Source organism: Rhipicephalus microplus, chromosome 5 (assembly GCF_043290135.1).
Source record: "Rhipicephalus microplus isolate Deutch F79 chromosome 5, USDA_Rmic, whole genome shotgun sequence".
Classification (NCBI taxonomy): domain Eukaryota; kingdom Metazoa; phylum Arthropoda; class Arachnida; order Ixodida; family Ixodidae; genus Rhipicephalus; species Rhipicephalus microplus.
Genome location: NC_134704.1, coordinates 127,528,689 through 127,589,793, shown reverse-complemented (window position 1 = coordinate 127,589,793; position 61,105 = coordinate 127,528,689). Strand labels below are relative to the sequence as shown.

The window sequence follows — 61,105 nt, the reverse complement described above, 5'->3', positions numbered from 1 at the left end:
TATATATATATATATATCTCAAACTCATCCCCTGATGAAGGGAGGACCCCTCCCGAAACTGTTGGGAAATAAATATATTTATCCTTGTTGACAACGCTCCCGTTGTGCCATACCCCATATCTTCACAAAGACTAACTGGCCCATTGAATTATTACTCCCACTCTATATATATATATATATATATATATATATATATATATATATATATATATTGTCGCGAAAGGAAACGATAGGCAGGAACTCGAAGTGGAGGACTGTTTACTCAGCCACAGCTGCCATTCACTTCTTCGCTCTTGTCTTCTGCCACCAACACAGTGTGGCATTACCCTCTCTCCAAAGAAAAAAAAAAGAACAAGAAGGATCGCATGAATACCACGGCTCCAAAAAACAATTAAAGGTAGTCAGAAATGTCTGTGTCCTTTGAAATGAAAAGGACGGGATGAAAAATAAAGAAGCAACAAAATAATGCACAATTGTCTTGAAGGCTATTGCCACATCACAAAGTCCTTGACTTGCAGTCAACGCGAATAGTACGGCTTCATCCTGGATACGTGAACCACATCCGAAGAGCGTGGTCTACGAGAACGGTGTGACGTGTCTTCTGGGACAACTTTGTAGTTCACTTCGCCGAGGCGATGGAGAACTCGGTAGGGTCCGAAGTACCGACATAACAATTTTTCTGAGCGTCCCCGTTGACGTATAGCAGTCCGAACCCAGACTAGGTCACCGGGTTCGTATATTACTGCTCTGTGGTGGGTGTTGAATCGGCGAGCATCTTGATTTCGCCGCGATAAAATGCGAAAGCGCGCCGGCGGCCGGGTGTCTTCAGCACGCTGAACAAATACATGTGCGTCCGGGGTAATCGTGTCCGGCAGAGTTGGTTGCAGCATGGTGTCAAGCATTGTGGTGACGTCGCGGCCGTAAACCAGACGAAAAGAAGCAAAGCCGGTAGTTTCCTGCAAAGCCGTATTGTAGGCAAATGTTATATACGGGAGGATTTCATCCTAATTCTTCTGATCCTTGGCGACATACATCGAAAGCATATCTGCAATCGTTTTGTAAAGGCGTTCGGTTAACCCGTTAGTCTGCAGGTGGTACGCAGTTGCTGTTCGGTGCGTCGTGCCGCTCAGCAACAGGATCTGTCGGAGCAACTGTGCCGTAAAAGCAGTACCACGATCTTTGATGACGACAGCGGGAGCACCGTGGCGGAGAACGATGTTCTTGATGAAAAAGTCAGCCACCTCGGAAGCAGTTGCTCGCTGGGCGGCTTGTGTTTCGCAGTATCTGGTCAAGTAGTCGGTGGCAACCACAATCCAGCGGTAACCAGCCGTAGATTTCGGAAATGGGCCGAGTAAATCCATCCCAACCTTTTCAAAAGGTGCGCGAGGGGGTCGCAAAGGCTGAAGCAGACCGGCTGGTTTTGTCGTTGGAGTTTTGCGGTGCTGACAGGCTGTGCATGTCTTAACGTACTGCCAGACGGTTTTCGTACGTTTCCGCCAGTAGTATTTGTCTTTGATCCGCGCCAGAGTACGCGCGAAGCTAAGATTCCCTGACGATGGATCGTCATGACAAGCACGCAAAATATCATCGCGGAGAGCAGCAGGAACGGCGAGGAGGTAAACAGTTTTTGTTGAATGAAAGTTGCGCTTGTAGAGGATGCCTTGACGTAGACAGAAAGATGACAAATCACGCACGAACTGGCGTGTGGGTTGTGGGCGACGTCCATCAAGGTATTCGATCAGTGGTTGTAATTCTAAGTCTTCGCGTTGCTGCTCAGCCACGTTTCATGATGCGAGAATAGCAAGGCAGCTGAAGTCTTCATCATTGTCTTCTTCAGTGACCTCGACGGGTGCGCGGAAAAGACAGTCAGCGTCGGTGTGTTTCTGAGCAGACTTGTAAATCATCGTTATGTCGAATTCTTGTAACCGAAGGCTCCATCTTGCGAGACGGCCCGAAGGATCTTTCAGATTCGCTAGCCAGCAGAGAGAGTGGTGGTCACTGACGATTCGGAAGGGGCGTCCGTACAAGTAGGGCCTGAATTTAGTTATGGCCCATACAACCGCCAGACATTCTTTTTCAGTCGTCGAGTAGTTCTTCTCCGCAGATGACAACGTGCGGCTAGCGTAGGCGATGACGCGTTCCACGCCATCTTGATATTGCACGAGGATAGCGCCGAGGCCAAGGTTGCTCGCGTCAGTGCAGACTTCTGTGTCTGCTTCGGTGTCGAAGTGACCTAAGATCGGTGGCGTTTGTAGGCGTTGTTGAAGATCGCGGAAAGCGCCGGATTGTTTGGGGCCCCAGACGAAGGTGATGTCATCATTGACGAGTTGTTGTAGAGGGTCGGCGATTTTCGAAAAGTTCGGCACGAAGCGGCGGTAATAAGCACAAAGTCCCAGAAAGCGGCGTACATCATGCTTTGTTTTCGGTATCGGGAACAAAGCAACTGCCATAGCCTTGTCAGGATCGGGGCAAACACCACTGCTGCTGACAATGTGGCCAAGGAATTTCAGTTGCTCATATCCAAAATAACACTTTTCTGGTTTCAGAGAGAGACCAGCAGTGCGAATAGCTAGAAGAACCGCCTCAAGCCGCTCAATGTGCTCTTCAAAAGTCGTAGAAAAAACGACTACGTCGTCTAAATACACTAAACAAGAGTACCACTTCAAGCCACATAAAACTGTGTCCATCATTCGTTGGAACGTGGCTGGAGTGGAGCACAGGCCAAAAGGGAGAACTCTAAATTCATAGAGACCGTCCGGTGAAATAAACGCTGTTTTTTCTCGGTCCCGTTCATCTACTTCAATCTGCCAATATTTGCTACGGAGATCCACGGAAGAGAAGTAACGGGCGTGTCGCAGGCGATCCAAGGAGTCATCGATACGAGGAAGAGGATATACGTCTTTTTTCGTTATCTTGTTCAGTTTGCGGTAGTCGACGCAGAATCGTAATGAACCATCTTTCTTTTTAACCAGAACAACTGGTGACGCCCAAGGACTAGTCGATGGTTGAATTACGTCTTCGTCGAGCATTTGTTTCAGTTGATGACGGATAGCATGTTGCTCCTTCTGCGACACGCGGTAAGCATGTTGGCGCACGGGTTGCACGTTGGGCTCAGTGATGATTCCGTGCTTCATTAGAGGAGTCTGCCGGACTTTTGAAGTAGCGGCAAAACAGTCACTACAGGACGAGAGGAGACGGAGGAGCCTTGCCTTCTTAGGTTCTTCTAACTGGCGATTGACGTTGAGGCGACTAGTCACGTCAGTATCGCAGCTGTTCTCAGTCGAGATCGTCGTAATCAAAGGAAAGGCGTCCAAATCATCTAATGCCTCCAAGTAAGCTATGGCTGTGCGTTTCGCAAAATGCCTGTGTTCGCCACCGAAGTTCGTAACTAAAACCGTAGTCTGGCCATTTCGCAGTTGAACGAGACTTCGAGCAATGGCTACTTCCAGATCAAGCAATAACGTCAGGTTACTTTCGGCGATGCCCGTAATTGACTGCTCCCGTGGACACTCAACAAGCACCAAGATACTACTGCGTGGTGGCAACGTGACGCAATCACCGACTACGCGTAAGGGCACGCCACGATGTTCGTTCTCGATGTCGGAATCTGGAGAAACACAGCTACCAAAACTGACGAACAAATCACGCAGATTGATTATCGCTCCATACTCATGCAGAAAATCCATGCCTAAAGTGACCGGCCGAGAACAATTGGGCAGTACAAGGAATGATGCTACAAAAGCCGACGCACAAATCTCAAGCCTGGCGGTGCACCTTCCTATAGGGGATACGAGGTGTCCTCCAGTGGTGATTAGTTGAGGGCCGTCCCACGTTGTCAGCACCTTGTGTAGACGGGTGGCCAATGAAGCACTCATCACCGAGTAATCAGCTCCCGTGTCGACAAGCGCAGTCACCGGATAACAGTCGACGGAAACGGTAATGCCAGCGGACGTTCTGTTGGCGGTTTCACAAACGGGCTTTAACGGCACGTCGTAAGGCAGCGGCGGAGGGTATTTGTCGGTTCGCGTGACAGCGGCCTCACCTCCGGAGGTCGCCATTTTCAGTTTCCCTGGCGTGGGCTTGCGCCACTGACACCAGGGGACTCAAAGGCGGGTCGGGCGCGGTGCGTTGATGTGAACGGACGGGGTGATGGTGACCGTGACTGTCGTCGCGGCGGGACAGGAGCGTGATGACTATCTTCAAAGTAATCCGCAATTTTTTGTGGGCGCTCACCATAGATAGCGTGGACAACGCGCATCTGGGTGGAATCCGCGTAGGCCTATTCGTCGGTAGTAACAGTCGCGGTACATGGGTCCAACTTCGCCACAATGGTAGCACAAAGGACGATTGTCGGGTGCACGCCAGACGGTGGACTTCCGCGGGCCAGGACGAAAATCTGCCTGAGAAGGCAGGCGATGGGCTGGACTTGGAAAGCATCTGGGGGTCCCAGTAAGTTGATGAGCAAAATGTGCCGCCGACGGCGTAGAGGTGCGTAGGGCATCCACGTAGGAGAGCGTGGGAGGTTCGACTTGCGATGGTGGTGAGGAGTGAACGAACTGCCTGATTTCGTTACGAACGACGTCCGTAAGAGCAGCGCTACTGGGAGGGGGCGCAGCATGAAATTTCCGAAGTTCTTCGCGTACAATTTGCCGTATGAATTCTCTGAGAACCTCCCTGTTATCACCTCCTGGTGCAAGCGAGCACGCAGCGGACATAGCCGTCTGACACTCATACTGCGACACCCGCTGCCGAAGCATGCGCTCCATAATTGTGGCCTCACGTATGAACTCGGACACAGTCGTAGGAGGGTTGCGCACAAGGCCCGCGAAAAGTTGCTCCTTCACGCCTCGCATTGGCAGGCGCACTTTCTTGTCTTCTGGCATGTGGGGGTCAGTCCGTCGAAACAATCGCGACATTTCTTCGACAAACATGGCGACGCTCTCATTCGGCATTTGAAATCGCGAAGAAAGCGCCTGCTCCGCTCTTTCTTTCCGTTCGGGGTTACTGAACGCCTCGCGAAGCTGCCGATGGAATTCCTGCCAACTTGTGAATTAAGTTTCGTGGTTCTCAAACCACACTCTTGCCGCGTGTAAAAGGGAGATATACACGTTCTTCAACTTACGGCAATTGTCCCAGTTATTGATGGCAGCGACCCGGTCAAAATGGTCAAGCCAGTCTTCGACATCCTCATTGGCCTCACCATGGAATGGATTGGGTGTGCGAGGCGTGTTGATGACACAGGGTACGCTAGCGAGTGGTTCATGCTCGGTTTGGGTTGCGGATGTGGCAAACATTGTCCTCGTGGAACTTGCCAAGGGGCCGTACTGTGGTGGTTGCTTCGATAGATGGTTGCTTCGATGTGGTGGTTGCTTCGAAGGGGCCGTACTGTGGGCCGTACTGTGGGCCGTAATGCGGCGGCTGCTTCGATAGATGTCGGCAAACCCTGGTGCACTGGCGGTGGTTGCTTCTGGTTCAGGACCAGCAGGCATAAGACGTTGCAGTACAGTACCCAGCACGTCCACCAGTCTGTCGCGAGAGGAAACCATAGGCAGGAACTCGAAGTGGAGGACTGTTTACTCAGCCACAGCTGCCATTCACTTCTTCGTTCTCGTCTTCTGCCACCAACACAGCGTGGCAATATATATATATATATATATATATATATATATATATATATATATGGGAAAGAAGTAAATACCTAAGGGCTCGTTTTTCCGTGTTTTAACATAATACCAATGAGATCTAACAGACAGTAATGCCAAGGAATGTACAAGGGAAGTTATTAGAACCAATGGAATGTAAATAAGAAGAAAGAAAAGTGGATGAAAAAATAATAGCCAGCCGTGAGCAGGAACCGAACCTACGACCTTCAAATAACGCGTTCGATGCTCTAACCACTGAGCTACCACAGCGGCCTACCATGTCGATCATTAGTTAGCGGTCAGTCTGCGCCTTCATCTGTTTTAATTGGTTCTGACGCATGCACCACGCAAGCATAGCCTTTGAAATTCGTTTCTGATATTTACGCGGGGCGATTTCTAGTGCACTAGTGGTGTCAGAAATAAGGCCCACAATTTGCTGTCTACTAATCGTATATATGATTTAATAAGTCATGCTTTTGTTGTGTGGTAGTGGAGAGGCTTGTCATGATTTCAAAAGCCACCAGTACGTCAGACACGTGTAAATATAGTATGTCTATGCGTGTATGGGGCCAGATTTTAGCATTGTTGTGCAGAGAATTTCGCTGGGAATTTCGTTAACGTTTGCAGGGAAAAATCTCCGAAATAGGGAATTTCCATGTCTCTGTATGGGAATTCTTCCGCGTAGTACGAAACATCACTGTTCGAGTGTTCTAGCACCCACACGTTTCATTTCATCTTCTGTACACCATACTTACCAATTTAATGCCCTAAGTATTCTGCCCATCAGATCTTGTCTGAATAATTTTCCTTCATTTTATCATGAAACGGAGAATTATTGAATGAGATTCATGGGCTCTTCGCAGACTCTGCGCAGAGCAATTTGAAAAAAAAAAATCGTAAACATATATGTTGTTAAATTGTATCTTTCAAGGTGCTGAATATGTGTATTTACACCTGTTATAACTCAAAAACAGACAGCCGTATTTGTAAATAAATAACATTGAGATGTTTCCGCTGCGTAAACTGCTTCGCCCTTTCAGAGAAACCGGTTTTTTGTTCCGAAATTAACAGCACAAACTGCTCACGCCACCAAATCTCCTATATAAGCCCTCCCCCCTCCCACCAACCCTACCAGCCGCGCCGCCACCGATCCGACGAATTCCGCGCCACAGAAGCCCGTGCCATAGAAGCCCACGCCGATAACGCGCCGTCCACACCAGCCGTGATGCACTGGTTTGTGGCCCCCTGGAAAAGATCCTGCCGACGCCCGTGGGCTAGTAAGCTTTTTTTTTTCATCGCCTTTTTTTCATCGCCCTAAAAAATTGAACATTTCATTGTCATAGCATGCTTCAGAGAAATAATGATAATAAATCCTCTTCATTATCATCCCAACTAGTTTTTTTTTCAATTGAACATAAGTAGCCAGGAATGAGGAAATGCTGACAACGACATTATTGATTTAAACAGGAAATACTCAAGGGGTAAAAGGGCCGTAAAATTATATTCATGAAATGCCCCCGGCACAAACTTGTTGAATGACCCGCGCAGTAAATATCCTAACAATACACCACGGCGCGATATCACTCTAAAAGCTGGCACCACAGGTTGGCCGACGAGAATGCGAATCTGTATTTGCTTTTCTCTCTACTTCTAATATAGAGCGACTGCAGGTGGATGCAATTTTGACGCGACAGCGTTAAGAACCTTGTTTCGCAGAAATTAAGGCGTTGGTGCAGCACGGCCGTCGGCGTCGTTGGTTGTGAGCGAAAAATCGCCATCATTGGTGCGTGACTGAAAAACACAGAGCGACGGCAGGGGCACGCAATTAACCGGTTGCCATCGTTTAAGCGTGAAGAACACGTACCGGTCCACGCAGGGAGACATTGGTATGCGCTTCATTATGAGACAGCTGCTACATAACAGGCTGCTTGTACTCAGCAGAGTGGCGCAGTGGAAGCGTGCTGGGCCCATAACCCAGAGGTCCGTGGATCGAAACCACGCTCTTAGCTTTTTTATTTGTATTTTTATGAAATTGCTCCCACCGCGAATCTCTTACATATATGTTGTAAGGCATTATTCATGAACGCATCGACAGTACGCCTCCCGCTCTCTCCGCCTATGTTTTCCCGTGGTAAAATGTGAAGCTCCAACGAAGAATGGTAAAACGCCTCGATAACTCTGTAGAATAGCACAAGTTTAGTAATTAAGCTATGCTAATGTACCAAAACAACACTTGATATATGTCTTTTTTAGACAACACATTATATTTATAAATATTATTTAACATTACGGCAGTCAGTCATAATCCCACATTTTCCTTTCAACTTACAGCGACTTCAAAGATGACCTTTTTGTCGAGCCACATGACCGTACGCTTCCCATCGTCACAAACATATGCAGGACACCGCACTCCAAGAGAACTGCATAAAGTGCAACACTTCGCTGTATAACGCTGCCAGCATAATAGATGTAATTAGTTACGTTGCTAATCAGCACTGAGTCCGCCATACAGCTCAATGAAAAGATTTTTACCCGAAGAAAACACTTTTGCGCAGCCGACAGGATTCGAACCTGTGCGAGAAGACCCCAATGGATTTCTAGTCCATCCCCTTAACCACTCGGCCACGGCTGCACGCTTTATTTTATTGCTTGCATGGACAATATACAGAGCAATCATTGCACACTCACACTCAATAAAAAGTAACAACATTGCCATCAGTTCCATGTTGACTTATTTTGTCCACTTTAAAATATTTAAGGGTTGCTAGAGGAATACACCATGACAACCATTCTGGCACAAACTCCTATATTTTGCTTCACTCAATGAATGCCGACATGCTTTGCCTGAAATGAAATACTGCTAGCATTGCATCCCGGCCGAAGTGATGTCCAGCCATTCGTGCTCGCAATATACGGTGGAGAACGGTCAACATGATTACATAAAATGGAACAATGAACCCCATCATCAATCCTTACTGCGAGATACCTTATCCCATGTGGCTCCACTGCAAAATCCTTTTTTGTCCTCTGCAAAATGTCCCAAAAATGACCCCTTCCCAACAATGCAAAAAACATGGACGTTATGTTGGTCTAGTTGGTACATATTAGGCTGAAATACGTGGCGCGAGGTTGACAAAGAGAAAAAAACAGACGAAAGCGAAAGAGCGCCTTTGTCAACCTTGCGCCACGTATTTCAGCAAAAAACATGGTCTATTGTTTCTGGTTTCTTACATATCAAGCAGTGTAGCACCCCGATGGTGTTAAAAAGCCCCGTTTTTCTGTAAATGTCTTTACCGATAGCGCTGATGTGTGTAACTTAAAGGAAATGTTTTCACCCCTGCAAGTACCTGCATGTTTTTCACCCGCTTCAGATCATTTTGTCCGGTCTTGCTTGGTATATCACCCCGTACAATTGTAGTGGCAAAATCACACCTTACATATTCTCTGTGCAATTTTTTTTTCTTCTAACGCTTGCTAGATAGTCCAACGAAAAATGAACAGATAGAAAACGCACACTACCTAGAGCTTTTTGAGATAGCATGCAATGTCGCCGGCATGCTATTATCAGTGGTGACGACGAGGTCAAGAAGGCGTTGCTTAACCTGAGTTGGCGCAGTACCATACGCCGAAAGGGAATCACGGACAGCAGGAAAGAACAAGAATATGCTTACTACTGTCTTACAAACAGGCGTGCTAAACCGAGACCCCCGTCCTTCACGCGCCTGAACAAATTCGTCCGGCTGCACCTTTCCCTTTCCAAGCCTCATATAAAGACCGCGAACACTCTGTGCAGTCTTTGTACATTTAGCCTTGAACATTGTAGCACCTGCATTAGGTAGCACATTTTAGCGATGAAAAACATGTGGCGAAACAGTAGTCCTAGCAAAAACAGACAGGTTCATACATTTCCACCTGTCCTGCTTTTTCTTTTGTCTCTTTGTTTGACGCGACCAATACTCCTCGCTGCCGTTTTAACATTCAAGGGGAACACCGAGGTATCCTGTCGGTGTTTCCATTCAGTGCACATTCGCAAAAAAAGAGCGGCTTTCAAGGCCACCTTCCGTGTCAAAGCCCAAGAGATTTCGTCCAGTTTACGCAGCTTCCTGTAACGCTACAAAAATGTTTGACAACACTTTTTGCTTCTGCTAGACTTTCTCTGCTCGAACAACACATCACGATGTCTTCTACATAAGCCTGCAGGTTAACTTCCACTGCCACCAAATACCTGCGTATTTTATTGCTTTCGTTTATCGCCATGCACATTGTTTCGATGAATATACAAAACAAAAGTGGACTGAGAAGGCATTCCTGACCCACAGAACGCCTTACGTGAATGAGGGCTCACAAATATGTATTCACAATTAACGTGTTGTGCAGTTCTGGTACGCCAAGGTCACTCCCTCTCTGATGATGGAACCAACATTATTATGATCTATTACGACAAACAAAATATCATACGAAACACAATCGAAAGCTTTTTCCAGGTCTATCTGGATCCCCGCAACGCCAAGTAACTCTTCGTCACAACTCTCTAGCACGCGCAGCATCTTGTGAATGTTCGAGCTAATAGTTTTGGCTTTTGTTCCATAAGAATGGTGCTTGCCAGATAGAGAGAAGTAAACGTTGATTTCTGAAACAGTATCCCGACCAATGACCGGTGTCACCCTGAGGTGGAAGGGCTCCTTAGTCCTGGAACCTTCTAGCTTCTACAGCCCTCTTGGCCCTGGCGACAAGTTGCTGGTCTTCCGGGTCCTCGAGGGCGAGTTTCGCTTCCCACGTTTCGGTTAGGTCTTCGTTCGTTCGTCCTGCTTCATCATCAGTCGAGTGTTGTTGCAGATTACGTCTGGTAATACATTGTCATACAAGAAGCAAGTGTGCCAGGGTGTCCGGTACGCTGCAGAGCGGGCACATAGAGCTATATCTGGTTGGGCAGAGACATTGCATTAGGGCCCCATGTGTGTATGTGCTGCTTTGCAGGCGGCTCAGTACCACGCTTTCCTCTTTTGTCAGTTTTGGGTGTGGTCGAGGGTATACTCGTCACTCCAGCCTGTAATGCTGGAGTAACGACGAGTAAGTGTTTTGAACAACTTCCGTCTCTTCAACGACGGGTCGAATGTCCTGTGGGCAGGAGGCAGCCCGGCAGACGTGCTCGTGGGCAGCGGTGTGGGCCGCTTTATTTCCCTGCAGATTCTCGTGTCCTGGTACCCATAATATACAAGTGTATGAGAATGGAGTGCTTCGCTGTTTCAAAATATTGATGGCATTGGCTGGGATACGGCCCTTTGCAAAATTCCTGCAGGCGGCTTGCGAGTGGGTGAAAATAACCGCGGCGTCTGTACATGTTGTGGTAGCTAGAGCGATTGTCGATTCTTCTGCTGCGTCTGAATTGAGTGCGTTGACCGTGGCCGACGCCAATTCTCGGCCTTGAAAATCTACGACGCTGACAACGTGCGCGCTTCTATGCGGATACTTGGCCGCGTCAGTGTAGCGGGCGTCTGGGTCTTGCTTGAACTTTCGTTGAATAGCGTCAGCTCTAGCCTTGCGCCTACTTTTGTGGAAAGTAGGATGCATTTTGCGTGGAATAGGTGCGATGGACAGCAACTCTCTAACGTACAGCGAGATGCGCTTTTTCCGGTCGGCATCGGCGATGAACGTGTCGCTATAGTTGAGGTACCGGAGCATCGACCTCCCCGTGGGCTTCAGCTTGAGCCTCTCGAGCTGGCTTTTCTTATGCGCTTCAATGAGCTCTTGCCACGTGTGTGGACGCTCATCTTTAGGAGACGTGTGGTAGAGGCCGTTAAGGGAAGTCCCAGGGCTACTTTAGTGGCCTTTTGTATCATGATATTAAGTTTTTCAACCCAGAAATTATTTTATTGACACCTTGGAGGCGTTCCGCCAGAACCTGCATAAAAATACCGGTACCGGGTCCCGCTCAATGGGCTGAGAGCCCTCCAGGCAGAGTAAGCTTCACCACTGGGGCGACGCGTCACAGCCCCTGGAAGCACGCCTGTACCCTGTTTAGCAACCGGTGGGTGCCCGGCCGGCACTGGAGATCGACCCCCACACCTCCTGTATCAGAAACGGACACGTACGTGCATTGCCACTGCTACGGTTTCATAAAAATATTGTAGTCAAAATTGGTCAGCGATATGGGCCTATATGATGTCGCCAGTTTAAGCTTTTCTACTTTGTCTGTTTTAGGAATTAATATCACATGCGCTTTGTTGAAGGAAGGCGGCAGAGCTTTCTGTTCGAATGCCTCATTGAACAGCTCAGCTAACACTGCGCAGAGTTCTGATTTAAACGTCTTATACCACGCCGCAGTTAGGCCATTGGGTCCCGGAGGCGTTCCGGGGTTCAAATGACCAATCGCGCGTTCCACTTCCCCTTGCGTTATTTTGCCTTCTAAAAGCTTTTTCGTATCGTCGCTAAGCCGCGGCATACGCTCAAGAAACTGCTCTTTAAAACCATGCACATACGCTTTTCGAAATGCAAACAGTGATTGATAATAAGCAGAAAAGGCCCGTCCAATGGTTCTATTGTTGCTCACAAAATTTCCACTGCAATAAACTCTGTCGACGTGGTTTCGACATTCTTGTGCTTTATCGAGACCCAACGCCCTTTTAAAAGACGTCTTCCCCGCGACAAGATTATTTGCTCGAGCGCGAAACCCAGGAACCTTGATAACACTCTCTGTCATACTTTTCTAATTTTTCTTTCACATTGCGCACCTCGTCTTCACAGGTCCCAGGCTCTTTGCTTTCGAGAGCTATCAGCTGATGCAGTGTTTTCTTCAGACTATTCTTTTTATTTGCGCTTTGAACTTGAACCCACTCGATCTGTCCAGCGCTTTCATTTTCACCTTCTGCTTTAAACATTCCCATATTTTTGATATATTTTCCTTTTTTTCAGGAGAACTGCAATAATGGTCTCGTTCACTGCTTCCAAAATTGGTGCATCCCTTAATAACATTTCCTTCTGTTTCCATAAATCCCAATGAAAGGCCTTACACTGTTTTTTTTTCATGCCTGTGCATGGCACAACAAAATAATGATCCCAGAAGGACACTATCTCAAACGAAAATTAGTGACACATAGGAGAAAAATCTAGGGACAGGTATATGCCGTCTACACGTGCATGAATATTGCTTGAAATCATCTGTACATCGCTTTTCGATCTGCTACGACACATTCATACATATAATTCAAGTCATTTTCGTTAAATAATTTGTTTAGCAAATGCTTTTCGCAAGAACGCCTGTGTTGTTGGCTCTAACGTGAGCACTTAAAACACAGTTGAAACCTCTTAAAAAACCGTCTTATTGCAATTTTACACTGAAACAGGTCATAAAAAACTGAGCATGCTCTTCTACACAATTCGGCGCTTATATGCATATTACTCTGAATTGGGTGGCACAATAAACAAAGTCGCAATAAACAATTTTGCCTGACTGCCATAAAAATACACTTTCACAGTAAGGTCTTGCCATTTTTTCACAAAACAAACACAACGCGTAGACGTTCCTATCACATGGCTAACGACCACATAATATCGGTCAGTGAAATGGCGCACCATGCTCCCTGTCTGCTCTTCTCCATCTACCTTGGTTTCCTGAGTGACTAGGATGTCTATATCTCTGTCTGTGACCAACCTTAAGAGCTGACTTTGCCTACGCCTAGCCGTTAACCTTCTGCCCTTAAGTGTAGCTATGCTGAATGGCGGAGTCAGTACCATGTCGATTTATTCGCTAAGAAGAGTAGGCCCGGAGCATGGTGCTTACCTTTCACGACCAGCCTTCAGCAAGCCGCCTCCAGCACCATTCTGCTTCCCAGCGATTTTTGCTTTGTCCGCCAGTCTCCTGTCGGTAGAGATTTTCGGCTTAGGTTTGAGGCTAATGGCCTAAACACGGTACGGCCGCACGCCCGGTTCCACTCCGTTTTTTAGGACCGTTCCGGTTTTCAGCCGGTTTGGAGACGGAGGCTGTTCACGGTGGGGCCGCACGAGCGGAATGCATGAGCACGCTGATTGGCCGACGCGATGCTCACGAAGTGCTGGCAATCGTTCGGCGAAACAGAGGTGTTAGCTGGCGACTATTATCAGCAGACGACACAAAACGTACACTTTTGCCCTTGCTGGTTTAATTTAAACAAAGTACGTGCACTGTTACGTTCTGTTCTACAGCGGCATGAGTTGCATGGTTGCGGTCGTGGACGCTAGAAACTCTACCGTTTCCACACACGTTCCAAACCAGAATATTCAAGTAGGCACGCTGACGACGATCAGCCATCGATCGCGAGGTTACAGACATGTAGGTGCCTTTGCAGGCGGCTGCTGGCTGTTGGTAGCCGACGCCCCATTCAGCTCCCCAGAGTCGCAGAGTGAACGTTTTAGGTTGGCGTTGGTCACACACAACTCATCCTCGTTGTCCGCCGCCGTCACTCCCTGACGCTCCGTTGTGCCTCCTGCCACCACTGAAACCACACCCATCTCGACCCGCTCAGGCTCGACCCCTAACGGGGCGCTGGCCGGTGTAGTCGAATGCTGGAAAGCCTCCGGACCTTGGGTTTGTCTTCCGGCACCGCCCCTTCGATAGTCTGAAGGACAACTGGGCTTCCAACACCTTTGCCGGCGTCCTCAGTCTCGGTCGCATCCATGACGAGCTCAGACATCGCCGCATTCATCGCCGGCCAGTTGCACTGGTGTACGTTCTAACGCACTCGGCTTCGACGTGTTCGAATCGTTTGTAGCTTGACGCCGCTTTTCAGCTTTAGAAGGGCCGTTCTTGTAGTCTAACGCTTGTCGGACATTCGCGGAACACGCCACCACTCACCTTCACCACCTTGCCGAAAGCGTCGTCCGTACATCTTCATCGCTCACTCTGTACGGCAACCAGTGTATTCAAAGCCGCACCTGCTGGACCTGTGGGTCGACAACGACGCAGCGCCGCCCCTTCACTTGCAGCTTCTTCAAGGCGAGCAGGCGTTTCGTGGGAGGAGCATAATTGAAGGCCACCGCCCACACGTGGTTGACCTGGTACGCACCGAGGCTCACCACATCCGGCAGGAGGCCTGTTGGTGTCAATGCATCTTAAAATCTTCCACCTTGTATGGCCTAGCACGTACAGTACTCATTTATTGAAACAGAAAACTCGTAGCGCGTGGCCGCTGGTGCATGTGCCGCCGCTCGTGGGTGCTCGCAGAACCAGGATGTTGCATTATGGTATAGAGTGAGGGCAAGAACAGCTACGGAGCCGGCTTACTCCTTCCGGTCACTAAAGAAATGGCATTTAGTTATCAAAGTGCGCACTGCGAGCGTGGCGCTTGAAGGCCCATGCGCTTCTGCATGCATGCAGCGTGAATTGAGTGGACGGTGTGAACCATTCATACTCTGGCGCAAGCAGATGACGCTCTTGATCGGCGCCCTTCGACAATGAGGCACGTAGGCAGCACACGTAAGAAACTGGATAACGCTAAAATTTCGTGCCTGGAATGCGTTCGTAGACAATATAAACAGCTGCACAAAAGCATATAAAAGTTGTCAAGCTTTTTGTCACGACGAAAAAGAAAAGCACCAGCCACTGGCCTGTTTACGTGCAGCACCAAAACAATGACTTAGTACTTTGTTGTCTCGCACCAAGCAGTCAATAGTGCGGCTATTCTGCGTGGCAAGCATTTGTAGAGCTGTCGGCCACGGAAGAACGTGTGAGCTTCTCGCATTATTATTGAACAATATATACCCCAGCTTGCCCTAACGACGCTAATACATGATAATATTTCCATGTTGCATGAAGGCAAGCCTAGCTGCCACTCATTTTCTTTCTTGCCGAGACAGAAACCCCGAAGTAAACTTTCTATGTTTTTGTGCACAAGTTTATCATGTCTACGAACACACGAAAGGCGCAATCTCCCGAGTCCTGTGTCTTACTTGCACAGCATGCGTACCACATCGCCTAAGCATGCAGAACGAGAGGGTCGTCTACTGGCGCGGCAATAAAAGCGGTGGGCAGCGGCGAGGCATTTCGGTCACCATGCGGATGTGCGTGTAGAGTTATAGTAACTCAATGTGCGTTAGCCTTGCAGTGCTGCATTGGCATTTACGAAGAAATCAATGCAGTGGTACCCAATCTTCGCTCACGGAGCAGTGATTCCCGTGGTCAAGCACCACCGCTATTTAGGGGTCGTCATTGATCAGAACCTGTCCTGGTTATACAAAGCATGTGACTGTGCTGCGGAACAAACTAATCAGTTTTGTGTATGTTCTTTGTGTTATAGCAGGACTGAGATGGGGCCCTTCAGAGAAAAGTCTTCTGCAGTTATACAAGGCATTGTTTGTGGGCTATATACGATACAGATCACCTGTACTTTCCAGCATGCGGGCAACGTGCCGTCGTATTTTAGAGAGCCTTCAGGCACGAGCACTGAAAATATGCCTTGGCCTGCCACGGTTCACGTCAACCTCTGGCACTATAGAGGAGTCCCGCACCTACCCTATACAGGTTTACACATCCTGTGAGCCTCTTCCAATGCATCTTCGTCTGCTGACCCGACGTGCACAACACCCGTTGTCTTCGCTACAAGTGGACCGACCAGGCTGTACCTATTCGCGATGCCTCGATACGCATACACACATGATCCCTTCAGGCTTTGCACCTGCTGCAATCCCTGCAGTGCCTCCATGGACATTGACTAAACCACTGGTTTGACTTCATATACGTGGAATTTCATATAATTCGCGTGTTTCTTATATTGCCCTCAAGGAACTCACCTTGGCACATTTGGATGACTCATACAGTGACTCTGTGCACATTTACACCGATGGATCCGTAACTTCATTCGCTTCAGCTGCAGCCTTCGTGATCCCTCAACTCGGTATTTCCCGACAGTACAAGTTAGATCACAGGACATCTTCGACAGCTGCAGAACTTGTTGCTATACAGGAAGCCATAAAATTTGTGAACGACCAAGCACCGCGTAAATGAACGATTCTGTCTGATGCAAAATTAGCGCTTCAAGCTATAATTCTTGCTCAAGATGAGGCCAATTTTACGAGTTAGCGTTAGGAACACACAGGAGCGGTCACTTGATTACACTCTAATGGATTCCTCGACACTGCGGCCCGGTCGGCAACGAAACAGCTGATAGCGAAGCAAGAGCGGCAGTATACAACGCTCCTATGTACGTCAAAGTACCGTATTCGCGAAGTGACGTCAACACATTGTTGAGATCGCTCATGTGCGAATGCGCTGCCACTTACTGGTCGCTACCAGATCACCGGAACAAGCGCCTGCGGAAAACAGACCCCAGTATGACTTTTCGTCTTCCAGATAAAATCAGCCGAAGGCATGCTAATATACTGCGCCGGATTCGCCTGGGCGTCGCCTTCACTCGCCACTACACCCACCTAATCGGCCGTGCGGACAGCCCGAATTGTGAGCGCTGCTAAGTGTGCGAAGCTTTAGCTCACATATTTTGTGACTGTACATTATACGTGGCGCAAAAAAATGCTAACTGCTACGTTGGCAAGCATCGGACGAATGCCATTAAGTGAAAGCCACATATTGTCAGCAATGAGTGACCAAACAGTGTCATATAATGCTACAAAGGCTGTTTTAGACTTTATAGAAAGCACTGGACTAGATACCAGACTGTAGGGTACTATGCTAAGTGGCTACTGTACATACGCACCACATCTTTTTGTCCCCATCACCACCCTTCATTCCTCTTTCCTTCCCTTTCCCTTATCCGCTGTGTAGAGTTGCAGGTTAGAGCGAACTAGCTCAGGCCGACCTCTCTGCCTTCTAATAAATTCTAACTCACTGAGTGTGCCACCCTGGCTGAGTACACATGCTGAACTACAGGCCGACAATTTGGTGACCGGAAGGAGTAATCCTGCTCCGTAAGTGTTCTTCCCCTCACTCTATAACACAACGCAACACATTGTTTCTACCTCCACCCACGAGCGGCGGCACATGTACTGTCGGCCAGACGCTCCGAATTTCCTGTTTCAGTCCGTCAGTACTGTACTATCGGCATCAAATGAAACCCTTACCGTGGAGCGCGTGTTTCAGGCATTAGAAACAATATAGTGTTTGCCGTCCAGTCATCACCATTGACAGGCGTGCACTTCCGGTTCGGCAGCACTGCGCGATCCCCCTATAAAGTGCGTTATCTCCGTTTCTGCCCCAGTTTTCGTATGTTGACAACGGTGGCAATCGTGGGCCTATTTGGTTCTATCACTCACAATTCCTAGCTTTTACTTCAGCGTCGCAGTGCAATCAGTGTCTTGGCAAGATAAAACAAAAAGAGAAATATAATCGGCTGGCGGTTGATTTCAAAACGATCGTCGTATCTCGCTCGACAGCGCTGCTTCACTTGCACTTTTCTTTCAGAGAGTGACCGGAAAAGACTTCACTCTAACTGGAAATGCTGAGCGCGTCTTCGAAACAGAAACCACTAATTGATTGATTGATATGTGGAATTTAACGTCCCAAAACCACTATATGATTATGAGAGACGCCGTAGTGGAGGGCTCCGGAAATTTAGACCACCTGGGGTTCTTTAAGAAACCACTAATTGTTTCACTTTACCGGCACAAAGTGAAATAGCGTGATATTGCCAGCATTGTGAACCAAGTATTGTCTACTATAAATAGAATTTACCAGGCATTCCGTGATTATGGGCTCCACGATGACTAACCGTGCTACAATACTCGCCTTCGGCTCCAGTCGTTTAACCTCTGTATTTTTTTTTATTTCGTTCCTTTCAAACAGCTTTACTATACCTGGAACAAGAGCAGAAATACCGCACAATAGGGGGATCGCGCAGTGCTGCCACACCGGATGTGTGGGCCTGTCAGTGTGAATGGCTGGTGAATGGCACGCACGATGCCATTGATAAGGCTTGTGCCATGTGCTCCGCTGTTCGCGTTTCATTTGATGCCGATAGTACACCACCATGTAATAACAGGGTGTTGATAAGAAGTCATCGTCAGATATTGGTTCGGCGTATCTGCGCAAGAATGCGTTGGGTATGCCATCTGGTCCACTAGATGACTTTTCTCGCACACTTATCAACAGTGATAACACGCCGTTTTGACATATAAAATCCTCAGGAGGGCAGGCTGTAGGAACCAAGGGATAACTGTCATCGTGCGGTGCGGAAAATACTGAATGGAAGTAGTCGTTTGCCTTGTCGGCCACTAAACGGGCATCGGTAATAAGAGAATCATTATGTTGGATTTGTTCTAGTTTACCACTTTTGGAGGCTAGATAACGCCAAAATTTTTCCGGGCTTTCTTTGATGAAGTTTGGCAGCGTTATTCCAAAATATTTGTCTCTAGAAGTCGCCAGAGCTGTGGAGAGCTCAGTCTGCAGCGTCCGTATCTGCTGAACACTTACGACCTGTTTTTTTCTTGCGCGTTTTAGTCTTTTTTTTTTTCAGTGTATTACGTTCCGATCAATCCAGGGACTTTTGCGCCGTGACTTGATGCGGCGTAAGGGAACGTGCTTGTCAATACAGACCATCACAGTTATCTTGAATGTTTCCCAAAGCGTTCGTGGATCAGTATCAGAAATATTGTCAACAAGCTCCCACAGTCTGTCAAGTAAAGATTGATCATCAGCACGCGTAAAATTTTTGATTGTTTTAAGTACAGGCCTATTAGGTACACACTTATCAAAATCGCATGTAAGAAGTACTATTTTATGGTCCGATACTCCCGGCTCCAAACTTAATTCATACTCGGTAAATGCGTTTCTTAAGAAAACAAGGTCTATTATTGAGCCGCTGTCACTATGTTCATGCGTGATGGTGCGTACTACTTGTTGTAAATTGCATGCTAGCATTATATCCACCAATGGGCAATCGAGCAAATCAGTAACATTTTTCCGAGACCAGTCGAATAACGGTAAATTAAAGTCACCTGCCATTATAATTTTTTTATGAACCAGGGAAGACATTAACCTGTACAGAGAAGATAAGTACTGAGATGGCGATGAGGGCGAATGATACGCAGCGCACACTGTAAGAATGTGGCCCCAGCAGTTGACTTTTAGAAATAAACCTTCATGTTCATCAATTTGGGGCAACAATGTAGACGAAAACGTGTAGACGAAATATTATCGCTACGCCACAACCGCGGGAAACGCGATCGCGGCGAAATATCTGGTGCGAGGGACCGATTAGCATATCATCCGTGATCCCCTCGTGAAGCCAAGTTTCTGTTATGATTGCTACATGCGGGTCGTATTTCAGAAGCAGATCTTCCAGTTTATCAATTTTATTTACAACACTGCGGAAATTTGCATTTAGGACACGCAGCTGCCTCGAGTCACGCTGATGTATCTGTCAATTGGTTTTCCGTGACCTAGGAACATTAATGATAACACGGCAGTTCTTGGAATCATCCCACGCATAAAGGGTCCCATCAAGTTTCAGCTTATCATGAATAAGATATGGTTCCTTGCCGTTAGCTTTATCATCCTTTGCTGTTTTCCACAAAAGCTTACGCTTGCGCAGCGTGGCTCTGCTAAAATCGTTTTGCACAAATATGTCTGTGCCTTTCAAGTTCTGAAAGTAAACAATAGCTGGCCTTTTAGTGGCACTAGGCCTTCCAATGCGATGGATTCTAGCGACAGAGCTGCACTTCTGTTTAAGCTTCCGTTCGAAAATGCCGTCTATAACCTTTCTTCTTAAGCTTTCATCGTTTTCTTCGCTGTCCTCTTCAACGCTAAAAGTTTGTCGAGATCATTCCATCGAGTGTCGAAATTTGCAACAGTATTTTCAGTCATTGTTAGTCGTTCTCGAACATCAGTAAGTTCCTTTAAAATGGTTTCCTGGCCACTCTGAATTTTCGCGAACATTTCCTCAAGGGTAGGACCTGGGTTCTCTTCCACGTCCCCACAAAGAAGAAGCACACATATACGCAAGCAGTTTTGAACATACAAGACACAGAACCGTGGGCACGGCAAAATAATCAGCATTGGATCATCGCAGTGAAGTGTCGACACGGTTTCACTAACCTGTGTGGTGAACAAAAATTTCTGGATGAGCGACATGATTCCCGCAGCCTCGCCGTGCCCACTGGTGAACTGCAGCCACGGTTGATCCTTTATAGGTTGGACCGATGACGTCACAGTAGCTGGAAGACCCCAGTGCGGAAGACTAAGGCTGCGCAGCTGTGGTTGTTGGGGCAGCAGCAATGGTTGATAGCCGATGTCTTCGATGTGGTAATCTTCTCGACACGTTGAACCCGTGCACGCGCCTACTTGAGTTGCGCAGGCGTATTCATCCGCTCCAAATACCGGTTTGGCGCCGATACTTGCGACGAAAAGGCAGACCTGTGTGGTGAACAAAAATTTCTGGATGAGCGACATGGTTCCCGCTGCCTCGCCACGCCAACTCGTTTGTTTCGCACCGAGTGTAAAAAGGGAAACATGGTATAGTCAAATTCCTGTTAAGTACGGCTAAAACTCACTCTGAATAGAAAAAGAAACAGAGCAGAGTAGTCTCTGCAGTTGAATTACTGTTTAAGGAGCATGCGTGTGTTAGATTATTTTATTCGGTGAGGTTGTGTAAAAACAAATAAAATCAAAAGCCCTAGAGTTTACGTCATAATTCTTCAGCAGATGTGGACATCTTTCAAATTATTTTTGACAAAGACGACGACATCATGATAGGTTTAATTTTCTGAAGATGATATATTTAATTTTATTCTATCTATAGATATGGCTATCTTACTCATTCCTTCGTGGTCTATAGAAAATTGTGGAAATATGCAATGCGGTGAAGAAGCATCATTATCATAGTCATGTCAATGTGAAATCGCAAATTCTCAGCTTGAGACTTACTTCTTGCATTTGGTGCCCCAAAGTTTCCAAGCTTTTGTACTACCCTTCCCCAGGTACTGCATTTGCTACAGTGTCAGTGACGTTGATAGCTGCATCTCTGTACGTTTATAACCCTTCACGTGAAAGCTTGCTTGGCGTTTTTGAGAATAAACTGACACTTGCTCTTAGTTGTCCGACGCTCATTCATTGCGATTAATTGTTCAATACCACCACGGTTACAACACACAGAACTGAGAGAAATAGACGCTGTACATTTTTATAAACGGGTTTTCAATATATGACGAGAAGGAAGGGGAAGGGGCGAAGCTATCTTTCTCCCGGCGCCGCTTCTCAATTGACGAGTTGCATAAATGCCTACAACAGTGGCAAAGCCCCGAAGTGTTCAAGCAACGCTGGGCTAAGCTGCCGTTGTGCATGAAAACAAATTTTAAGAAACACGCAAGAACATACCGATCGTGCGAGCGAAAAGAAATATTAATGGCAGATAGACATTTCATTTCCATGTCAGGATTTTGTGTATTTCAGGATTTTCTGTGACCCAGGTGCTAGGCATGCCAGCCAATTGCACGAAACTGCTCAGGAACAATGGTGAACCTTGGCTGTTTCTTGAACATATGTACAAATGGCGCTGTAGAAACTCTTTTCTTAAAAACGTGTATTGATTGCAAAGGAAGTAAGGAAATGGCCACTGTAACAAGGTCGTCACGCGTATTCGGGAAGCAGTCTTCTCAAAATAGACAACTGTTCGTAGCGTGCAGTCGTGAAAGACGAAGACGACGTTCTGAGCGGACGCGTTTTTCATGTTCTCCGCTTCGAAGGATTTGTCGGCCATGGGCCGAGGTGCTGCTCAGGCTTCAGCCAGCGGCAATGAATACCGTGTTGTACTTCCTCGCCTTCCCACCGGTAAGCTTGTTTTGGACTCTGTTTTTCTACATGCGGACTTATCTGGTCGCCCCTACCGGTTCAAGATTTTAGAGATGCTCTTCGGGACATCATTGACTTGAAGGAAATAAGCTCCATAGGTCAATTTCAAATGTCTCATGTTTAGATGGTCACATGCAAGTCAATGCTGACGAAAACAAAGTTGGTCACAAGAGGCGAATTTTTCGTCAAAAGTCGTCGATGCCTCGTTATAGACCCGGAGTCCACGGAAGTGAAGCTGAAGGTTATGTGGCTTCCTGAGCGCTTGGAGGACGCCTATGTGTGCGAGGCACTGCAAGCTTTTGGGAAGGTCAAGACAATATCACAAGAAAGTTGGAAAGTAGCGGACATGGAACAAATGCGGACGCTAAATAAGGATGTTGTTTTGTCTCTTGCTGATGGAGTTCGCATTGCGAATATTCCTCATATTCTCTTTGTCTGCGGAGTGCAAAGCCTCGTCCTGATACCTGGCCACCCACCACTTTGCCTTCGGTGCAGTAAGGTTGGACACATCCGTCGAAACTGCAGGACCCCTCGCTGTGACAACTGTCGACGCTTCGGTCATTCGGCCGAAGATTGTGTTATGACATACGCCAACAAGCTGCGACAGCACACAAAACAGCCAGATGATAACCTACAAGAGCATATTATGGATGCCACCGAGGTTCTGGACGCAACGGGAGACACTCCGTCAATGTCATATGCTGCAGGCTCTACCACAAGGAATCCAGAAGAGGAAAGAAAATCACTCGCTGTTGACACAGTTGAAACTTCTGCGGGCAAAGAGCCAAGTGAATCATGCAAGGAGCATACTCAAAACGACTCCACACAACCCATAGCACAAGTGGAAGTTCCTAGGAAGAGTGCTGTTGCACTGACCCATAAAGAATCCGAAGAACCACCAGTACAAGATAGAGACTCTAGGCTGGATGCCGCAGAAAGTTCAGCACCTGCTTGCGCTGCAGCTCCGCAGCAGCTTTTTCATCATGGTGCAGTGTCGGAAGATGATATGCAGATCTCTACGGATACACCAATACTGAAATGTCGTGCATCCTCCAGCTCGGATTCAAGCAAAGGAAGTGACCCAACGTCAGTGACTAGGGAGTCACGCCGTCGCCGAAAGTCCATGCCAAAGGGGAAGTGTCACCGATCCCGATCTAGGAGGCCTGCTGGGTGCTCACGGGAAGCCTCAGCGCCAACTCTTGGGACTGATCAAGAGGGACAATAAGCGAATTAGAAGGTAGTCACCATGACGCAGTCTGAGCGACTCATATTTGCCACCTTGAACGTACGCGGTCTTAGGTCTTCACAGAAACAAGCACAGCTCCGTAAACTTCTCAATCGGAAGCGTCTCGACTTTGTCGCCATCCAAGAGACAAAGATTGAGAGCGAGGAAGAGACCGAGAAGGCCCTGCGACCTTTTCTGTCTCAGTTTAATGTGTGTGTCTCACATGCTAAAGGTTTATCTGCAGGCTGTTGGTTGTTTCTGAGAAAAAGCCTACCCTGTTCAGCATTCTGCACTAGTGTTGATGAAGAGGGCAGGTATATATGCTGTGATGTTTTGTTGCAAAGAGTGCCATGGAGAATTATCAATATATATGCGTTTAATGATGTTCCGAAACGACTTGAGTTATTTGAAAAAGTGCGTAATTTAATTGACGTCGACAGATGCACGGACTTATGGGAGATTTCAACTGCGTATGTGAAGCTATTGATCGTTATAATTCGTCTGGAAAAAGAGACAGGAGTTGTGAGCTTTTATCCGGTATTGTAGATAATGCAGGACTAATTGACATCGGGGTCTCGAATCGGGCAACAGCATATACAAGAGAACAAGGCAGCTCCCATGCTCGCCTTGATCGGATTTACGTGTCCTCATCACTCCTATCTCGTAAAATTTCCTGCAGCCCCGAAGCTGTATCATTCTCAGACCATTGTATTGTCATAGCGCAAATTGGTGAAAATCGTCACAAACAATTCCGTCCTCAGTGGGCCCTTTGAAAAATGAATGCGAAGCTCCTCTGTGATCAGGAATTTATGAATCGCGTCCAGATGGCATTGAGGCAATCTTTTTCGATTGGTTTTCATATCTTCGCTGCTTGGAAGCTTTTTAAACAAGAAGTTCGTGCTATAGCTTTAGAAATTGGGGCTGTTAAGTCTTTCTATAGAAAGAATGATGAAAAGATACTTTTTAAAAGTCTTTGCAATCTTTATGAGATGGAATGCGAAGTGCCGGAAAAGTACATCAAAAATATTGAGAATATTAAGTGCTAACTACAGAGATATGATGCTGCTCGCTACCAAGGGGCACGTATTAGATCTCGGAACCAGCGCACTTTAAATTCTGAGCAACCGACGCGCCAAGCTTTACTTGATGAGCAACGCCATGCGATTTCTAAAGTTATTCCAGACTTGTACTCTAACGATGTGCTCATAAAAGATAACGGAGACATTACTTTGGCGTTCGAAACGTACTAAAACAGCTTATTTAGCTCTTACTCCGATGATCTTGATGCTCACCTCAAGGCTAGTTTTGTTTTTCTTGTGAACCCCTTGAAGGACAATGATTGTGCAGTCATTAATGGGCCCATTACTATACAGGAAATCGAGCAAGCAATCGACAACTTGCCTTTATTGAAAACACCGGGGCCTCATGGCATCTCAGGCGAATTTTACAAAGCTTTCAAGAAAACGCTTGCTCCTATATTGCTGAATATTTTTCAGATGAGTTACGACATGGATACACTCCCACAATCTTTTTGCAAAAGTCACACTGTGTTAATACCCAAAACAACTGACAAGGAAAAACTTCGCTTCGTCGAGGGCTACAGACCAATATCGCTGTCAAATGTGGACTACAAAAGTTTTGCAAAAGTATTAGCAAATAGGTTGCAATTTGCTATTACGATCCTCATTGGGTCTCATCAGACATGTGGGATTAGAGGTCGATCCATACAAACTAATATACGTGTCGCTCGAACAGTGCTTCAATACTGTCATGGTTCTCAAAAGCATCTTGCAATGCTACAGGTAGACCTTGCAAAAGCTTTTGATCGTGTTCGTCATTCCTTCCTTTTTCTCTTCTCGAACAAGCGAATGTTGGCAAAGTTGTTCCTAAAGGCGTTAAATTATGCTATAATGATTGCTCAACTTGTCTGATAGTTAATGGTCAACTCTCTAAGCCAGTTTCTATTCGCTCTTCTGTAAAACAGGGATGCCCGATGTCACCTCTTTTATTTGAACTTTATCTAGAACCACTGTGCTTAAGCATAATACAGTCGAGTTGCATTCGTGGCTTTAGAATATTAGGCAGTGAGGTTAAAGTATTGGCTTATGCAGACGATGTCGCATTCTTTTGCACAGATAAACCAAGAATCGAAAATGTGGTATATACAATTGAAAAGTTTGGCGTAGTATCAGGAGCTCGTTTAAATGCCTCTAAAAGTTTAGGACTGTGATTTGACTTGTGGGGTAGCACACCGAACCACTTTGCAGGGACTAATTGGACAAGAACTCGTCCAACATACCTCGGTGTACCATTGCATGTATATAGATTCAGTGCGCATTGCTGGAAGGAACGCGTCCCTAAGCTTGAACGACAGGCCCAGACATTTGTGCCCTATCGACTTTCGATATTTGGGAGAGCTGAAGCTTGCAATGCTTTCTTAGCAACAAAACTTTACTATGTATTGCAACTTATTCATTGCGCAAGATTCTATATACAACGCTTTCATCGAATTTTCGCTACTTTCATATGGTCTTCGACTTTTGAGCCCATGCGTCGTGATAATATATTCAAGAAAGTTAGTGAGGGTGGGTTAGGACTAAAACACCTTGATCTATGACAAATAGTGTCCCGATTCTTCTTTTTTCGAGAGAATTCCCATCCTGTAATCCGTTCCTTCTTGCAGGTTACACTTGTTGATTGCTTACCAGATTTAATTGTTTCATCGAACTTTTCCGAACGCCCATGCTTGTGGGGATTCATGCAGGAGGTTTACCTCGCAGTTCAGTTCCTTAAAGCTCGCTTCTCTGTAGAATACCTGTACACAGTATCGCGCAAGGTGCTGTATAAGGACCTACTGAGTACACTCTTCCCACCTCCATTATACCGTTCACTCTACGCCAATCTTCCAGGTCACGATGTGTTGAAGCGAGTGCGCAAAATGTACATTCCACCGAATTCAAAAACATTCTTCTATAAACTCCACTCTGAAACATTGGCGGTAAACACATGGTTAGAAAGAAAAAGTATTTTCATTACGTCTGTTAACTGCCGTCTATGTGATGTGCCGGAAACGATTGAACATTGCTTTGTTAGCTGCAAAGATGCCATACTGTTTTGGGATGTCCTTCAGCGAGCACTGAAAAAACGTTTCGTCATTAATTCTCACACAATACGTTATCTTCTGCCAGCAGCGCTTGATGAAGTACCATATGATATGTTTTTCCTCATGGGTATGCACAGCTTGTGGAAGACACGAATGCAAGACCGCAATGTAGAGCCCGCCACCTCTTCAAGCGCACACTTCATTCCAATGGCTATCCACCTGAAAAACATATACGACGAGCTAGACTTTAGACCGGACTGGTACTCCGTCTTAGAGAACTGTTTGACCTCACCCCTTTTTTGTTTGTATAACACAATGTGAAGAACTCTCCATGTGAAGAACTCGCGCTGTGTTAGGCGTCTAGTGTTTATGAGTAACACTTGAACGCTTACTCTCGCGATTTGATTGTACTTTTTTTTCGCTTGATTTTGTCATGATTGCCCAAGTACTTTAATAAATACCATGGTAAAAAAATGCAGTCGGGGCCGAGTGGTTAAGGCGATGGACTAGAAATCTATTGGGGTCTCCCCGCACAGGTTCGAATCCTGTCGGCTGCGCAGATTTTTTTCTTGGGGTGAAAAAAATTGTGGAACTGTAAGGCTTGCTCGGAGGCTGATTATAAACGCGGCTAATTACAGCGCGTTATGCAGGGCTGAAATAAAGTTTTTTTCATTCCATTCAATCAAGCTAGTAGCATTATACACCTAAGTTTTGCATTTCGTGCAGTTCTCGTAAATTGCGATAGCGCGCATACCCTTTTGGACGATGGGAATGCATACAGGTCATGTGGCTCGACAAAGACGTCATCTCTGAAATAGCAGTAGCTTTATTAAATGTTTGAATATGAGCGATGTCTTATTGTCACACCGTATCTATAAAAAAGTATGTGTTGTCTAAAAAAAGACCTACGATAAGAGGGTGCTGTTATGCTACAATATAATAGCTTAATTACTAAGCTTGGAATATTCTGTAAAGGTGATGAGGCGCTTTAACTTTCTTATGAATTATTTATGAACTCATTCAACATTCAGTTCTTTAACCCAACGTGTTGCAAACACATGGCCGTCACAGCAGCTCCATCTGTGTGTAAATAATGGAGAGGGACCACATATTAGAAGTACATATTAGAAGTATATATTAGAAGTATATACAGTTAGCAGAGCGTGGTTTAGATCTACGAACTTCAGGGTTATGGGCCCAGCACGCTTCCACTGCGCCACTCTGCTGCACTCTAGTTACGTGAGAAAATGTGCAGTAAGAAACTGCGCACTTATCCAAAAGAAAATAAAATTAGCAGAGCGTGGTTTCGATCCACGGACACCTGGGTTATTGCCCCAGCACGCTTCTACTGCACCACTCTGCTGCATTCTAGTCATGTGGGAAATGTGCAGTAAGAAAGTGCGCACTAATGCAAAAAGAATATAAAATTAGCAGAGCGTGCTTTCGATCCACGGACCTCTGGGTGATGGGCCAAGAACGCTTACACTGCGCCCCTCTGCTGCACTCTAGTTACGTGAAAAAATGGGCAGTAAGAAAGTGCACACTATTGCAAATGAAAATAAAGTTAGCAGGGCGTGGTTTTGATCCACGAACCTCTGGGTTATGACCCAGCACGCTTCCACTGTGCCACTCTGCTGCACTCTAATTACGTGGAAAAATGTGCAGTAAGAAAGTACGCACTAATGCAAAAGAATAATAAATTAGCAGAGCGTGGTTTCGATCCACGGACCTCTGGGTTATGGGCCCAGCACGCTTCCACTGCGCCCCTCTGCTGCACCCTAGTTACGTGAAAAAATGGGCAGTAAGAAAGTGCACACTATTGCAAGTGAAAATAAAGTTAGCAGGGCGTGGTTTCTATCCAAGAACTTCTGGGTTACGTGCCCAGCACGCTTCCACTGCGCCAATCTGCTGCACTATAGTTATGTGAGAAAATGCGCAGTAAGAAAGTGCGCACTAATGCAAAAGAATATATACTTAGCAGAGCGTGGTTTTGATCCATTGACCGCTGGGATATGGCCTCAGCAAACTCCCACTAGGCCACTCTACTGCTTTCTAGTTACGTGGGAAAATGTGCAGTCAGAAAGTGCGCACCGATGCAAAAAGGTATAAAATTAGCAGAGCGTGGTTTTGATCCACTGACCTCTGGGTTATGGGCCCAGAACGCTTTCACTGCGCCACTCCGCTGCACTCTAGTTACGTGAGAAAATGTGCAGTAAGAAACTGCGTACTAATGCAAAAAATTAAACAAATCGCAGAGCATGGTTTCGATCCACGGACCTCTGGGTTATGGGCCCAGCACGCTTCCACTGCGCCACTCTGCTGCACTCAAGTTACGTGAGAAAATGCGCAGTACGAAACTGCGCACTTATGCAAAAGAAAATAAAATTAGCAGAGCGTGGTTTCGATCCACGGACACCTGGGTGATGGGCCAAGCACGCTTACATTGCGCCCCTCTGCTGCACTCTAGGTACATGAAACAACGGGCAGTAAGAAAGTGCACACTATCGCAAATAAAATAAAGTTAGCAGGGTGTGGTTTCGATCCACGAACCTCTGGGTTATGGGCCGAGCCCGCTTCCACTGCGCCACTCTGCTGCACTCTAATTACGTGATAAAATGTGCAGTAAGAAACTGCGCACTTTTGCAAAAGAAAATAAAATTAGCAGCGCGTAGTTTCGATCGACGGACAACTGGGTAATGGGCCCAGCACGCTTCCACTGCGCCCTTCTGCTGTATTCTAGTTCGGTGAGAAAATGTGCAGTAAGAAACTGCGCACTTAGGCAAAAGAAAATAAAATTTGCAGAGCGTGGTTTTAATCCACGGACACCTGGGTTATCGGCCCAGCACGCTTTCACTGCGCCCCTCCGCTGCACTCTAGTTACGTGGGAAATTGTGCAGTAAGAAAGTGCGCACTAATGCAAAAGAAAATAAAATTAGCAGAGCGTGGTTTTAATCCACGGACCACTGCGTTATGGGCCCAGCACGCTTCCACTGCGCCACTGTGCTGCGTGCTAGTCATGTGGGAAATTTTCAGTAAGAAAGTGCGCACTAATGCAAAAGAATAATAAATTAGCAGAGCGTGGTTACGATCCACGGACCTCTGGGTTATGGGCCCAGCACGCTTCCACTGCGCCACTCTGCTGCACTCTAGTTACGTGAGAAAATGTGCAGTAAGAATCTGCGCACTTATGCAAAAGAAAATAAAATTAGCAGAGCGTGGTTTTGATAACCGGACACCTGGGTTATGGGCCCAGCACGCTTTCACTGCGCCACTCTGCTGCATTCTATTTACGTGGGAAAATGTGCAGTGAGAAAGTGAGTAGTAATGCAAAAAAATAATAAAGTAGCAGAGCGTGGTATCTATCCACGGACCTCTGGATTATGGGCCCAACACGCTTCCACTGCGCCACCTTGCTGAACTCTGGTTATGTGAGAAAATGTGCAGTTGGAAACTGCGCACTAATGCTAAGGGATATAAAATTTGCAGTGTGGTTTAGATCTATGGACCTCTGGATAATAGGCCCAGCACGCTTCCACTGCAACACTCTGCGGCACTCTAATTACGTGAGAAATTGTGCAGTAAGAAACTGCGCACTAATGCAAAAAACTATACAATTTGCAGAGCGTAGTTTCGATCCACGGACGTCTGGGTTATGGGCCCAGCACGCTTCCACTGCACCACTCTGCTGATTCTAGTTGCGTGGGAAAATGTGCAATGAGAAAGTTCGCACTTATACAAAAGAAAATAAAATTGCAGAGCGTGGTTTCGATCCACGGACCTCTGGGTCATGGGCCCAGCACGCTTACACTGCGCCACTCTGCGTAACTCTAGTTACGTGAGAAAATGTGCAGTAAGAAACTGCGCACTAATGCAAAAATCATACTATTAGCAGAGCGTGGTTTTGATCTACGGACCTCTGGGTGATGGGCCAAGCACGCTTACACTGTGCCCCTCTGCTGCACTCTAGGTACATGAAAAAATGGGCAGTAAGAAAGTGCACACTATCGCAAATAAAATAAAGTTAACAGGGCGTGGTTTCGATCCACGAACCTCTTGGTTAAGACCCAGCCCGCTTCCACTGCGCCACTCTGCTGCACTCTAGTTACGTGATAAAATGTGCAGTAAGAAACTGCGCACTTATGCAAAAGAAAATAAAATTAGCAGAGCGTAGTTTTGATCCACGGACAACTGGGTTATGCACCCAGCACGCTTTCACTGCGCCACTCTACTGCATTTGAGTTACGTGGGAAAATGTGCAGTCAGAAAGTGCGCGCCGAAGCAAAAAAATTATAAAATTAGCAGAGCGTGGTTTCGATCCACGGACCTCTGGGTTATGGGCCAAGCACGCTTCCACTGCGCCACTCTGCTGCACTCTAGTTACCTGAGAAAATGTGCAGTAAGAAACTGCGTACTAATGCAAAAAATTGTACAAATCGCAGAGCGTGGTTTCGATCCACGGACTTCTGGGTTATGGGCCCAGCACGCTTCCACTGCGCCACTCTGCTGCACTCAAGTTACGTGAGAAAATGTGCAGTAGGAAACTGCGCACTTATGCAAAAGAAAAGAAAATTAGCAGAGCGTGGTTTCGATCCACGGACACATGGGTTATGGCCCCAGCACGCTTCCACTGCGCCACTCTACTGCATTATAGTCAGGTGGGAAATTTGCAGTAAGAAAGTGCGCACTAATGCAAAAATAATTTAGTATTAGCAGAGCGTGGTTTCGATCCACGGACCTCTGGGTGATGGGCCAAGCACGCTTACACTGCCCCCTCTGCTGCACTCTACTTACGTGAAAAAATGGGCAGTAAGAAAGTGCACACTATTGCAAATGAAAATAAAGTTAGCAGGGCGTTGTTTCGATCCACGAACCTCTGGGTTATGACCGAGCATGCTTCCACTGCAACACTCTGCTGCACTCTAATTACGTGGAAAAATGTGCAGTAAGAAAGTACGCACAAATGCAAAAGAATAATAAATTAGCGGAGCGTGCTTTCGATCCACGGACCTCAGGGTTATGGGCCCAGCACGCTTCCACTGCGCCACTCTGCTGCACTCTAGTTGCGTGAGAAAATGTGCAGTAAGAAACTGCCCACTTTTGCAAAAAAAAAATAAAATTAGCAGAGCGTAGTTTCGATCCACGGACACCTGGGTTATGTACCCAGCACGCTTTCACTGCGCCACTCTGCTGCATTCTAGTCATGTGGGAAACTTGCAGTAAGAAAGTGCGCAGTAATGCAAAAAGAATATCAAATTAGCAGAGCGTGGTTTCGATGCACGGACTTCTGGGTTATGGGCCCAGCACGCCTCCACTGCGCCACTCTGCTGCACTGTAGTTACGTGAGAAAACGTGCAGTAGGAAAGTGCGCACTACTGCAAAAGAAAATAAAGCTCTAGGAGCGTGCTTTCGATCCACGGACCTCTGGGTTATGGGCCCAGCACGCTTCCATTGCGCCACTCTGCTGCATTTCAGTTACATGGGAAAATGTGCAGTCAGAAAGTGCGCACCAATGCAAAAAGGTATAAAATTAGCAGAGCGTGGTTTCAATCCTCTGACACCTGGGTAATGGCCGCAGCACGCTTCCACTGCGCAACTCTGCTGCATTCTAGTCATGTAGGAAATTTGCAGCAAGAAAGTGCGCACTAATGCAAAAAGAATATAAAATTAGCAGAGCGTGGTTTCGATCCACGGACCTCTGGGTGATGGGCCACGCACGCTTACACTGCGCCCCTCTGCTGCACTCTAGGTACATGAAAAAATGGGCAGTAAGAAAGTGCACACTATCCCAAATTAAAATAAAGTTAGCAGGGCGTGGTTTCGATCCACGAACGTCTTGGTTATGACCCAGCACGCTTCCACTGCGCCACTCTGCTGCACTCTATTTACGTGGAAAAATGTGCAGTAAGAAAGTACGCACTAATGCAAAAGAATAATAAATTAGCAGATCGTGGTTTCGATCCACGGACCTCTGGGTTATGGGCCCAGCACGCTTCCACTGCGCCACTATGCTGCACTCTAGTTACGTGAAAAAATGTGCAGTAAGAAACTGCGCACTTATGCAAAAGAAAATAAAATTAGCAGAGCGTAGTTTCGATCGACGGACAACTGGGTTATGGGCCCAGCACGCTTTAACTGCGCCCTTCTGCTGTATTATAGTTCAGTGAGAAAATGTTCAGTAAGAAACTGCGCACTTAGGCAAAAGAAAATAAAATTAGCAGAGCGTGGTTTTGATCCACGGACACCTGGGTTATGGGCCCAGCACGCTTTCACTGCGCTCTTCCGCTGCACTCTAGTTACGTGGGAAAATGTGCAGTAAGAAAGTATGCACTAATGCAAAAGAAAATAAAATTAGCAGAGCATGGCTTCGATCCACGGACCTCTGGGTTATGGGCCCAGCCCGCTTCCACTGCGCCACTCTGCTGCACTCTAGTTACGTGAGAAAATGTGCAGTAAGAAACTGCACACAATGCAAAGAAAATAAAATTAGCAGAGCGTGGTTTTCATCCAAGAACCTCTGAGTTACGGGTTCAGCACGCTTTCACTGCGCCGCTCTCCTGCAGTATAGTTATGTTGGAAAAGGTGCAGTAAGAAAGTGGGCACTAATGCAAAAGAATACATAATTAGCAGAGCGTGGTTTTGACCTACGGACCTCTGGGTAATGGGCATAGCACGCTTCTACTGCACCACTCTGCTGCATTCTACTTACGTGCCAAAATGTGCAGTAAGAAAGTGCGCACTAATGCAAAAGAAAGTAAAGTTAGCAGAGCGAGGTTTTTATCCACAGACCTCTGCGTTATGGGCCCAGCACGCTTCCACTGCGCCACTCTGCTGCACTATAGTTATGTGGGAAAATGCGCAAAAAGAAAGTGCGCACTAATTCAAAAGAATATATAATTAGCAGAGCGTGGTTTCGATCTCTTGACCGCTGGGATATGGCCTCAGCAAACTCCCACTACGCCACTCTACTGCTTTGTAGTTACGTGGGAAAATGGGCAGTAAGAATGTGCGCACTAATGCAAAAGAATAATAAATTAGCAGAGCGTGTTTTCGATCCACGGACCTCTGGGTTATGGGCCCAGTACGCTTCCACTGCGCCACTCTGCTGCACTCTAGTTACGTGAGAAAATGTGCAGTAAGAAACTGCGCACTTATGCAAAAGAAAATAAAATTAGCAGAGCGTGGTTTCGATCCACGGACACCTGGGTTATGGCCCCAGCACGCTTCCACTGCACCACTCTGCTGCATTCTAGTCATGTGGGAAACTTGCAGTAAGAAAGTGCGCACTAATGCAAAAAGAATATCGAATTAGCAGAGCGAGGTTTCGATCCACAGACCACTGGGTTATTGGGCCAAGCACGCTTACACTGCGCCCTCTGCTGCACTCTAGTTACTTGAAAAAAATGGGCAGTACGAAACTGCGCACTTATGCAAAAGAAAGTAAAATTTGCAGAGCGTGGTTTCGATCCACGGACACATGGGTTATGGCCCCGGCAACCTTCCACTGCGCCACTCTGCTGCACTCTAGTTACGTGGAAAAACGTGCAGTAGGAAAGTGCGCACTACTGCAAAAGAAAATAAAAGCTCTAGGAGCGTGCTTTCGATCCACGGACCTCTGGGTTATGGGCCCAGCACGCTTCCACTGCGCCACTCTGCTGCATTTTAGTTACGTGGGAAAATGGGCAGTCAGAATGTGCGCACCGATGCAAAAAAATTATAAAATTAGCAGAGCATGATTTTGATCCACGGACCTCTGGGTTATGGGCAACGCACGCTTTCACTGCGCCACTCTGCTGCACTCTAGTTACGTGAGAAAATGTGCAGTAAGAAACTGCGTACTAATGCAAAAAATTGTACAAATCGCAGAGCGTGGTTTCGATCCACGGACCTCTGGGTTATGGGCCCAGCACGCTTGCACTGCGCCACTCTGCTGCATTATAGTAAGGTGGGAAATTGGCATTAAGAAAGTGCGCACTAATGCAAAAAGAATATAACATTAGCAGAGCGTCGTTTCGATCCACGGACCTCTGGGTGATGGGCCAAGCACGCTTACACTGCGCCCCTCTGCTGCACTCTTGTTACGTGAAAAAATGGGCAGTAAAAAAATGCACACTATTGCAAATGAAAATAAAGTTAGCAGGGCGTGGTTTCGATCCACGAACCTCTGGGTTATGACCCAGCACGCTTTCACTGCGCCACTCTGCTGCACTGTAATCACGTGGAAAAATGTGCAGTAAGAAAGTACGCACTATTGGAAAAAAATAATAAATTAGCAGAGCGTGGTTTCGATCCACGGACCTCTGGGTTATGGGCCCAGCACGCTTCCACTGCGCCACTCTGCTGCACTCTAGTTACATAAGAAAATGCGCAGTAAGAAACTGCGCACTTATGCAAAAGAAAATAAAATTAGCAGAGCGTGGTTTCGACCCTGGGACACCTGGGTTATGGCCGAAGCATGCTTCCACTGCGCCACTCTGCTGCATTCTAGTCATGTGGGAAATTTGCAGTAGGAAAGTGCGCACTACTGCAAAAGAAAATAAAGCTCTAGGAGCGTGCTTCAGATCCACGGACCTCTGGGTTATGGGCCCAGCGCTCTTCCACTGCGCCACTCTGCTGCATTTTAGTTACGTGGGAAAATATGCAGTCAGAAAGTGCACACTGATGCAAAAAGGTATAAAATTAGCAGAGCGTGGTTTCGATCCACGGACCTCTGGGTTATGGGCACAGCACGCTTCCACTGCGCCACCCTGCTGCACTCTAGTTACGTGAGAAAATGTGCAGTAAGAAACTGCGCGCTTATGCAAAAGAAAATAAATATAGCAGAGCGTGGTTTCGATTCACGGACAACTGGGTTATGGGCCCAGCACGCTTCCACTGCGCCACTCTGCTGCACTCTAGTTACGTGAGAAAATGTGCAGTAAGAAACTGCGTACTAATGCAAAAAATTGTACAAATCACAGAGCAAGGTTTCGATCCACGGACCTCTGGGTTATGGGCCCAGCACGCTTCCACTGCGCCACTCTGCTGCATATTAGCTACGTGGAAAATTCTGCAGTAAGAACGTACGCATTATTGCAAGAGATAATAAAATTAGCAGAGCGAGATTCCGATATACGGATATCTGGGTTATGGCCCCAGCACGCTTCCAACACGCCACTCTGCTGCACTCTAGTTACGTGGGAAAATGATCAGTGACGAAGTACGCACTAATGCAAAGGAAAATAAAATTAGCAGAGCGTGGTTTCTATCCACGGACCTCTGAGTTACGGGCTCAGCACGCTTCCACTCCGCCACTCTGCTGCACTATAGTTATGTGGGAAAATGTGCAGTAAGAAAGTGCGCACTAATGCAAAAAATATATATAATTAGCAGAGCGTGGTTTTGATCCATTGACCGCTGGGATATGGCCTCAGCAAACTCCCACTACGCCACTCTACTGTTTTGTAGTTTTGTGGGGTAATGGGCAGTAAGAATGTGCGCACTAATGCAAAAGAAAATAGAATTAGCAGAGCGTGGTGTCGATCCACGGACCTCTGCGTTATGGGCCCATCAAGCTTTCACTGCGCTACTCGGCTGCATTCTAGTCATGTGGAAAATTTGGAGTAAGAAAGTGCGCAGTAATGCAAAAAGAATATCAAATTAGCAGAGCGTGGTTTCGATTCACAGACCTCTGGGTTATGGGCCCAGCACGCCTCCACTGCGCCACTCTGCTGCACTCTAGTTACGTGGGAAAACGTGCAGTAGGAAAGTGCGCACTACTGCCAAAAAAAAATAAAGCTCTAGGAGCGTGTTTTCAATTCACGGACCTCTGGGTTATGGGCTCAGCACGCTTCCACTGTGCCACTCTGCTGCACTCTAGCTACGTGAGAAAATCTGCAGTAAGAGACTGCGCACTTATGCAAAACAAAATAAAATTAGCAGAGCGTGGTTTCGATCAACGGACACCTGGGTTATGGGCCCAGCATACTTCCACTGCGCCCTTCTGCTGTATTCTAGTTCGGTGAGAAAATGTGCCGTAAGAAAGTGTGGACTAATGCACAAAAATATAAAATTACCAAAGCATGGTTTCAATCCACGGACCCCTGGGTTATGGGCCCAGCACGCTTCCACTGCGCCACTATGCTGCACTCTAGATACGTGAGAAAATGTGCAGTAAGAACCTGCGCAATAATCCAAAGGATATAAAATTAGCAGAGCGTGGTTTCGATCAACGGGCCTCTAGGTTATGAGCCCAGCACGCTTCCACTGCTCCACTCTGCTGCATATTAGCTACGTGGAAAAATGTGCAGTAAGAATTTGCGCACTAATGCAAAAGAAAATGAAGTTAGCCGAGCGTGGTTTCGATCCACGGACCTCTGGGTTATGGGCCCATCAAGCTTTCACTGCGCCACTCTGCTTCATTCTATTTACGTAAAAAAATGGGCAGTAAGAATGTGCGCACTAATGCAAAAGAATAATAACTTAGCAGAGCGTGGTTTTGATCCACGGACTTCTGGGTTATGGGCCCAGCACGCTTCCACTGCGCCACTCTGCTGCACTCTAGTTACGTAGGAAAACGTGCAGTAGGAAAGTGCGCACTACTGCAAAAGAAAATACAGCTCTAGGAGCGTGCTTTCGATCCACGGACCTCTGGGTTATGGGCCCAGCACGCTTGCACTGCGCCACTCTGCTGCACTCAAGTTACGTGAGAAAATGTGCAGTAGGAAACTGCGCACTTATGCAAAAGAAAGTAAAATTAGCAGAGCGTGGTTTCGATTTATGGACACATGGGTTATGGCTCCAGCACGCTTCCACTGCGCCACTCTGCTGCATTATAGTCAGGTTGTAAATTTGCAGTAAGAAAGTGCGCACTAATGCAAAAATAATATAAAATTAGCAGAGCGTGGTTTCGATCCACGGACCTCTGGGTGATGGGCCAAGCAAGCTTACACTGCGCCCCTCTGCTGCACTGTAATCACGTGGAAAAATGTGCAGTAAGAAAGTACGCACTAATGGAAAAGAATAATAAATTAGCAGAGCGTGGTTTCGATCCACGGACCTCTGGGTTATGGGCCCAGCACGCTTCCACTGCGCCACTCTGCTGCACTCTAGTTACGTAAGAAAATGCGCAGTAAGAAACTGTGCACTTATGCAAAAGAAAATAAAAATTGCAGAGCGTAGTTTCGACCCACGGAACTCTGGGTTATGGGCGCAGCACGCTTCCACTGCGCCCTTCTGCTGTATCCTAGTTCGTTGAGAAAATATGCAGTAAGAAACTGTGCGCTTATGCAATAGAAAATAAAATTAGCAGAGCGTGGTTTCGATTCACGGACAACTGGGTTATGGGCCCAGCACGCTTCCACTGCGCCACTCTGCTGCATTCTAGTCATGTGGAAAACTTGCAGTAGAAAGTGCGCAGTAATGCAAAAAGAATATCAAATTAGCAGAGCGTGGTTTCGATCCACGGACTTCTGGGTTATGGGCGCAGCACGCCTCCACTGCGCCACTCTGCTGCACTCTAGTTACGTGAGAAAACGTGCAGTAGGAAAGTGCACACTACTGCAAAAGAAAATAAAGCTCTAGGAGCGTGCTTTCGATCCACGGACCTCTGGGTTATGGGCCCAGCACGCTTCCATTGCGCCACTCTGCTGCATTTCAGTTACATGGGAAAATGTGCAGTCAGAAAGTGCGCACCAATGCAAAAAGGTATAAAATTAGCAGAGCGTGGTTTCAATCCTCTGACACCTGGGTAATGGCCGCAGCACGCTTCCACTGCGCAACTCTGCTGCATTCTAGTCATGTAGGAAATTTGCAGCAAGAAAGTGCGCACTAATGCAAAAAGAATATAAAATTAGCAGAGCGTGGTTTCGATCCACGGACCTCTGGGTGATGGGCCACGCACGCTTACACTGCGCCCCTCTGCTGCACTCTAGGTACATGAAAAAATGGGCAGTAAGAAAGTGCACACTATCCCAAATTAAAATAAAGTTAGCAGGGCGTGGTTTCGATCCACGAACGTCTTGGTTATGACCCAGCACGCTTCCACTGCGCCACTCTGCTGCACTCTATTTACGTGGAAAAATGTGCAGTAAGAAAGTACGCACTAATGCAAAAGAATAATAAATTAGCAGATCGTGGTTTCGATCCACGGACCTCTGGGTTATGGGCCCAGCACGCTTCCACTGCGCCACTATGCTGCACTCTAGTTACGTGAAAAAATGTGCAGTAAGAAACTGCGCACTTATGCAAAAGAAAATAAAATTAGCAGAGCGTAGTTTCGATCGACGGACAACTGGGTTATGGGCCCAGCACGCTTTAACTGCGCCCTTCTGCTGTATTATAGTTCAGTGAGAAAATGTTCAGTAAGAAACTGCGCACTTAGGCAAAAGAAAATAAAATTAGCAGAGCGTGGTTTTGATCCACGGACACCTGGGTTATGGGCCCAGCACGCTTTCACTGCGCTCTTCCGCTGCACTCTAGTTACGTGGGAAAATGTGCAGTAAGAAAGTATGCACTAATGCAAAAGAAAATAAAATTAGCAGAGCATGGCTTCGATCCACGGACCTCTGGGTTATGGGCCCAGCCCGCTTCCACTGCGCCACTCTGCTGCACTCTAGTTACGTGAGAAAATGTGCAGTAAGAAACTGCACACAATGCAAAGAAAATAAAATTAGCAGAGCGTGGTTTTCATCCAAGAACCTCTGAGTTACGGGTTCAGCACGCTTTCACTGCGCCGCTCTCCTGCAGTATAGTTATGTTGGAAAAGGTGCAGTAAGAAAGTGGGCACTAATGCAAAAGAATACATAATTAGCAGAGCGTGGTTTTGACCTACGGACCTCTGGGTAATGGGCATAGCACGCTTCTACTGCACCACTCTGCTGCATTCTACTTACGTGCCAAAATGTGCAGTAAGAAAGTGCGCACTAATGCAAAAGAAAGTAAAGTTAGCAGAGCGAGGTTTTTATCCACAGACCTCTGCGTTATGGGCCCAGCACGCTTCCACTGCGCCACTCTGCTGCACTATAGTTATGTGGGAAAATGCGCAAAAAGAAAGTGCGCACTAATTCAAAAGAATATATAATTAGCAGAGCGTGGTTTCGATCTCTTGACCGCTGGGATATGGCCTCAGCAAACTCCCACTACGCCACTCTACTGCTTTGTAGTTACGTGGGAAAATGGGCAGTAAGAATGTGCGCACTAATGCAAAAGAATAATAAATTAGCAGAGCGTGTTTTCGATCCACGGACCTCTGGGTTATGGGCCAAGCACGCTTACACTGCGCCCTCTGCTGCACTCTAGTTACTTGAAAAAAATGGGCAGTACGAAACTGCGCACTTATGCAAAAGAAAGTAAAATTTGCAGAGCGTGGTTTCGATCCACGGACACATGGGTTATGGCCCCGGCAACCTTCCACTGCGCCACTCTGCTGCACTCTAGTTACGTGGAAAAACGTGCAGTAGGAAAGTGCGCACTACTGCAAAAGAAAATAAAAGCTCTAGGAGCGTGCTTTCGATCCACGGACCTCTGGGTTATGGGCCCAGCACGCTTCCACTGCGCCACTCTGCTGCATTTTAGTTACGTGGGAAAATGGGCAGTCAGAATGTGCGCACCGATGCAAAAAAATTATAAAATTAGCAGAGCATGATTTTGATCCACGGACCTCTGGGTTATGGGCAACGCACGCTTTCACTGCGCCACTCTGCTGCACTCTAGTTACGTGAGAAAATGTGCAGTAAGAAACTGCGTACTAATGCAAAAAATTGTACAAATCGCAGAGCGTGGTTTCGATCCACGGACCTCTGGGTTATGGGCCCAGCACGCTTGCACTGCGCCACTCTGCTGCATTATAGTAAGGTGGGAAATTGGCATTAAGAAAGTGCGCACTAATGCAAAAAGAATATAACATTAGCAGAGCGTCGTTTCGATCCACGGACCTCTGGGTGATGGGCCAAGCACGCTTACACTGCGCCCCTCTGCTGCACTCTTGTTACGTGAAAAAATGGGCAGTAAAAAAATGCACACTATTGCAAATGAAAATAAAGTTAGCAGGGCGTGGTTTCGATCCACGAACCTCTGGGTTATGACCCAGCACGCTTTCACTGCGCCACTCTGCTGCACTGTAATCACGTGGAAAAATGTGCAGTAAGAAAGTACGCACTATTGGAAAAAAATAATAAATTAGCAGAGCGTGGTTTCGATCCACGGACCTCTGGGTTATGGGCCCAGCACGCTTCCACTGCGCCACTCTGCTGCACTCTAGTTACATAAGAAAATGCGCAGTAAGAAACTGCGCACTTATGCAAAAGAAAATAAAATTAGCAGAGCGTGGTTTCGACCCTGGGACACCTGGGTTATGGCCGAAGCATGCTTCCACTGCGCCACTCTGCTGCATTCTAGTCATGTGGGAAATTTGCAGTAGGAAAGTGCGCACTACTGCAAAAGAAAATAAAGCTCTAGGAGCGTGCTTCAGATCCACGGACCTCTGGGTTATGGGCCCAGCGCTCTTCCACTGCGCCACTCTGCTGCATTTTAGTTACGTGGGAAAATATGCAGTCAGAAAGTGCACACTGATGCAAAAAGGTATAAAATTAGCAGAGCGTGGTTTCGATCCACGGACCTCTGGGTTATGGGCACAGCACGCTTCCACTGCGCCACCCTGCTGCACTCTAGTTACGTGAGAAAATGTGCAGTAAGAAACTGCGCGCTTATGCAAAAGAAAATAAATATAGCAGAGCGTGGTTTCGATTCACGGACAACTGGGTTATGGGCCCAGCCCGCTTCCACTGCGCCCTTCTGCTGTATTCCAGTTCGTTGAGAAAATGTGCAGTAAGAAACTGCGTGCTTATGCAAAAGAAAATAAAATTAGCAGAGCGTGGTTTCGATTCACTGACACCTGGGTTATGGGCCCAGCACGCTTTCACTGCGCCACTCTGCTGCATTCTATTTACGTGGAAAAATGTGCAGTAAGAAAGTGCGCAGTAATGCAAAAGAAAATAAAATTAGCAGAGTGTGGTTTCGATTCACGGACACCTGGGATATGGGCCCAGCACACTTTCACTGCGCCACTCTGCTGCATTCTATTTACGCGGGAAAATGTGCAGTAAGAAAGTGCGCACTAATGCAAAAGAAAATAAAATTAGCAGAGCGTGGTTTCAATCCACGGACCTCTGGGTTACGGGCCCAGCACGCTTGCACGGCGCCACTCTGCTGCACTCAAGTTACGTGAGAAAATGTGCAGTAGGAAACTGCGCACTTATGCAAAAGAAAGTAAAATTAGCAGAGCGTGGTTTCAATCCACGGACACATGGGTTATGGCCCCAGCACGCTTCCACTGCGCCACTCTGCTGCATTATAGTCAGGTGGGAAATTTGCAGTAAGAAAGTGCGCACTAATGCAAAAAGAATATAAAATTAGCAGAGCGTCGTTTCGATCCACGGACCTTTGGGTTACGGGCCCAGCACGCTTCCACTGCGCCACTCTGCTGCACTATAGTTATGTGGGAAAATGCGCAGTAAGAAAGTGCGCACTAATTCAAAAGAATATATAAATAGCAGAGCGTGGTTTCGAACTCTTGACCGCTTGGATATGGCCTTAGCAAACTCCCACTACGCCACTCTACTGCTTTGTAGTTACGTGGGAAAATGTGCAGTAAGAAAGTGCGCACTAATGCAAAAGAAAATAAAATTAGCAGAGCGTGGTTCCGATCCACGGACCTCTGGGTTATGGGCCTAGCACGCTTCCACTGCGCCACTCTGCTGCACTCTAGTTACGTGAGAAAATGTACAGTAAGAAACTGCGTACTAATGAAAAAAATTATACAAATCGCAGAACGTGGTTTCGATCCACGGACCTCTGGGTTATGGGCTCAGCACGCTTGCACTGCGCCACTCTGCTGCACTTAAGTTACGTGAGAAAATGTGCAGTAGGAAACTGCGCACTAATGCAAAAGAATATATAATTAGCAGAGCGTGGTTTCGATCTATTGACCGCTGGGATATGGCCTCAGCGAACTCCCACTATGCCACTCTACTGCTTTGTAGTTACGTGGGAAAATGGGCAGTAAGAATGTGCGCACTTATGCAAAAGAAAGTAAAATTAGCAGAGCGTGGTTTCAATCCACGGACACATGGGTTATGGCCCCAGCACGCTTCCACTGCGCCACTCTGCTGCACTCTAGTTATGTGGGAAAATGTGCAGTAGGAAAGTGCGCACTACTGCAAAAGAAAATAAAGCTCTAGGAGCGTGCTTTAGATCCACGGACCTCTGGGTTGTGGGCCCAGCGCGCTTCCACTGCGCCACTCTGCTGCATTTTAGTTACGTGGGAAAATATGCAGTCAGAAAGTGCACACTGATGCAAAAAGGTATAAAATTAGCAGAGCGTGGTTTCGATCCACGGACCTCTGGGTAATGGGCCCAGCACGCTTCCACTGCGCCCTTCTGCTGTATTCTAGTTCGGTGAGAAAATGTGCAGTAAGAAACTGCGCACTTAGGCAAAAGAAAATAAAATTAGCAGAGCGTGGTTTCAATTCACGGACACCTGGGATATGGCCTCAGCAAACTCCCACTACGCCACTCTACTGCTTTGTAGTTACATGGGAAAATGGGCAGTAAGAATGTGCGCACTTGTGCAAAAGAAAAGGAAATTAGCAGAGCGTGGTATCTATCCACGGACCTCTGGGTTACGGGCCCAGCACGCTTCCACTGCGCAACCTTGCTGCACTGTGGTTACGTGAAAAAATGTGCAGTTAGAAACTGCGCACTAATGCCAAAGAAAATAAAATTAGCAGAGCGTGGTTTCGATCCATGGACACCTGGGTTATGGCCCCAGCACGCTTCCACTGCGCCACTCTACTGCATTCTAGTCATGTGGGAAATTTGCAGTGAGAGAGTGCGCACTAATGCAAAAAGAATATCAAATTTGCAGAGCGTGGTTTCGATCCACGGACCTCTGGAATATGGGCCCAGCACGCTTCCACTGCGCCCCTCTGCTGCACCCTAGTTACGTGAAAAAATGGGCAGTAAGAAAGTGCACACTATTGCAAGTGAAAATAAAGTTAGCAGGGCGTGGTTTCTATCCAAGAACTTCTGGGTTACGTGCCCAGCACGCTTCCACTGCGCCAATCTGCTGCACTATAGTTATGTGAGAAAATGCGCAGTAAGAAAGTGCGCACTAATGCAAAAGAATATATACTTAGCAGAGCGTGGTTTTGATCCATTGACCGCTGGGATATGGCCTCAGCAAACTCCCACTAGGCCACTCTACTGCTTTCTAGTTACGTGGGAAAATGTGCAGTCAGAAAGTGCGCACCGATGCAAAAAGGTATAAAATTAGCAGAGCGTGGTTTCGATCCACGGACCTCTGGGTTATGGGCCCAGAACGCTTTCACTGCGCCACTCCGCTGCACTCTAGTTACGTGAGAAAATGTGCAGTAAGAAACTGCGTACTAATGCAAAAAATTATACAAATCGCAGAGCATGGTTTCGATCCACGGACCTCTGGGTTATGGGCCCAACACGCTTCCACTGCGCCACTCTGCTGCACTCAAGTTACGTGAGAAAATGTGCAGTAAGAAACTGCGCACTTATGCAAAAGAAAATAAAATTAGCAGAGCGTGGTTTCGATCCACGGACACCTGGGTTATGGCCGCAGCACGCTTCCACTGCGCCACTCTGCTGCATTCTAGTCATGTGGGAAATTTGCAGTAAGGAAGTGCGTACTAATGCAAAAAGAATATAATATTATCAGAGCGTGGTTTCGATCCACGGACCTCTGGGTGATGGGCCAAGCACGCTTACACTGCGACCCTCTGCTGCACTCTAGGTACATGAAACAACGGGCAGTAAGAAAGTGCACACTATCGCAAATAAAGTAAAGTTAGCAGGGCGTGGTTTCGATCCACGAACCTCTTGGTTATGACCCAGCACGCTTCCACTGCGCCACTATGCTGCACTCCAATTGCGTGGAAAAATGTGCAGTAAGAAAGTACGCACTATTGCAAAAGAATAATAAATTAGCAGATCGTGGTTTCGATCCACAGACCTCTGGGTTATGGGCCCAGCCCGCTTCCACTGCGCCACTCTGCTGCACTCTAGTTACGCGATAAAATGTGCAGTAAGAAACTGCGCACTTATGCAAAAGAAAATAAAATTAGCAGCGCGTAGTTTCGATCGACGGACAACTGGGTAATGGGCCCAGCACGCTTCCACTGCGCCCTTCTGCTGTATTCTAGTTCGGTGAGAAAATGTGCAGTAAGAAACTGTGAACTTAGGCAAAAGAAAATAAAATTAGCAGAGCGTGGTTTCAATCCACGGACACCTGGGTTATGGGCCCAGCACGCTTTCACTGCACCCCTCCGCTGCACTCTAGTTACGTGGGAAATTGTGCAGTAAGAAAGTGCGCACTAATGCAAAAGAAAATAAAATTAGCAGAGCGTGGTTTTAATCCACGGACCACTGCGTTATGGGCCCAGCACGCTTCCACTGCGCCACTCTGCTGCATTCTAGTCACGTGGGAAATTTGCAGTAAGAAAGTGCGCACTAACGCAAAAAGAATATAATATTATCAGAGCGTGGTTTCGATCCACGGACCTCTGGGTGATGGGCCAAGCACGCTTCCTTTGTGCCACTGTGCTGCGTTCTAGTCATGTGGGAAATTTTCAGTAAGAAAGTGCGCACTAATGCAAAAGAATAATAAATTAGCAGAGCGTGGTTACGATCCACGGACCTCTGGGTTATGGGCCCAGCACGCTTCCACTGCGCCACTCTGCTGCACTCTAGTTACGTGAGAAAATGTGCAGTAAGAATCTGCGCACTTATGCAAAAGAAAATAAAATTAGCAGAGCGTGGTTTTGATAACCGGACACCTGGGTTATGGGCCCAGCACGCTTTAACTGCGCCACTCTGCTGCATTCTATTTACGTGGGAAAATGTGCAGTGAGAAAGTGCGCACTAATGCAAAAAAATAATAAAGTAGCAGAGCGTGGTATCTATCCACGGACCTCTGGATTATGGGCCCAGCACGCTTCCACTGCGCCACTCTGCTGCATTCTAGTCATGTGGGAAACTTGCAGTAAGAAAGTGCGCAGTAATGCAAAAAGAATGTCAAATTAGCAGAGCGTGGTTTCGATGCACGGACTTCTGGGTTATGGGCCCAGCACGCCTCCACTGCGCCACTCTGCTGCACTCTAGTTACGTGAGAAAACGTGCAGTAGGAAAGTGCTCACTACTGCCAAAGAAAATAAAGCTCTAGGAGCGTGCTTTCGATCCACGGACCTCTGGGTTATGGGCTCAGCACGCTTCCATTGCGCCACTCTGCTGCATTTTAGTTACATGGGAAAATGTGCAGCCAGAAAGTGCGCACCAATGCAAAAAGGTATAAAATTAGCAGAGCGTGGTTTCGATCTACGGACCTCTGGGTTATGGGCCCAGCAGGCTTTCACTGCGCCACTCTGCTGCACTCTAGTTACGTGAGAAAATGTGCAGTAAGAAACTGCGTACTAATGCAAAAGAAAATAAAATTAGCAGAGCGTGGTTTCAATCCTCGGACACCTGGGTAATGGCCGCCGCACGCTTCCACTGCGCAACTCTGCTGCATTCTAGTCATGTAGGAAATTTGCAGCAAGAAAGTGCGCACTAATGCAAAAAGAATATAAAATTAGCAGAGCGTGGTTTCGATCCACGGACCTCTGGCTGATGGGCCACGCACGCTTACACTGCGCCCCTCTGCTGCACTCTAGGTACATGAAAAAATGGGCAGTAAGAAAGTGCACACTATCCCAAATTAAAATAAAGTTAGCAGGGCGTGGTTTCGATCCACGAACGTCTTGGTTATGACCCAGCACGCTTCCACTGCGCCACTCTGCTGCACTCTATTTACGTGGAAAAATGTGCAGTAAGAAAGTACGCACTAATGCAAAAGAATAATAAATTAGCAGATCGTGGTTTCGATCCACGGACCTCTGGGTTATGGGCCCAGCACGCTTCCACTGCGCCACTCTGCTGCACTCTAGTTACGTGAAAAAATGTGCAGTAAGAAACTGCGCACTTATGCAAAAGAAAATAAAATTAGCAGAGCGTAGTTTCGATCGACGGACAACTGGGTTATGGGCCCAGCACGCTTCAACTGCGCCCTTCTGCTGTATTATAGTTCGGTGAGAAAATGTGCAGTAAGAAACTGCGCACTTAGGCAAAAGAAAATAAAATTAGCAGAGCGTGGTTTTGATCCACGGACACCTGGGTTATGGGCCCAGCACGCTTTCACTGCGCTCTTTCGCTGCACTCGAGTTACGTGGGAAAATGTCCAGTAAGAAAGTATGCACTAATGCAAAAGAAAATAAAATTAGCAGAGCGTGGTTTCGATCCACGGACCTCTGGGTTATGGGCCCAGCCCGCTTCCACTGCACCACTCTGCTGCACTCTAGTTACGTGAGAAAATGTGCAGTAAGAAACTGCACACAATGCAAAGAAAATAAAATTAGCAGAGCGTGGTTTTCATCCAAGAACCTCTGGGTTACGGGTTCAGCACGCTTTCACTGCGCCGCTCTCCTGCAGTATACTTATGTTGGAAAAGGTGCAGTAAGAAAGTGGGCACTAGTGCAAAAGAATACATAATTAGCAGAGTGTGGTTTCGATCTATTGACCGCTGGGATATGGCCTCAGCAAACTCCCACTATGCCACTCTACTGCTTTGTAGTTACGTGGGAAAATGGGCAGTAAGAATGTGCGCACTAATGCAAAAGAATAATAAATTAGCAGAGCGTGGTTTCGATCCACGGACCTCTGGGTTATGGGCCCAGCACGCTTCCACAGCGCAACTCTGCTGCACTCTAGTTACGTGGGAAAACGTGCAGTAGGAAAGTGCGCACTACTGCAAAAGAAAATAAAGCTCTAGGAGCGGGCTTTCGATCCACGGACCTCTGGGTTACGGGCCCAGCACGCTTCCACTGCGCCACTCTGCTGCATTTTAGTTACGTGAGAAAATATGCCGTCAGAAAGTGCACACCGATGCAAAAAGGTATAAAATTAGCAGAGCGTAGTTTCGATCCTCGGACCTCTGGGTTATGGGCCCAGCACGCTTCCACTGCGCCACTCTGCTGCACTCCAGTTACGTGAGAAAATGTGCAGTAAGAAACTGCGCACTTATGCAAAAGAAAATAAAATCAGCAGAGCGTGGTTTCGATTCACGGACACCTGGGTTATGGTCCCAGCACGCTTTCACTGCGCCACTCTGCTGCATTCTATTTACGTGGGAAAATGTGCAGTAAGAAAGTGCGCACTAATGCAAAAGAAAATAAAATTAGCAGAGCGTGGTTTCGATCCACGGACCTCTGGGTTATGGGCCCAGCACGCTTCCACTGCGCCACTCTGCTGCATTCTAGTCATGTGGGAAATTTGCAGTAAGAAAGTGAGCAGTAATGGAAAAAGAATATCAAATTAGCAGAGTGTGGTTTTGATCCACGGACCTTTGGGTTACGGGCCCAGCACGCTTCCACTGCGCCACTCTGCTGCACTATAGTTATGTGGGAAAATGCGCAGTAAGAAAGTGCGCACTAATGCAAAAGAATATATAATTAACAGTGCGTGGTTTCGATCTATTGACCGCTGGGATATGGTCTCAGCAAACTCCCACTATGCCACTCTACTGCTTTGTAGTTACGTGGGAAAATGGGCAGTAAGAATGTGCGCACTAATGCAAAAGAATAATAAATTAGCAGAGCGTGGTTTCGATCCAAGGACCTCTGGGTTATGGGCCCAGCACGCTTCCACAGCGCCACTCTGCTGCACTCTAGTTACGTGGGAAAACGTGCAGTAGAAAGTGCGCACTACTGCAAAAGAAAATAAAGCTCTAGGAGCGTGCTTTCGATCCATGGACCTTTGGGTTATGGGCCCAGCACGCTTCCACTGTGCCACTCTGCTGCATTTTAGTTACGTGGGAAAATGTGCAGTCAGAAAGTGCGCACCGATGCAAAAAAATTATAAAATTAGCAGAGCGTGGTTTCGATCCACGGAACTCTGGGTTATGGGCTCAGCACGCTTGCACTGCGCCACTCTGCTGCACTTAAGTTACGTGAGAAAATGTGGAGTAGGAAACTGCGCACTTATGCAAAAGAAAGTAAAATTAGCAGAGCGTGGTTTCGATCCACGGACACATGGGTTATGGCTCCAGCACGCTTCCACTGCGCCACTCTGCTGCATTATAGTCAGGTGGGAAATTTGCAGTAAGAAAGTGCGCACTAATGCAAAAAGAATATAGACTTAGCAGAGCGTGGTTTCGATCCACGGACATCTGGGTTATGGGCCCAGCACGCTTAGTGCGCCCCTCTGCTGCACTTAAGTTACGTGAAAAAATGGGCAGTAAGAAAATGCACACTATTGCAAATGAAAATAAAGTTAGCAGGGCGTGGTTTCGATCCACAGACCTCTGGGTTATGGGCCCAGCACGCTACCACTGCGCCACTCTACTCCATTCAAGTCATGTGGGAAATTTGCAGTAAGAAACTGCGCACTTATGCAAAAGAAAATAAAAGCAGCAGAGCGTAGTTTCGATCCACGGACAACTGGGTTATGGGCCCAGACCGCTTCCACTGCGCCCTTCTGCTGTATTCTAGTTACGTGAGAAAAGTTGCAGTAAGAAACTGCGCACTTATGCAAAAGAAAATAAAATTAGCAGAGCGTGGTTTCGATTCACGGACAACTGGGTTATGGGCCCAGCACGCTTCCACTGCGCCACTCTGCTGCACCCTAGTTACGTGAGAAAAGTTGCAGTAAGAATTTGCGCACTTATGCAAAAGAAAATAAAAGCAGCAGAGCGTAGTTTCGATCCACGGACAACTGGGTTATGGGCCCAGCCCGCTTCCACTGCGCCCTTCTGCTGTATTCTAGTTCGTTGAGAAAATGTGGAGTAAGAAACTGCGCGCTTATGCAAAAGAAAATAAAATTAGCAGAGCGTGGTTTCGATTCACGGACACCTGGGTTATGGGCCCAGCACGCTTTCACTGCGCCACTCTGCTGCATTCTATTTACGTGGAAAAATGTGCAGTAAGAAAGTGCGCAGTAATGCAAAAGAAAATAAAATTAGCAGAGCGTGGTTTCAATTCACGGACACCTGGGATATGGGCCCAGCACGCTTTCACTGGGCCACTCTGCTGCATTCTATTTACGTGGGAAAATGTGCAGTAAGAAAGTGCGCACTAATGCAAAAGAAAATAAAATTAGCAGAGCGTGGTTTCGATCCACGGACCTCTGGGTTACGGGCCCAGCACGCTTCCACTGCGCCACTCTGCTGCACTCTAGTTACGTGAGAAAATGTGCAGTAAGAAACTGCGCGCTTATGCAAAAAGAAAATAAAATTAGCAGAGCGTGGTTTCGAATCACGGACAACTGGGTTATGGGCCCAGCAAGCTTCCACTGCGCCACTCTGCTGCATTCTAGTCATGTGGGAAATTTGCAGTAAGAAAGTGAGCAGTAATGGAAAAAGAATATCAAATTAGCAGAGTGTGGTTTTGATCCACGGACCTTTGGGTTACGGGCCCAGCACGCTTCCACTGCGCCACTCTGCTGCACTATAGTTATGTGGGAAAATGCGCAGTAAGAAAGTGCGCACTAATGCAAAAGAATATATAATTAACATTGCGTGGTTTCGATCTATTGACCGCTGGGATATGGTCTCAGCAAACTCCCACTATGCCACTCTGCTGCTTTGTAGTTACGTGGGAAAATGGGCAGTAAGAATGTGCGCACTAATGCAAAAGAATAATAAATTAGCAGAGCGTGGTTTCGATCCAAGGACCTCTGGGTTATGGGCCCAGCACGCTTCCACAGCGCCACTCTGCTGCACTCTAGTTACGTGGGAAAACGTGCAGTAGAAAGTGCGCACTACTGCAAAAGAAAATAAAGCTCTAGGAGCGTGCTTTCGATCCATGGACCTTTGGGTTATGGGCCCAGCACGCTTCCACTGTGCCACTCTGCTGCATTTTAGTTACGTGGGAAAATGTGCAGTCAGAAAGTGCGCACCGATGCAAAAAAAATTATAAAATTAGCAGAGCGTGGTTTCGATCCACGGACCTATGGGTTATGGGCTCAGCACGCTTGCACTGCGCCACTCTGCTGCACTTAAGTTACGTGAGAAAATGTGGAGTAGGAAACTGCGCACTTATGCAAAAGAAAGTAAAATTAGCAGAGCGTGGTTTCGATCCACGGACACATGGGTTATGGCTCCAGCACGCTTCCACTGCGCCACTCTGCTGCATTATAGTCAGGTGGGAAATTTGCAGTAAGAAAGTGCGCACTAATGCAAAAAGAATATAAACTTAGCAGAGCGTGGTTTCGATCCACGGACCTCAGGGTTATGGGCCCAGCACGCTTCCACTGCGCCCTTCTGCTGTATTCTAGTTACGTGAGAAAAGTTGCAGTAAGAAACTGCGCACTTATGCAAAAGAAAATAAAATTAGCAGAGCGTGGTTTCGATTCACGGACAACTGGGTTATGGGCCCAGCACGCTTCCACTGCGCCACTCTGCTGCACCCTAGTTACGTGAGAAAAGTTGCAGTAAGAATTTGCGCACTTATGCAAAAGAAAATAAAAGCAGCAGAGCGTAGTTTCGATCCACGGACAACTGGGTTATGGGCCCAGCCCGCTTCCACTGCGCCCTTCTGCTGTATTCTAGTTCGTTGAGAAAATGTGCAGTAAGAAACTGCGCGCTTATGCAAAAGAAAATAAAATTAGCAGAGCGTGGTTTCGATTCACGGACACCTGGGTTATGGGCCCAGCCCGCTTCCACTGCGCCCTTCTGCTGTATTCTAGTTCGTTGAGAAAATGTGCAGTAAGAAACTGCGCGCTTATGCAAAAGAAAATAAAATTAGCAGAGCGTGGTTTCGATCCACGAACCTCTGGGTAATGGGCCCAGCACGCTTAAACTGCGCCACTCTGCTGCACTCAAGTTACGTAAGAAAATGCGCAGTAAGAAACTGCGCACTTACGCAAAAAAAATAAAATTAGCAGAGCGTAGTTTCGACCCACGGACAACTAGGTTATGGGCCCAGCACGCTTCCACTGCGCCCTTCTGCTGTAATCTAGTTCGTTGAGAAAATGTGCAGTAAGAAACTGCGCGCTTATGCAAGAGAAAATAAAATTAGCAGAGCGTGGTTTCCATCCACGGACCTCTGGGTTATGGGCCCAGCACGCTTCCACTGCGCCACTCTGCTGCATTTTAGTTACGTGGGAAAATATGCACTCAGAAAGTGCGCACCGATGCAAAAAGGTATAAAATTAGCAGAGCGTGGTTTCGATCCACGGACCTCTGGGTTATGGGCCCAGCACGCTTCCACTGCGCCACTCTGCTGCACTCTAGTTACGTGAGAAATTGTGCAGTAAGAAACTGCGCGCTTATGCAAAAGAAAATAAAATTAGCAGAGCGTGGTTTCGATTCACGGACAACTGGGTTATGGGCCCAGCACGCTTCCACTGCGCCACTCTGCTGCACTCTAGTTACGGGAGAAAAGTTGCAGTAATAAACTGCGCACATGTGCAAAAGAAAATAAAATCAGCAGAGCGTAGTTTCGATCCACGGACAACTGGGTTATGGGCCCAGCACGCTTCCACTGCGCCCTTCTGCTGTTTTCTAGTTCGTTGAGAAAATGTGCAGTAAGAAACTGCACGCTTATGCAAAATAAAATAAAATTAGCAGAGCGTGGTTTCGATTCAAGGACACCTGGGTTATGGGCCCAGCACGCTTTCACTGCGCCACTCTGCTGCATTCTTTTTACGTGGAAAAATGTGCAGTAAGAAAGTGCGCAGTAATGCAAAAGAAAATAAAATTAGCCGAGCGTGGTTTCAATTTACGGACCTGTGGGTTATGGGCCCAGCACGCTTCCACTGCGCCACTCTGCTGCATTCTAGTCATGTGGGAAATTTGCAGTAAGAAAGTGAGCAGTAATAGAAAAAGAATATCAAATTAGCAGAGCGTGGTTTCGATCCACGGACCTTTGGGTTACGGGCCCAGCACGCTTCCACTGCGCCACTCTGGTGCATTTTTGTTACGTGGGAAAATGTGCAGTCAGAAAGTGCGCACCGATGCAAAAAAATTATAAAATTAGCAGAGCGTGGTTTCGATCCACGGACCTCTGGGTTATGGGCCAAACACGCTTTCACTGTGCCACTCTGCTGCACTCTAGTTACGTGAGAAATTGTGCAGTAAGAAACTGCGTACTAATGCAAAAAGTTGTACAAATCGCAGAGCGTGGTTTCGATCCACGGACGTCTGGGTTATGGGCCAAGCACGCTTGCACTGCGCCACTCTGCTGCACTCAAGTTACGTGAGAAAATGTGTAGTAGGAAACTGCGCACTTATGCAAAAGAAAGTAGAATTAGCAGAGCGTGGTTTCGATCTACGGACACATGGGTTATGGCTCCAGCACGCTTCCACTGCGCCACTCTGCTGCATTATAGTCAGGTTGGAAATTTGCAGTAAGAAAGTGCGCACTAATGCAAAAATAATATAAAATTAGCAGAGCGTGGTTTCGATCCACGGACCTCTGGGTGATGGGCCAAGCACGCTTACACTGCGCCCTCTGCTAACACTCTAGTTACGTGAAAAAATGGGCAGTAAGAAAATGCACACTATTGCAAATGAAAATAAAGTTAGCAGGGCGTGGTTTCAATCCACGAACCTCTGGGTTATGGGCCCAGCACGCTTCCACTGCGCCCTTCTGCTGTATCCTAGATCGTTGAGAAAATATGCAGTAAGAAACTGTGGGCTTATGCAAAAGAAAAAAAAATTAGCAGAGCGTGGTTTCGATCCACGGACACCTGGGTTATGGGCCCAGCACGCTTTCACTGCGCCACTCTGCTGCATTCTAGTCATGTGGGAAACTTGCAGTAAGAAAGTGCGCAGTAATGCAAAAACAATATCAAATTAGCAGAGCGAGGTTTCGATCCACAGACCTCTGGGTTATTGGGCCAAGCACGCTTACACTGCGCCCTCTGCTAACACTCTAGTTACGTGAAAAAATGGGCAGTAAGAAAATGCACACTATTGCAAATGAAAATAAAGTTAGCAGGGCGTGGTTTCAATCCACGAACCTCTGGGTTATGGGCCCAGCACGCTTCCACTGCGCCCTTCTGCTGTATTCTAGTTCATTGAGAAAATGTGCAGTAAGAAACTGCGCGCTTATGCAAAAGAAAATGAAATTAGCTGAGCGTGGTTTCGATTCACGGACACCTGGGTTATGGGCCCAGCACGCTTCCACTGCGCCCTTCTGCTGTATTCTAGTTCGTTGCGAAAATGTGCAGTAAGAGACTGCACGCTTATGCAAAAAAAAAAAAATAAAATTAGCAGAGCGTGGTTTCGATCCACGGACACCTGGGTTATGGGCCCAGCACGCTTTCACTGCGCCACTCTGCTGCATTTTAGTCATGTGGAAAACTTGCAGTAAGAAAGTGCGCAGTAATGGAAAAAGAATATAATTAGCAGAGCGTGGTTTCGATCCACGGATTTCTGGGTTATGGGCCCAGCACGCCTCCACTGCGCCACTCTGCTGCACTCTAGTTACGTGAGAAAACGTGCAGTAGGAAAGTGCGCACTGCTGCAAAAGAAAATAAAGCTTTAGGAGCGTGGTTTCGATCCACTGACCTCTGGGTTATGGGCCCAGCACGCTTCCACTGCGCCACTCTGCTGCACTCTAGTTACGTGAGAAAAAGTGCAGTAAGAAACTGCGCGCTTATGCAAAAGAAAATAAAATTAGCAGAGCGTGGTTTCGATTCACGGACAACTGGGTTATGAGCCCAGCACGCTTCCACTGCGCCACTCTGCTGCACTCTAGTTACGTGAGAAAATGTGCAGTAAGAAACTGCGCACTTATGCAAAAGAAAATAAAATCAGCAGAGCGTAGTTTCGATCCACGGACAACTGGGTTATGGTCCCAGCACGCTTCCACTGCGCCCTTCTCCTGTATTCTAGTTCGTTGACAAAATGTGCAGTAAGAAACTGCGCGCTTATGCAAAAGAAAATAAAATTAGCAGAGCGTGGTTTCGATTCACGGACACCTGGGTTATGGCCCCAGCACGCTTCCACTGCGCCACTCTGCTGCATTCTAGTCATGTGGGAAATTTGCAGTAAGAAAGTGCGCACTAATGCAAAAAGAATATCAAATTAGCAGAGCGAGGTTTCGATCCACAGACCGCTGGGTTATTAGGTCAAGCGCGCTTACAATGCACCCTCTGCTACACTCTAGTTACGAGAAAAAATGGGCAGTAAGAAAGTGCACACTATTGCAAATGAAAATAAAGTTAGCAGGGCGTGGTTTTGATCCACGAACCTCTGGGTTATGACCCAGCAAGCTTCCACTGCGCCACTCTGCTGCACTCTAGTTACGTGGAAAAATGTACAGTAAGAAAGTGCGCAGTAATGCAAAAAGAATATCAAATTAGCAGAGCGTGGTTTCGATCCACGGACTTCTGGGTTATGGGCCCAGCACGCCTCCACTGCGCCACTCTGCTGCACTCTAGTTACGTGGGAAAACGTACAGTAGGAAAGTGCGCACTACTGCAAAAGAAAATAAAGCTCTAGGAGCGTGCTTTCGATCCACGGACCTCTGGGTTATGGGCCCAGCACGCTTCCACTGCGCCACTCTGCTGCATTTTAGTTACGTGGGAAAATGTGCAGTCAGAAAGTGCGCACCGATGCAAAAAAATTATAAAATTAGCAGAGCGTGGTTTCGATTCAGGGACCTCTGGGTTATGGGCCAAGCACGCTTCCACTGCGCCACTCTGCTGCATTCTATTTACGTGGGAAAATGTGCAGTAAGAAAGTGCGCACTATTGCAAAAGAAAATAAAATTAGCAGAACGTGGTTTCGATCCACGGACCTCTGGGTTATGGGCCCAGCAAGCTTCCACTGCGCGACTCTGCTGCACTCTAGTTACGTGAGAAAATGTGCATTAAGAAACTGCGCACTTATGCAAAAGGAAATAAAATTAGCAGAGCGTGGTTTCGATCCACGGACACCTGGGTTTTGGCCCCAGCACGCTTCCACTGCGCCACTCTGCTGCATTCTAGTCATGTGGGAAATTTGCAGTAAGAAAGTGCGCACTAATGCAAAAAGAATATCGAATTAGCAGAGCGAGGTTTCGATCCACAGACCGCTGGGTTATTATGCCAAGCACGCTTACACTGCGCCCTCTGCTGCACTCTAGTTACGTGAAAAAATGGGCAGTAGGAAACTGCGCACTTATGCAAAAGAAAGTAAAATTAGCAGAGCGTGGTTTCGATCCACGGACACATGGGTTATGGCCCCAGCACGCTTCCACTGCGCCACTCTGCTGCATTATAGTCAGGTGGGAAATTTGCAGTAAGAAAGTGCGCACTAATGCAAAAAGAATATAAAATTAGCAGAGGGTGGTTTCGATCCACGGACCTCTGGGTTATGGGCCCAGCAAGCTTCCACTGCGCGACTCTGCTTCACTCTAGTTACGTGAGAAAATGTGCAGTAAGAAACTGCGCACTTATGCAAAAGGAAATAAAATTAGCAGAGCGTGGTTTCGATCCACGGACACCTGGGTTATGGCCCCAGCACGCTTCCACTGCGCCACTCTGCTACATTCCAGTCATGTGGGAAATTTGCAGTAAGAAAGTACGCACTAATGGAAAAGAATAATAAACTAGCAGAGCGTGGTTTCGATCCACGGACCTCTGGGTTATGGGCCCAGCACGCTTCCACTGCGCCACTCTGCTGCACTCTAGTTACGTGAGAACATGTGCAGTAAGAAACTGCGCACTTATGCAAAAGAAAATAAAATCAGCAGAGCGTAGTTTCGATCCACGGACAACTGGGTTATGGGCCCAGCACGCTTCCACTACGCCCTTCTGCTGTATTCTAGTTCGTTGACAAAATGTGCAGTAAGAAACTGCGCGCTTATGCAAAAGAAAATAAAATTAGCAGAGCGTGGTTTCGATCCACGGACACCTGGGTTATGGCCCCAGCACGCTTCCACTGCGGCACTCTGCTGCATTCTAGTCATGTGGGAAATTTGCAGTAAGAAAGTGCGCACTAATGCAAAAAGAATATTAAATTAGCAGAGCGAGGTTTCGATCCACAGACCTCTGGGTTATTGGGCCAAGCACGCTTACACTGCGCCCTCTTCTACACTCAAGTTACGTGAGAAAATGTGCAGTTGGAAACTGCGCACTTATGCAAAAGAAAGTAAAATTAGCAGCGCGTGCTTTCGATCCACGGACACATGGGTTATGGCCCTAGCACGCTTCCACTGCGCCACTCTGCTGCATTATAGTCAGGTGGGAAATTTGCAGTAAGAAAGTGCGCACTAATGCAAAAAGAATATAAAATTAGTAGAGCGTGGTTTCGATCCACGGACATCTGGGTTATGGGCCCAGCACGCTTCCACTGCGCCACTCTGCTGCACTCTAGTTACGTGAGAAAATGTGCAGTAAGAGACTGCGCGCTTATGCAAAAAAAAAAAATAGCAGAGCATGGTTTCGATCCACGGACACCTGAATTATGGGCCCAGCACGCTTCCACTGCGCCACTCTGCTGCATTTTAGTTACGTGGGAAAATATGCAGTCTGAAAGTGCGCACCGATGCAAAAAGGTATAAAATTAGCAGAGCGTGGTTTCGATCCACGGACCTCTGGGTTATGGGCCCAGCACGCTTCCACTGCGCCACTCTGCTGCACTCTGGTTACGTGAGAAAATGTGCAGTAAGAAACTGCGCGCTTATGCAAAAGAAAATAAAATTAGCAGAGCGTGGTTTCGATTCACGGACAACTGGGTTATGGGCCCAGAACGCTTCCACTGCGCCACTCTGCTGCACTCTAGTTACGTGAGAAAATGTGCAGTAAGAAACTGCGCACTTATGCAAAAGAAAATAAAATCAGCAGAGCGTAGTTTCGATCCACGGACAACTGGGTTATGGGCCCAGCACGCTTCCACTGCGCCCTTCTGCTGTATTCTAGTTCGTTGACAAAATGTGCAGTAAGAAACTGCGCGCTTATGCAAAAGAAAATAAAATTAGCAGAGCGTGGTTTCGATTGACGGACACCTGGGTTATGGCCCCAGCACGCTTCCACTGCGCCACTCTGCTGCATTCTAGTCATGTGGGAAATTTGCAGTAAGAAAGTGCGCACTAATGCAAAAAGAATATCAAATTAGCAGAGTGAGGTTTCGATCCACAGACCTCTGGGTTATTGGGCCAAGCACGCTTACACTGCGCCCTCTGCTACACTCTAGTTACGTGAAAAAATGGGCAGTAAGAAAGTGCACACTATTGCAAATGAAAATAAAGTTAGCAAGGCGTGGTTTTGATCCACGAACCTCTGGGTTATGACCCAGCACGCTTCCACTGCGCCACTCTGCTGCACTCTAGTTACGTGGAAAAATGTACAGTAAGAAAGTGCGCAGTAATGCAAAAAGAATATCAAATTAGCAGAGCGTGGTTTTGATCCACGGACTTCTGGGTTATGGGCCCAGCACGCCTCCACTGCGCCACTCTGCTGCACTCTAGTTACGTGGGAAAACGTGCAGTAGGAAAGTGCGCACTACTGCAAAAGAAAATAAAGCTCTAGGAGCGTGCTTTCGATTCACGGACCTCTGGGTTATGGGCCAAACACGCTTCCACTGCGCCACTCTGCTGCACTCTAGTTACGTGAGAAAATGTGCAGTAAGAAACTGCGTACTAATGCGAAAAATTGTACAAATCGCAAAGCATGGTTTCGATCCACGGACCTCTGGGTTATGGGCCCAGCACGCTTGCACTGCGCCACTCTGCTGCACTCAAGTTACGTGAGAAAATGTGCAGTAAGAAACTGCGTACTAATGCAAAAAATTAAAATCGCAGAGCATGGTTCCGATCCACGGACCTCTGGGTTATGGGCCCAGCATGCTTCCACTGCGCCACTCTGCTGCACTCAAGTTACGTGAGAAAATGTGCAGTAAGAAACTACGCACTAATGCAAAAGAAAATTAAATTAGCAGAGCGTGATTTGGATCCACGGACACCTGCGTTATGGCCGCAGCACGCTTCCACTGCGCCACTCTGCTGCACTCTAGTTACGTGAGAAAATGTGCAGTAAGAAACTGCGTACTAATGCAAAAAGTTAAAATCGCAGAGCATTGTTCCGATCCACGGACCTCTGGGTTATGGGCCCAGCATGCTTCCACTGCGCCACTCTGCTGCACTCAAGTTACGTGAGGAAATGTGCAGTAAGAAACTGCGCACTTATGCAAAAGAAAATTAAATTAGCAGAGCGTGATTTGGATCCACGGACACCTGCGTTATGGCCGCAGCATGCTTCCACTGCGCCACTCTGCTGCATTCTAGTCATGTGGGAAATTCGCAGTAGAAAGTGCGCACTAATGCAAAAAGAATATAAAATTAGCAGAGCGTGGTTTCAATCCGCGGACCTCTGGGTGATGGGCCAAGCACGCTTACACTCCCCCCCTCTGCTGCACTCTTGGTACATGAAAAAATGGGCAGTAAGGAAGTGCACACTATCGCAAATTAAAATAAAGTTAGCAGGGCGTGGTTTCGATCCACGAACCTCTTGGTTATGACCCAGCACGCTTCCACTGCGCCACTCTGCTGCACTCTAATTATGTGGAAAAATGTGCAGTAAGAAAGTACGCACTAATGCAAAAGAATAATAAATTAGCAGATCGTGGTTTCGATCCACGCACCTCTGGGTTATGGGCCCAGCACGCTTCCACTGCGCCACTCTGCTGCACTCTAGTTACGTGATAAAATGTGCAGTAAGAAACTGCGCACTTATGCAAAAGAAAATAAAATTAGCAGAGCGCAGTTTCGATCGACGGACAACTGGGTTATGGGCCCAGCACGCTTTCACTGCGCCCTTCTGCTGTATTCTAGTTCGTTGAGAAAATGTGCAGTAAGAAACTGCGCGCTTATGCAAAAGAAAATAAAATTAGCAGAGCGTGGTTTCAATTCACGGACACCTAGGTTATGGGCCCAGCACGCTTTCACTGCGCCACTCTACTGTATTCTATTTACCTGGGAAAATGTGCAGTAAGAAAGTGCGCACCATTGCAAAAGAAAATAAAATTAGCAGAGCGTGGTTTCGATCCACGAACCTCTGGGTTATGGGCCCAGCACGCTTCAACTGCGCCACTCTGCTGCACTCTAGTTACGTGAGAAAATGTGCAGTAAGAAACTGCGCACTTATGCTAAAGAAAATAAAATTAGCAGAGCGTGGTTTCGATCCACGGACACCTGGGTTATGGTTCCCGCACGCTTCCACTGCGGCACTCTGCTGCATTCTAGTCACGTGGGAAATTTGCAGTAAGAAAGTGCGCACTAATGCAAAAAGATTATCAAATTAGCAGAGCGAGATTTCGATCCACAGACCTCTGGGTTATTGGGCTAAGCACGCTTACACTGCGCCCTCTGCTGCACTCTAGTTACGTGAAAAAATGGGCAGTAAAAGAGTGCACACTATTGCAAATGAAAATAAAGTTAGCAGGGCGTGGTTTTGATCCACGAACCTCTGGGTTATGACCCAGCACGCTTCCACTGCGCCACTCTGCTGCACTCTAGTAACGTGGGAAAACGTGCAGTAGGAAAGTGCGCACTACTGCAAAAGAAAATAAAGCTCTAGGAGCGCGCTTTCGATCCACGGACCTCTGGGTCATGGGCCCAGCACGCTCCCACTGCGCCACTCTGCTGCATTTTAGTTACGTGGGAAAATGTGCAGTCAGAAAGTGCGCACCGATGCAAAAAAATTATAAAATTAGCAGAGCGTGGTTTCGATCCACGGACCTCTGGGTTATGGGCCAAGCACGCTTCCACTGCGCCCCTCTGCTGCACTCTAGGTACGTGAAAAAATGGGCAGTAAGAAAGTGCACACTTATGCAAAAGAAAATAAAATTAGCAGAGCGTAGTTTCGATCCACGGACAACTGGGTTATGGGCCGCAGCACGCTTCCACTGCGCCACTCTGCTGCATTCTAGTCATGTGGGAAATTCGCAGTAGGAAAGTGCGCACTAATGCAAAAAGAATATAAGATTAGCAGAGCGTGGTTTCGATCCACGGACCTCTGGGTGATGGGCCAAGCACGCTTACACTCCGCCCCTCTGCTGCACTCTTGGTACATGAAAAAATGGACAGTAAGGAAGTGCACACTATCGCAAATTAAAATAAAGTTAGCAGGGCGTGGGTTCGATCCACGAACCTCTTGGTTATGACCCAGCACGCTTCCACTGCGCCACTCTGCTGCACTCTAATTATGTGGAAAAATGTGCAGTAAGAAAGTACGCACTAATGCAAAAGAATAATAAATTAGCAGATCGTGATTTCGATCCACGGACCTCTGCGTTATGGGCCCAGCACGCTTCCATTGCGCCACTCTGCTGCACTCTAGTTACG

General features: G+C 47.2%; 2 non-coding genes and 1 pseudogene across 2 annotated transcripts; 2 read left to right on the top strand and 1 right to left on the bottom strand.

Moving 5' to 3' along the window:
- Positions 1-8,192: 8,192 nt before the first annotated feature.
- On the bottom strand, positions 8,193-8,274 carry TRNAS-AGA (transfer RNA serine (anticodon AGA)). Its single transcript has one exon. It is a non-coding gene; the product is annotated as a tRNA-Ser (tRNA).
- A 14,015-nt stretch (positions 8,275-22,289) lies between these two features.
- Positions 22,290-23,638, top strand: LOC142817569 (uncharacterized; annotated as a pseudogene).
- Positions 23,639-27,216: 3,578 nt separating this feature from the next.
- TRNAS-AGA (transfer RNA serine (anticodon AGA)) lies at positions 27,217-27,298 on the top strand. Its single transcript has one exon. It is a non-coding gene; the product is annotated as a tRNA-Ser (tRNA).
- The last annotated feature ends 33,807 nt before the right edge of the window (positions 27,299-61,105 follow it).